The sequence below is a fragment of the Spinacia oleracea genome, chromosome 5 (assembly GCF_020520425.1).
Source record: "Spinacia oleracea cultivar Varoflay chromosome 5, BTI_SOV_V1, whole genome shotgun sequence".
Classification (NCBI taxonomy): Eukaryota; Viridiplantae; Streptophyta; class Magnoliopsida; order Caryophyllales; family Amaranthaceae; genus Spinacia; species Spinacia oleracea.
The window spans coordinates 69,946,991-70,019,079 of record NC_079491.1 but is presented as its reverse complement, the minus strand read 5'-3'; the positions used below and the strand labels follow the sequence as shown (position 1 = coordinate 70,019,079).

At 41.8% G+C, this 72,089-nt stretch overlaps 1 protein-coding gene and 2 long non-coding RNA genes across 3 annotated transcripts; 2 read left to right on the top strand and 1 right to left on the bottom strand.

The window, feature by feature from the left end:
• Positions 1-16,073: 16,073 nt before the first annotated feature.
• Positions 16,074-16,765, top strand: LOC130460632 (uncharacterized). Its single transcript, XM_056827963.1, has 2 exons — positions 16,074-16,552; positions 16,642-16,765. Exons 1-2 carry the CDS (start codon positions 16,114-16,116, stop codon positions 16,656-16,658), a joined length of 456 nt encoding a protein of 151 aa, XP_056683941.1. The 5' UTR covers positions 16,074-16,113; the 3' UTR covers positions 16,659-16,765.
• Positions 16,766-31,935: 15,170 nt separating this feature from the next.
• LOC130461626 (uncharacterized) lies at positions 31,936-34,077 on the top strand. Its single transcript, XR_008921777.1, has 4 exons — positions 31,936-32,052; positions 32,553-32,709; positions 33,377-33,440; positions 33,862-34,077. It is a non-coding gene; the product is annotated as an uncharacterized lncRNA (long non-coding RNA).
• Positions 34,078-44,603: 10,526 nt separating this feature from the next.
• LOC130462114 (uncharacterized) lies at positions 44,604-46,671 on the bottom strand. The gene is made up of 4 exons (XR_008922253.1): positions 46,555-46,671; positions 45,898-46,054; positions 45,167-45,230; positions 44,604-44,745 (listed from the first exon to the last, which is right to left on the bottom strand). It is a non-coding gene; the product is annotated as an uncharacterized lncRNA (long non-coding RNA).
• Between the last annotated feature and the right edge of the window lie 25,418 nt (positions 46,672-72,089).

Below are 72,089 nucleotides of genomic sequence, written 5' to 3'. Positions count from 1 at the left end.
AATCCGAATCCAAGAAGAATTTGGAGACGACACGGCCCCAGGTATTTTCAGCGCCCGGGGGCTGGGCGCCGAAGATTTCGGCGCCCAGAGCCAGGCGTTGAAAATAGGATCTGGGCCGAGCTTTTTGTCAGATTTGGACTCTTAAACACGAAGATTTTGAGACTTATCCGAGTTTCTTAGTGCGTATCAAATTATGACGGAATGCGTCTGGGCCCGTTACGAACTCTAGGTTCGTTAGGATTTTAATTAATACGTAACTCTTATTTTCGAATTATAGCAGGAATAGAATTCCTTTTGCCAATTCTATCTCTTTTAGGACTTATGTTGGAGTGCTACACCTAGTTCTGACAGATTTCTATCTTTTATGTCTTGCCACTTTTAACAACTACCCGTTATAGCAGTCACTGTTTTTAGCAGGTTTCCATAAATAGCAGGTTTGGCTGAAATGAAAAGGGTGATCGAGATTCGTTATTTTATAGAAGATGCGTTGCCAAGTGGAGATTTATGTTCTCATCATCGAACCTTCCCTTTCGGGAATGGGGACAAAAGTAGGTGTCTGCAGTTATCCCCCACTTTGACTGAGTCTTGGAGTAAGACGATGGTCAAACTATCAGACTGAGTGCGTCATACAAGCCATGGTGTATGTGACCTGTTTTGCGAGGGTCTCACGAGCCCCCGAGTGATAACATTTGACTTAAGGGTCATCACTTGAAGTGTTAACACATTCCTCACCTGACATTGGAATTTGTTAAGTATAGAAACTCCCTCACTTTGTCATTGGAAGTATCTACAGACGTTTTCGAAATCAAAGCTATAAAGTGTAACCAGGCCTGGCCAAGCCCGATCACGAGGTAAAAATGTTTTTAAAGATTCTCATTTTCAGGGTTAGCTAAATGAGAAAAGCCCCTTGTTTTTATAGGACGTAAAACGAAGGAAAATCCAGCACATCGCTCTTTTTTGGAAAAACAGAAAACCGATCTTTTGATTTTTGGAAAAAGGGAAACTATCCTTTGATTTTTGGAAAAGGGAAACCATCTTTTGATTTTTGGAAAAAGATAAACCATCTTTTGATTTTTGGAAAAAGATAAAACATCCTTTGATTTTTGGAAAAGGGAAACCATCTTTTGATTTTTGGAAAAAGATAAACCAGGAAAAGTTATCGCTGCAGCGACTAAAGACCTTCGCGGTTAGTGGCGCAGACCCCGCCCGCTGAAGGTGGGCGAGCGTGTCCGCTGAGGGTGGACGCCCCGTCCGATAGAAGTGGACGAATCTGTTTTGATTTTTTGAAAATAAGGACCTACGCGGTTTGTGACGTAGACCCCGCCGGCTGAAGATGGCGAGCCTGTTTTGTGTTTTTGAAGATTTCATTTTCGAAAACTGAGGACCTGCGCGGTTTAGTGACGCAGACCCCGCCGGCTGAAGATGGCGAGCCTGTTTTTGTTTTATTTTGAAGAATTTTATTTTCTTTTGAGGGATGCTCGGATTTAGTTGCAACCTGAATGTGGGTTGACAACGTGCTTAGACGGACCATTGTCTCGTGGTCATCATCTTTCATGGTTTTGAGCTAGTCTTTACGGCTCAATTTTGCCACTACCTGGGTCCTTGATTAGGGGACTATATATAAGTATCAACGGTGGCCTTTGTCTTGAGGTCGTAATCCGGTTTTATCTTTTGAGATTATCCAAACATGGGACTTCGTACAGCGTAGTCTGGGAATATTGTTTTACTTTGCATACTCTCTTTTGAAATATATATTTTCTTTCGAGCCCCCAAGCACTCGTGCTTGACGGTCATTTCTTGTCAAAGAGGTTCCTTGGGGATACGCATTTTGTAATGTCCTTGATCGTGTTTGGGATCGTGCTCGTAAGTGCGAGCGATCTTTGTAGTGGTGTGCTACTCTTAACAAAGCCGTGAGGTGCGACTTTCAGTAAAGAAATCGGCAATTTTCGAGTCGAATGGATACGGCAGGGCCCTATAGAAATCCGGGCTTCTTTTGGGCCAGGGCTCATTTCCGGCGCCCAGGACTGGGCGTTGAAATAATTCACGCCCAAGTGGGGCGTTGATAATATTGTTTGGGCTGGTCTTTTGATGACACAATTGGCCTCTTGTTCGTTCGTTTATTTCACTTGGAAATTCTACGTATTTTCTTCTCTTTTGTTTTTTTTTCTTTATTTTTGGAACGTAGAATGTTATTGGAGATCACAATGAGTTGAGCTGATTTTCAGGGCCCAAAGCTGGGCGTCGTAATATTTGGCGCCTGGTCCTGGGCGTTGAAAGTGCGTCCCAGGCAGAACTTTCTCGTGATGATTTCGTAGCCGATTGGTGGACTACGGTGTTTGTCGCTTTTGGGCGATTATTTAAAGGAACTGTTACTCTTAAGGCGTACAGTTATTGCAATAGTCGGGCGAGTCTATATGACCCGAGGGACATACCTTGAGGCGTAAGACTTTGATCGCTCTTGTTTATTTTGAACGTATATTTTTTTCTTTTGAACGTGTTCGTGAATGTTCGATACTTAGAATGTATGTGCGAACGAGCGTTCATAGAATGACCGTTACGTGCGGTCCATTAATCAGCTTGCTTGACTTTTTTTTTTTAGCAATGACTGATGTTGAATAGTTTGCTTAGAAGCTTGATAGGGTTCAGGCCTATTCATGAAGTGGGCTCAGGCATCGTGCCCTTTTGATCGTTCAAACATTTTCTTTGAGACTTTTTTATTTATTTTGCTATGGTCGTTTCGTAGCTTGGAGCCCCCAAGTATGCATGTTGGGATGCTTCCTTTTGGCATACGATTTTTGTAGGTTCTTTCGAGAAAGATGCCTTGGGGTTCCGCTCGTGTAGGTGAGAGATATCCCTTCCGTGGTAGGTAATATTTTGCTACCTTTAATCCTTAATGTAGAAGTCTTGCATTTTGAATTTGGGGCGATAAGTAGTCTTTGCCTCTTTTACACATGCTCTTGGTCGTGCCTGCATTAGTGCAATGTGCCTTACTCTCTTTTTTTTAGACTTGTACCGTGGGATGGTTAAACTTATGGTGCGACGTAGGCTTGTGTGGCCTAACAGCGTGTCTTAGAACATTCCTCCAGGTGTTGAGGTATCATTATTATTTTTTTCATTGAAGTACTTCATCACGCCTCGTCCAGGTGCTTGAACAAGTGTAGCACCTTCTACGTGGGTGTGCACGGCTTATTACTTCGTTCGATGCGAGGATTCATAGATGTTTCTTTCTTCTTCTTTTTTTTTTTTTTTTTTTTTTATCCTTGATTTTTTTCTTTCGCTTTTGCTTCGGAACGACGTAGACTGTGTAACGGGCGCTTGTAGGGCGATCGTTATGTGCAGTAGTTTGATCGGAGTTTTGGTGACTCGCGATTTTCAGTTACCCTTGTTAGTGGGGTGACTTATATATTCTAAGTAGCGCTTAGAATTTGGGAGGGGTTGTAGCCATTCTAAGGTTCGTTTTACACGATCAAACCTTAGGATTGTGCCCCTATGACGTGTGTATAGCATTAGCGTCGAGAATTTGCGATAAAATCGTCATTTCGAGCATTTTTAGAGTGTTTTTCTCAAGCCCCCAATTGTAGCTACGGAATTGGCTTGGTGCTATAATGCTTGGCATACGTTTTTATACATTCATGGTGACATGGATCATGAATAGTTTGAACCAGACTCGTTTAGTGCGAGGTACGTTCGAGTAGTGATTTTCTACTTCTCTTGTAAATGTCGTATTGTGCGATATTGCCATAGTCAAGGTAGTCACATGTTGAAGTGTGCCTTGACCAAAAGCTAGGTGCCTTTCTTTACCCATAATCATATTTAGAAATCTTTTTGACTCACTTGCAACATTGAGATAAACGCATACTTAGCTTAAACCAACGACACTTTATTATGTTCGAAGAAGTCTTTGAAAATTATTTGAAATCCGAGTCCTACTGTGTACAATCCGAGGTGTCCTAAGTAAGTTGACTTATAGAAGGGTTCGTACAGGATAACATGAGTGAATCAAAATACTGTTACGATTTTTGGAATGCTGTCTAAGGATTTGCTGGAAGCCAGGGTGCGGGCGTGAAGATATCACTTGTGCCCGTGTGGCACATGCTTTAGGATTTTAGGGCCATCTTTTCCAGAATTACGGGAATATAAACCGCTTTCAAATTGACTTAGGTTTACTTGGTGTATGTCTGTACAAAAGGTCAAGGTATACTTAGTTCTTTCCCTAGCTCTAATGATGCTTTCAGATTTCGATTTTAGATGCCCGTGTCATATGTCTAAGTAGGGTGAGCCTTGGTTAAGTGCCAAGTCCTATTGACAATGTCTGATTATTTCAAAGGGGATTAGCAAGCATTCGAATTACCATGAATGGGTGCCCTGTGTTCGAAGGAACGATGGGGCGATGTCGTAGAATAATCCTTTTCTTTTTGCAAGCTTACTACCTTTACTACTTGTTGGCGATTACGAGTGTGTCTAGTGGTGAAAGAAGGTCTTTAAGTGAGTTACTTTGCTTTAGGGAGGGTCAAACCGAGTACTTTAGAGGTCATGGATGCTCGCGCTAGCCCCCATTCAATTGAGGCAAAGCGATCTTTTGAGTATTGGCTAAGTGCCTAGGAGTGTGAGTGCTCCTTCTGGCAAGGGTACGTGCCCTTATTATTTTTCGATGTGTGCTCATTTTGGCATCTTGATGACTTGGATTCTTCCTTTGACTTAAACTTTTCTTTCGACTTGGATTGCAAGTAATTAAATTTCAATAAGGAACTCTATTTTTTTATTCTTGTTATTCTATAGGCTTTAATATTTTTGCAAATTGGTTGGACCGAATCATGGATTGCCTACCTATCCGCCATAAATAGATTTAATTTGGAATCAGGTCTTGCGTAGTTCTTAGCCAGAAAATGGTTTCTTAGAATGCCGATTTCAAACAAGTACGTTCGAGTGGAATCGTAATGTTTGAAATAGGATGAGATAAGTGAAGTTCATTATTATTTTAATTTGCTGCTTTGTCGTAGGCCAAAAATTTGTATCATTTTTTTAAGTACATGTATTAGCACAAATCTCTTCATGTATTTTCTTTGGTATGTATATCTGAATACGTGTTGTACCCCTCCAAGTGTTCGTTATTTTTCCGTGTATGTGCGGATAAAATGACGAGCACTTCTGGACAAAATTTGGCAAGCAGAGAGATTCAGCGCCCAGGCTGGGGCGTTAAAGATTCCGGCGCCCAGCTCTGGGCGTTGAAAGTGATTCTTGGGGAGATTTCTTGGCTCGTTGCTTCTTTTCGTTTTGTGCCAAATAATCGCGAATCTTTTTTGTGCGCTAAATGCTCTTTTTCTTTTTTAGACGAATTTTAAAGGCGCTTTGCAAAGTTTCCTTTCTTATTTTTTTATTTATTTTTTACGTTAAGGGCATAATGTACTTTTCATTTGTCCTTTTTTATTTGTGACTCAAGACGGCTTGAAAGATGGGTTGAATGAGATAGGATAATTTGTATGGATATTAGTCAAGCATGAGGATTGGAAAGGGTAGAAGATCGTAGAACTTTATGTAGTTTTTGTGGTATGATTTGGATTGGTTGACTCAATTCTTTTCCTTCGTTTTACTTGTGTAAATTTCGCGCTTTGGGAGGTACGGGCTAAGTATTTCATTACTTAGTCTAGACTTGTGACTCTTTCTATTGGTTTTCTATTCTCACTTTTGTTGGTACACTTTTGGCTCTTCTTTTGGTAAATTTCGCACTTTGGGAGGTACGGGCTAAGTATTTCATGGCTCGCTCTTTTCGCTCTCCCCTTTCTCTTTCTCTTTCCCTTTTTTCTTTTTTTGCTTGGGATTTCTCCCCCTTTTTATTTGGGCTAAAAGGTAGATGGTTGTGGTCTTTGAGTCACGAGGAGAGACTGAGTGAGCCTCGTTTGGTGGGCCTATAGTGGACCTTTAACTTTAGTAGGCCTAGGGTGGACCTTTAAATTGTCTTACTTTGCAAGCGTATTTAGTCGTTTCTTAAAATGTGCAAATAGCGTAGACTCAAAATGTTGAAATTTAACGAAAGACTTACATCGAAAATAATTTTTTTTGCTTCTTTTCAGGTTCCAGTTTCCGGGATTTAATTGGAAGTTGTGATTTAGACTCGAACTTTCATTAATTTTTCTGGTTATAACCCGTGCATGAATGCAAGGAGGTGGCCTAGACTCAAAATAATGACGTGGCGTAAGCCTATAATACTTGACCAAGCGACTCTCAGACTTAGGCTAGTTGGACCATGACTTTCGTTGGTTGACACTTTAGATTTTAACCCTTGGGTGTTCATTTGTCATGCGCCATTTTGCTTAATGTTGGCAAGGTAGTTAGTTGGGGAGATCGAATTTTTATTTTTGCAAGACTATAATCATTAGTGCGGCTTCCCTCTTAGTGTGTATTGCTTTACCCCGATGGTAGCCTTATGGCATGCCGATTTGGGCATTTTCATGGTTCGTCATGTTGCATTCATGGAAAATCTTTTATTCCGTATTTAGGAGTATTTCAAGGAGCGAGTGGCTCGAGAGGACTATGATAGTCGTGACCCAATGTGATCATGAGCCTTGAGGCCATTAATTTTTTTGCCAATGGTATTGACACCTTAGGTTCACTTTGGGGGTTGTGCGACAATGGAGGAATGATTTTCAGAATGTGACTGTTTCCATTTTGCAAATACTTGAATTACATAATATATTTTTTGTTGGTGAGAGAGAGTATTGAGGCCGTAGATTCTTAGCAAGGGATGACAATTACATATGGGTGCTTATTGATTAAAATGTTAGGAAGGGACACTCGATATGGTTTAACCTTTTAACTTGCAAAACGACACCAAGCATTAGGACCGATTCTATGTATAAGACAACTAAGACTTAGGATGTAGATTGTACTTTGGCATAGCCTAGTCTAGACTCGGACTTATTTATTTTTTATTCGAACATTATTTTTCCCTGAGAACTTTATTTGAACATCATTTTTTGAATACTTTGCCCATGTGACATTCAAGATCATTTAATTAGCGTGCTCGGTTTTGATGCCGAACATTGTCGTCATAGGAGGCCTAATGACGATGCAAAGAGTTGTTTATTTTATAAGTTGTTCTTAGAATTGAGTGCCTTTTTCATACGTCCTCGTAGCAAATTTGTTACGAATTTTTTATTGCTACGTATATTTTGTGCGCGGGCACCGAGGCTGCGGTGCCTGGCCAAAGGCCAAGCAGCAACTTCAGCGCCCAGCAGGGGCGTTGAAATAATTGGCGCCCAGCCAGGGGCGCTGAAAATGCGTCCCTGACTGGTACTCGTATTCTGTTCGTCTATTTTTTCGTACACACGACTTAATTTTGCGTGCTTGCCCAATAACGTCCTTTGCGCGTTATGCAGCGTCGTGGATCCGTTACAGGTCGTCCTGGGCGTCGCTTATTTTTGTGGCGATCGCCCCGGACTGCGGGACAACACAATCACGTAATTCGCTACACATAACTAACATTACAACATGAAGCACAAATAATATGTCACGTAGTTTATGATAGGCTTCTATGGGTAATATTTGCGCCTGGCTTGGTACCGCTTCTATCGTGGATCCAACACATGCCCCGGTCGAGGTAGTGCATTCAACAGACGAATTTCGTCCCAAGAGGCCAATCACGATGTAAGCCAAGGGGGCATGCACCAATGAGAGGGACCTTAGTGGGCGAGCGATTGGGTTTGGGACGGGTGTACTACTAGCGAAAAGTGTCGAGTGGACAACATTCGAAGCGTATGCACCCCCCGGTTGGCGTGGGTATCCTTAGTCCCAACTCCCGAGATGAAACATGCTAAGGGAGCCGAGATTCGTTTTGCGGTTCTGTCCGTTCACATTAATATGCTGATTTTCAGGTCGTCCCAACTTGATAAGGAAATAAACGCGGAGTAGGATCGTTTCACCCTTCGGCTATTTTGATTACCTACGAGCACGAGTAGTTCATTAACGTTCCCCAGTGGAGTCGCCACTGTGAGGGGGTCGAAAAAGCACGAGGCTAGTGCATGACCTCGTCCCTCGTGGGCGTGACGTCGTCAGATCAAGTGTAGTTAGATTTCCTGTGAGTTTACACCCAATCGACTAGTAATATAGGATTCGCCACTCAGTTTTTAAAGACAATGAGAAAAAATGACAAAACCCGGTTATCGTGACATAAAGGGAGTGCAATTATGTTCGACCACGACGACCATTGGTTCCCTTGTGATCCCTGGTGTGGGGATCGCTCAACGTACACCCGCAGGGCAGAGATTGAGAGTTCGGGGGACTGTAACTACCGAGAGGAGTGCTCATCGTTAACTCCAGAGGCAGGTTATCCTTACTAGCTTAGCATAAATAATTGAAGGGACATGCGTTTAAACTATTAAACTACTCTGAATTGATTTTAGCAATATGCAACACATAATACTAAATCGATCGTGATTATCTTATTTAGATTGATTTAAGGTACCTAGCATGATAGTTCAATTGTCCAAGGTGTTATCTTTATTAGGCGTGATAGATCAATCAAGTTAATAGTTTAACAATTTTATAAAAGGGTGATGAAAGCGATTAAATCATGCGAAGGGACACATTACGACGCACCCTTGAGAGGCGCGTCACGGTTCTCAGAAAACTAACCACTTGGCTTTGCTATTTCTCCTTTTATTTAACGAATCTCGGGTTTCTAGGCAGTGTTCCAGTATTTAGGCTTAATTCATCAGCTACAAGGGACAGCATACGTTCTGTTTGACTTTTGGGTCGATTGCGACAGAACGCGGGATCAATTTCGCAGCGTGAGGCTTAGGCTAGGGTTGGAGTCAATACTCAGATTATGAATTGTGTGTTGTGTTCAAGTCGGTTTTGAGGCTGTATTTATAGGGAAAGAGTTTGTGGAAATATAGACTTTAGAATCCAAATCCAAGAAGAATTTGGAGACGACACGGCCCCAGGTATTTTCAGCGCCTAGGGCTGGGCGCCTAAGATTTCGGCGCCCAGACCCAGGCGTTGAAAATAGGATCTGGGCCGAGCTTTTTGTCAGATTTGGACTCTTAAACACGGAGCTTTTGAGACTTATCCGAGTTTCTTAGTGCGTATCAACTTATGACGGAATGCGTTTGGGCCCGTTACGAACTCTAGGTTCGTTAGGATTTTAATTAATATGTAACTCTTATTTTCGAATTATAGCAGGTATAGAATTCCTTTTGCCAATTCTATCTCTTTTAGGACTTATGTTGGAGTGCAACACCTAATTCTGACATATTTCTATCTTTTATGTCTTGCAACTTTTAACAACTACCCGTTATGTCAGTCACTATTTTTAGCAGGTTTCCATAAATAGCAGGTTTGGCTGAAATGAAAAGGGTGATCGAGATTCGTTATTTTATAGGAGATGCGTTGCCAAGTGGAGATTTATGTTCTCATCATCGAACCTTCCCTTTCGGGAATGGGGACAAAACTAGGCGTGTACACCTACCTGCGAAAAGTGTGCGAATTTGAAGCACATTCCTTCATCATTGCTATACTCTCAATCTTCACCGTGGCCATTCTCAGCCTGGGGTATCGACGTCATTGGCAAAGTCACTCCAACAGGCACCGGGGGGTCATGAGTTCATACTGGTTGCTATCGACTACTTCACCAAATGGGTCGAGGCTAGATCATTCAAAGTGTTGGGTTCCAAGCAAGTGGCCCAGTTCATACAAGAAAACATCATATGCAGATACGGCGTTCCTCACAAGTTCATCAGTGACCAGGGAACCCATTTTCAAGGAGAGTGTGAAGATCTATTCACCGAGTACAAGATTCAACATCATCGCTCTTCGCCTTATCGCCCACAAACCAATGGGGCTGTCGAAGCAGCCAACAAGAATGTCATGACCATCATCATGAAAATGACTACCAATTACAAGGACTGGCCCCAGAAGCTGCATTTCGCATTGTGGGGGTATCAAACTTTAATTCGCACTTCTACTGGTGCAACTCCATTTTCATTGGTCTATGGAATGGAGGCAGTACAACCTATCGAGCTGGAGATACCTTCTCTAAGGATAGTCCTCAAAAGCAAAATCCCAGGAGCTGCATGGGTACAAGCAAGATATGACGAGCTAGTCATGCTCGATGAGCGTCGGCTTCAAGCCGCTCACCATGTGCAAGTCTATCAGCGCCGAGTGCCCAGACATTTCAACAAAAGGGTCAGAACCCGAAACATCAAAGAAGGCGAGCTTGTCCTGAAAGCCCTTCGAAAAAGCACCATGGACCCAAGGGGAAAATTCAAACCCAACTGGGCAGGCCCATACATTGCCAAGAAGATCCTCTCTGGGGGAGCAGTCGAACTAACAGACGTCGATGGAACAGAATTCAGATCTCTAACAAACCTCGATCAACTCAAGAAGTTCTATGTCTAAGTTCCATGTTCAAATTCAAGAATCCAATTCAAAGTCCTGTAAGGTAGTCAGAACTACGTCCGGCCTGATTCCCTAACGGGACACGTAGGCAACCTCATTTCGAGCCCCGGCCACTTTAATACAAAAAATTCAAAAATTTCTCAATTAAGGGCATCCTAAAAATCAAATCAAATTTCAAAACTCAATTGTTGTTGTCTTTATTCCAAATGTGTCAATTCAAAGCAAAGCATGTTCAAACGGAATTTAACACAATAACTCTTTATTTGGCTCTAAGGCCTTCAAAGCTAATTCAAATACAAATTCAGGATCAAGTGAAGCAAAGTTCAAAGCCTTTTCACTTCCTAAACACATTTTCTAAACACATCTTCCAGACACATTCTAAACACAATTCCTTCCAATACAATTTCAAACACATTTGGCGTACAAAGATCTAGGGTCGGGCGACTATGCTCTCGAGTTTTGGCACCTTGAGTACTATCCCCTGGCTCCTCCCGCAATCAATCATCAATCTTCCCCTTGCCCAAGCGGCGGGAGAAGGAACTTGCTAGCCTTCCAAGACGGGAGGACGACGAACCTCCTTTGGACTCCGAACGGTCAAGCACCGGATGGGCCACACTCCCGTCACCTTCCTCATAGTCAGTTGATGCAGGACGTCTAGCTCTAAAACCTCGGACTCTAGCTGGTCCGGAGAGAGAAATGTCCCTCTGGCTTAGGCCTCTCATCCATACATTGTACCCCGCAGACAGAGTAACTGAGTCGGGTGGGAACTGAATACTCAGAAATGGTTTGGCGACCCAATACCGCCTCTAAACTTCAAGTCGATTGGCATTCAGCGCAACAGGTTTCGGGTTCTCTCAAGCACAGTCCAGGATCTCCTGTTTCAAGCCATACTGTCTCATTAATCGAGCCGGCGAGTAGAAGACCAGCATTGTGAGGCTTGGCACCCTCAAAGCAGTAGAATCAGGGGCATGTCTCATGGAAGCGATTCCCCACCAAGGAACTACCCACATTATACAAGATTCAATCCCAGAGAGTGCGCTTCGCCACTCGTCCAATGAAAGCTGGCCATGAAGGAAATAATGCCCTTGGTCCAAGTATGCATTCTATGTTAAGTCTAATAAATGCGGTTCAGTATTAATTAACAAGTTAATAATTCAGTGAGATCAAGTGAGCTGAATGCCTAGCTAGAGGCCGCTTCAGTTCAAGTGGAATTAATGATATTAATCCACAGCTTACTCTTGACTGAACCCGTAGGGTCACACAAATAGTACGTAAACGGATCAAGTATTTAATGGCATTAAATACTCCATCTATGAATATTCGGAACCGACGGATCTTGGTTTCAGTGGGAGCTAAGATCGTCACAGGCAAGAAATGAATACTCCGGAAACGATGATATTGCCGGAAACGGAAATATGGATCGTATCGGAAATATGAATATTATCCAAGTCGTAGATGTTACCGGAAACGGAAACATGGTACGTATCGGAAAATATTATTGGAAATGGAAATATTACCAGAATCGGAAATATTGCCGGAAACGGAAATATTGTCAGAATCGGAAATATTACCGGAATCGGAAAATAATTCCGGAAACGGAAATATTAAATATTTGTTCGAAACGGAAATTAATTCCGGAATCGGAAATATTAAATATTGTTCGTATCGGAAATAGATTCCGGAAATGGAAATTTAATCGGAAGCGTATCGTACGAATTAGCATCGGACGAGGCCTGCCGGACGAAGGCCCAGCACGAAGCCAGGCCATCGCCCAGCAAGCACGCACGCCACAGCCCAGCGCGCACAAGGCCGCGCATACGTGGGCCGCGCTGCGTGGGCTGCTGCTCGCATGCATGGGCAGCCCTTGTGGCTGCCGTGTGTGTGTGAGTTTCAGCTCATGCGAGATTCCTGAATCTGCAAGAGTCAGTGTATGATTAAATGTCTATTCCTATTGGATAAATTGATTAAGTAGAATTCATGTAGAATTCTAATTCCAATTAATTCGCATCCTACTAGGATTACGATTCCTTTTCCATAACTCTATAAATAAAGGCCTAGGGGTCATAATTTATACACAAGTTTCAAAGTATTCAAAAGTGAGTTTTTGAGAGAAAATCAAACACACATCTTGCTCAAAAGTGCCGAATTTTCTGAGTACCTTAAGGGCGATTCTAGTTGGTCAATCTTAAGGCGGATCCGAACGTGCTGTGGACTTTCTACGGAGGGACGACACTTGGAGTCCTAAAAGACTTGTTCTTGTTCGGTTCGGGCGCAGCTAGGGAAGGCACGCAACAAAGAGTATGCATCTAATTATGCTATATGATTATGTGTAAATAATATGTTTCCTGGGTTAATGGTTGTTTCCGCATGATCTATGTAAATGTCACATGTATCATAACCTAACAGTGGTATCACGAGCCCCTTATTATTTTCATAATCTAAATTGCATGAACATGGTTAAATATTACAAATTTGCAAGAATTAAAAGGGGTGATTAATTTTCGTAATTGTTAATTAATTGCAAATTGCGTTTATTTAATTATATGTACGCAGTTTTTCGGCAGTTTCTTCATTACTCATCCGAATTGAGTGATTTTTGTGTCAATTCCGCATGTAAAAGGCATTCTAAAATTTTGACAAAAATAGTATTTTTCTGCCGAACCCAGAATTCTCAAATTCGAAGCCTAACTATGACTTTTCGAAGGTTTTAGTTTTTCGGATGCAAAATTTCGTAAATTTAAGATGTTAAATTAAATATTTGCGATTCCTGTTGATAAATCTTGAATTTTTGATTGACCTACTGCATATGTTTAACAAGTTTGAATGCCTAGTCTTGTTAATTATGCAATCTAATTTGTAATTATGATTAATTTGTTGAAAATTAGAATAATTTAGAATTAATTTGATTTTCATAATTAATTGTAATTTAATTAGAAACCTATGATTAAAAACCACCATAAAAATTGTAAATTTACGATAAATTTTAAATTTTTATGACCTAGACTTGAATCCATATCAATCGGAAATCAATTGGATAATAAATTTTCGATTTTTTCGCCCTAAAATTATGAAATTAATATTATTTATTAATTTGTCATTAATTTTAAATATAAATTTTAAATTTTTATGCGATTCGTTCAAATAACTTGCACGCACGAAGCAATGGACGCTTCGTGTTACCCTTAAGGGGTGTTGTATAATGCGGGCATGCGACGACGAGCAAGGGAGCTCGTCGCCCGTGCGGCACGAATGCAATGAGCAAGGGCGTAGTGCACGAGCACAAGGCAGCAGCCCTGCCTTGTGTCGTGTGCCACGAGCAATGAACGAATGGGCATGGGCGAAGGGCGAGCCAAGGCAGTCGCGTGTGGGCAGCAAGCGAGCTGCGCCACAACGCGCGCTGCCTCGCACAAGTGCGCGCAGCCTCGCGCGCAGCGAGCGCAAGCTCGCGTGCCACGAGCGCTGCGCCCAGCACTGCTCGCGCGCAGCGCGCGATGTCGCTCGCCCAGCGAGCGATGTCGCGCACCAGCGAGCGATGGCTCGCGCGCGCGCAGCGAGCGATCTCGCGCGCCAGCGAGCGATGGCTCGCGCGCACCAGCGAGCGATCTCGCGCGCCAGCGAGCGATGGCTCGCGCACACCAGCGAGCGATGCAGCGCCCCAGCGAGCGATGGCTCGCGCGCACCAGCGAGCGATCTCGCGCACCAGCGAGCGCGGTAACGCGCGCGCGCTGCGAGCGATAGCTCGCGTGCGGTGGGCGCTGTGCGGAGGCTTGCGTATGGGACAGCAGCAGCTATGCAACGAGCGCATGGGCTGCGCGCACATGGCCAGCAATGGCTGTGTGCGTGCGGCCCATGGGCGTGCAACGCATAGGGTGTTTGCGTTTCGATTAGATCGTTTTGAATGTTTAATTTGAAAATTTCAGTTCAAGTAATTTTAATTAATTTTTAAAATTAATAATTAAAATTAATTTCTTGGATTTTAATTTTGAATATTATAATTATAATAAATGGAATTTATTCTAATTATTTTACTAAAATTAAAATCATGAATTAATTTAAATGCGACTGAAATTAAATTAAATTTTGGATTCAATTATAAATTTATATGAGCTTTAAATTTTAATTAAATTTGTATGTTTCCGGTTAGACTAGAAATACAATTTTATGTTTAAAATTAGTAAAGCATATGAATTTATTGGTTTGAGTGGGAGCACTTTTTAGTCATAAACTCTTGATTAGGTCTACAAATCCTTAAGGTTAAAACAACTCGATTAGAATTAATAAGGACTGAATAATTGGTAGATTATTGGTGCCCTTGATTAATTGCTGCAAATGTTTACGTGATGCATAATGTGTTTTACTAACCAGCAATGTGGGCCATTCATGATAATGAATGGGTGAATGGTATATATTGTATATGTACTGTTTTGCAGGTTATGAAGTGACTAGTATGGCCCAAATAGGATAGAAAATATGGTCTGCGTACCATTAATTTGAATGTAATTGGTCTAAAGTACCAAAGTTGTTTTTCAATTCAAATATGGTCTGCGTACCATCAAATAGTTGTAATTAGTTATAACTTATCCTATTTGAAGAAAATGGTGCCTCCCACGGAGATTTTCAAGACGGACTTTGAAGTCAAAGCTTCAAGATGAAGTCGGGCCATACTAGATCACAAATATCTTATGCATGTTTTAAGTTATTTATTGCTTTAAATATGTCTTAAAATGCATGAGATCAAAAGCTTGATTATGTTGCATGATTAAGGATTTTAGTTCACTTAAAATCTAACCAACATAGTAAGAGCCTTAAGTTCCAAACTTAAAAATTGAGTTAAAAGGTGCCATGCCAAAATATACACTTGCTTGGATATCCTTTACATCAATCTAGTAATAGTTTTCGCTCAGCGAGGTGTTACTTATTGGTCCTAAAGGGGCAAGGTACACAAATAATTGTGAGTACATGTTAGTTTTGGTGAAACTCAACGATATAAGTAAGGAGTCCTTTTATGTCGTGGCAAATTCGATAGGTTTACCTAATAAGTTCTTAGACGTACCTATCAACCAAGAATAGTTTCTAGACTATTAGCAAAAGGCTTTTGCTTACCTAAGATGTTCTAGGATTAAGTCGACAAACTGTGCTTAGTTCTTCAATGATTTTAGGATCTTGGAATCATTTTATTCACACCTGCCGGAACACATAACTTGAATAAAATGCTTAATAAACATTGAATTATGCATGAATGCTAGAATTTAAGTTTATTAAGAGAAACTGTGAATGGTTATTTATTTGTTTATTCTTTTCAATTGTAGTTTTAATATGGCAAACAACAATTCATTCAACATTCGATCAATTCTCGAAAAGGAGAAGTTGAACGGGAAAAACTTCCTTGACTGGCAAAGGAACTTGCAAATAGTTCTTATGCAGGAAGAAAAGGAGTATGTCCTAGATGAGGCGATGCCCGAAGCTCCAGGCGACGGGATCACTCAGGCAGCCCTCAATCGTTGGATTGATGCCAACAAGGATGTGAAATGTCTAATGCTCGCCACCATGAGTGCGGATCTGCAGAAAACGTTCATCAACTCAGATGCTTTCACAATCATCAGTGAGTTGAAGAACATGTTCCAAGATCTGGCTCGAGTCGAAAGATTCGAGACTCATAGGCAAATTCTTGAGACCAAGCTTAAGAAAGGCGAGCCCGTAAGTCCACATGTTCTCAAAATGATTGGACTCATTGAGAATATGAGTCGGCTGGATCAGCAATTTTCTCAGGAAATGGCTATAGACACCATCCTCCATTCTCTTCATAGCGGGTATGATCAGTTCAAACTGAACTACAGTATGAATAGTCTGGACAAAACGCTCACTGAGCTTCACGGTATGCTGAAAACCGCTGAAAAGACGCTCAAAAGTGATAAGCAGGATGTGCTTATGGTGCGTGGGGGCAAGTTCAAGAAATCTGGAAAGAAGAGGAATGCTAAGAAAGGTGGCAACAAGGCCAGCCCAACTAAGCAAACTGGCGCCAAATCTGCAAAGAGGAAGGTCAGTCAACCCACTTCTGAATCCGAATGCTTCTGCTGCAAGAAGAAGGGGCATTGGAAGAGAGATTGCTTGAAGCTAAAGGAAGATCAGAAGAACGGAACAGTCGTTCCATCTTCAGGTATTTTCGTTATAGACTGTATACTTGCTAATTCAACTTCTTGGGTATTAGATACAGGTTGTGGCTCACACTTATGTTCCAATCCACAGGGACTAAGAAGAAGTAGAAAGTTAAGCAAGGGTGAAGTCGACCTACGAGTGGGAAATGGAGCACGGATTGCTGCATTAGCCGTAGGAACATACTATTTGTCGTTGCCCTCCGGGCTAGTTTTGGAACTGGAAGAATGTTTCCATGTTCCAAGTCTTACTAAAAACATCATTTCAGTTTCTTGCTTAGATGCTAAGGGATTTTCCTTTATAATAAAAGACAATAGTTGTTCGTTTTATTTTAAAGAGATGTTTTATGGATCTGCTAGATTAGTCAATGGACTTTATTTATTAGATCACGACAAACAAGTATATAACATAAATACCAAAAAGGCCAAAAAGGATGATTCAGATCTCACCTATCTGTGGCATTGTCGATTAGGCCATATAAACTTGAAACGCTTAGAAAGACTTCAAAGGGAAGGAATTCTAGAACCATTTGACTTAGAGGATTATGGTAAATGCGAATCATGTTTACTTGGCAAAATGACAAAGCAACCTTTCTCTAAAGTTGGAGAAAGAGCAAATGAACTATTGGGTTTAATCCATACAGATGTATGTGGACCAATGAGTACAAATGCTAGAGGTGGTTTCAGCTACTTTATCACTTTCACTGATGACTTCAGTAGGTATGGTTATGTCTACCTAATGAAGCATAAGTCTGAATCCTTTGACAAATTCAAGGAATTTCAGAGTGAAGTAGAGAATCAATTAGGCAAGAAGATTAAGGCACTGCGGTCTGATAGAGGCGGTGAATATCTGAGCTATGAATTTGATGACCATCTGAAAGAATGTGGAATTCTATCAGAATTGACTCCTCCTGGAACACCACAATGGAACGGTGTGTCAGAACGGAGGAACAGAACCTTGCTAGACATGGTCAGGTCAATGATGGGTCAGGCCGAACTTCCATTAGAATTTTGGGGACATGCACTAAATACAGCTGCACTCACTATAAATAGAGCTCCGTCTAAAGCTGTCGAAAAGACTCCATACGAATTATGGTTTGGAAAGCCTCCAAATGTGTCTTTTCTTAAGATTTGGGGATGTGAAGTATACGTCAAACGATTAATTTCAGACAAACTTCATCCAAAATCTGACAAATGTATCCTTGTGGGCTATCCAAAGGAAACAAAGGGGTATTACTTCTACAATACATCTGAGAACAAAGTGTTTGTTGCTCGAGATGGTGTCTTTTTGGAGAAAGATCACATTTCCAAAATGACAAGTGGGAGAAAAGTAGACCTCGAAGAAATTCGAGTCGAACAACAAACTCTAGAGAATGCTCAAGATGACATTCAGGATGAAACTCAGAGATCTTTAGAAGAATCTGGTGAGAATCATGGTCAATCTAGAAATGTTACCCCGCGTAGATCGCAAAGATATAGATCTCAACCGGAAAGGTACTTAGGTATTTTGACGAACGAGAGCTATGACGTTCTATTACTTGAAAGTGATGAACCTGCGACTTACAAGCAAGCTATGACGAGCCCTAGCTCCAAGCAATGGCAAGAAGCCATGCAATCTGAATTAGACTCCATGTCTGAAAACCAAGTATGGGATTTGGTCGATTTGCCAGATGGCTACCAAGCCATTGGAAGCAAATGGGTTTTCAAACTGAAAAAGGACAAGGATGGGAAACTTGAAGTTTTCAAAGCTAGATTGGTTGCGAAAGGTTACAGGCAAGTCCACGGTGTGGATTACGATGAAACCTTTTCACCAGTTGCAATGCTAAAGTCTATTCGAATAATGTTAGCAATCGCTGCATATTACGATTACGAAATATGGCAGATGGATGTCAAAACCGCTTTCTTAAACGGCGTTTTAACAGAAACTGTGTTTATGACACAGCCTGAAGGTTTTGAGGATCCAAAGAATGCTAAAAAGGTATGCAAGCTAAAGAAGTCAATCTACGGATTGAAGCAGGCATCCAGGAGCTGGAATATACGTTTTGATGAAGCAGTCAGTGACTTTGGTTTCATCAAGAACGCGGACGAATCTTGTGTATACAAGAAGGTCAGTGGGAGCAAAATTGCTTTCCTAGTATTATATGTCGACGACATATTGCTTATCGGAAATGACATTCCTATGTTGAACTCTGTCAAGATTTGGCTTGGGAAATGTTTTTCGATGAAGGATCTAGGGGAAGCACAGTACATATTGGGCATCAAGATTTACAGAGATAGATCTAAAAAGATGATTGGACTTAGTCAAAGCACTTATATCAATAAGGTGCTTGATAGGTTCAAGATGGCGGACTCCAAGCGAGGCTACCTACCCATGTCTCATGGAATGACTCTAAGCAAGACTCAGTGCCCAAAAACACTTGATGAGCGTAGACGAATGAATGGGATTCCATATGCATCATTGATTGGTTCAATAATGTATGCTATGATATGTACACGCCCGGATGTTGCGTACGCACTCAGTGCTACGAGCAGATACCAGTCAGACCCAGGAGAGGCGCATTGGACTGCTGCCAAGAATATTCTGAAGTACCTGAAAAGGCACAAAGATGACTTCCTGGTCTATGGTGGAGATGATGAATTAATTGTTAAAGGCTATACGGACGCAAGTTTCCAAACCGACAAAGATGATTTCAGATCACAGTCTGGGTTTGTCTTCTGCCTCAACGGAGGAGCAGTAAGCTGGAAAAGTGCTAAGCAAAGCACCATTGCGGATTCTACAACTGAAGCGGAGTACATTGCTGCACATGAAGCAGCAAAGGAAGCTATATGGCTAAGGAAGTTCATAGGAGAACTTGGTGTAGTCCCCTCCATTAAAGGACCAATAGCCCTGTATTGTGATAATAACGGAGCTATTGCACAGGCAAAAGAGCCTAGACACCACCAGAGAGTCAAGCATGTACTTCGTAGATTTCACCTTCTACGAGAGTTCGTTGAAAGAAAAGAAGTCGAGATAAGCAAAATTGGAACTGATGACAACATATCAGATCCATTAACTAAACCTCTGCCGCAAGCGAAGCACAACTCGCACACTGCAGCTATGGGAATCAAGCATATTGGAGAATGGCTTTGATGTCTCTGTTTAATGTTTTAAAGTTTTAGAGTTTAAATCTTTGTAAAACATTATTGGTTAATCATTCACAATAAATGAAAGGAATTCATTTTTCCATTTAATTTGTGGTTTATTAAATGATGAGTCCCTTCAACTTGACGATATATTCAAGATAGACTGTCAGGACCAGTCCTGTGACTAAGAAATGTCTATCAAGTGAACTTGAATGTCAAAGGTTGAAAATGGTCCCTAATCGGAGTTTTCTATAAAATTGGACGCATAGAAAACGTTAGACGATTAGAATGCAAGATGACTAGTAGTTCTGTTTCTTGAACTATGTGGACATGGCAATGTCATAATCATTTGCATAGATACTTACTTTGGGAAGACTAGTATCGGACAAGACCTATGAAACTTTACTGTAAGAGATGAAAGTCTGTCATAAGTAAATTTCATTAAATTATTAGACACTAAATCCTCAATACCTGAGTGATTTGAGATTACTTGTTTGAGAACTGGTTGCTTTGACGTTGACCAACCGTCGCACCGTAAAAGGAGGCTATAAAGGCAACGCTCAGGTAATCACCTATCAAACGAAGTCTAATCTCAAGATCGCAAGATTGGGATTGTCCTCCCATAAATCGGGATGAGATGCTTAAAAGTTGTACAAGGCCACTCGGAGAGCTAGAAACTGTGAAATGCATGGCCGTGCTCGGATGAATCATAGGCTATGATTATCTGTTTATTTGATCAGTTGAACTCTGAAACCGAGGAACACCTCTGGACATAATAAGGATGACAACTCTTACCTTATGTTCAAGAGCAAGCATCGAGCGACAAAGGAATTAGGAAATGCACACTTGTCCCTAAGGACAAGTGGGAGACTGAAGGAAATAATGCCCTTGGTCCAAGTATGCATTCTATGTTAAGTCTAATAAATGCGGTTCAGTATTAATTAACAAGTTAATAATTCAGTGAGATCAAGTGAGCTGAATGCCTAGCTAGAGGCCGCTTCAGTTCAAGTGGAATTAATGATATTAATCCACAGCTTACTCTTGACTGAACCCGTAGGGTCACACAAATAGTACGTAAACGGATCAAGTATTTAATGGCATTAAATACTCCATCTATGAATATTCGGAACCGACGGATCTTGGTTTCAGTGGGAGCTAAGATCGTCACAGGCAAGAAATGAATACTCCGGAAACGATGATATTGCCGGAAACGGAAATATGGATCGTATCGGAAATATGAATATTATCCAAGTCGTAGATGTTACCGGAAACGGAAACATGGTACGTATCGGAAAATATTATTGGAAATGGAAATATTACCAGAATCGGAAATATTGCCGGAAACGGAAATATTGTCAGAATCGGAAATATTACCGGAATCGGAAAATAATTCCGGAAACGGAAATATTAAATATTTGTTCGAAACGGAAATTAATTCCGGAATCGGAAATATTAAATATTGTTCGTATCGGAAATAGATTCCGGAAATGGAAATTTAATCGGAAGCGTATCGTACGAATTAGCATCGGACGAGGCCTGCCGGACGAAGGCCCAGCACGAAGCCAGGCCATCGCCCAGCAAGCACGCACGCCACAGCCCAGCGCGCACAAGGCCGCGCATACGTGGGCCGCGCTGCGTGGGCTGCTGCTCGCATGCATGGGCAGCCCTTGTGGCTGCCGTGTGTGTGTGAGTTTCAGCTCATGCGAGATTCCTGAATCTGCAAGAGTCAGTGTATGATTAAATGTCTATTCCTATTGGATAAATTGATTAAGTAGAATTCATGTAGAATTCTAATTCCAATTAATTCGCATCCTACTAGGATTACGATTCCTTTTCCATAACTCTATAAATAAAGGCCTAGGGGTCATAATTTATACACAAGTTTCAAAGTATTCAAAAGTGAGTTTTTGAGAGAAAATCAAACACACATCTTGCTCAAAAGTGCCGAATTTTCTGAGTACCTTAAGGGCGATTCTAGTTGGTCAATCTTAAGGCGGATCCGAACGTGCTGTGGACTTTCTACGGAGGGACGACACTTGGAGTCCTAAAAGACTTGTTCTTGTTCGGTTCGGGCGCAGCTAGGGAAGGCACGCAACAAAGAGTATGCATCTAATTATGCTATATGATTATGTGTAAATAATATGTTTCCTGGGTTAATGGTTGTTTCCGCATGATCTATGTAAATGTCACATGTATCATAACCTAACAGGCCATACATCATGGGCCGCACGGTGAACCCTTTTCTATTATAGCTCTCCATGTTCTCCGGTGGTGCCACTAGCATGAGCCTCTCCATAAGCCAAACCTTGGGGAGTATACAAGAAATGCATTTCAAAATTCAAATACAACTACAAATTCAACATAGAAGAAAGCTCCAGATCCTTACTTGGAGTAATACCGGACTTCCCAATGGCAAAGAAGAGGGGTCCGACTTCAGCAAGTCAAGGCCCATTAATGTTTCGCCGATCACGAGCGGCATTGGGTCCCGACCATTAGCAAACTGCTCTACAATCTCTATTAGGGAGGCATTGCCATTGCCAAACCCCTGCTTCGAAAAGAGAAAGCGAACAAAGATACAAAAACTCAAGGCCCTCAAGCGGAAAACTTTGGGAACATCAAGCCCAGCAAAGTAGGTGACAAGGAGGGACAAATCCACCCCTCTGCCATATACAACAGCACTCAAAAGTGGGGGCTTCAAGCCCAAATATCTCTCAAAGCCCAAGAAAACGTGTTCTTCAACACTGGGCATGCATGGCTCCGGCATAATGGGCCACCCCAATATGGCGCTAAACTCTTCAGGGAGGGGACATACCTCATCATTCCCAAAGCGGAAGACATGATGATTCGGATATTAAGCCTCCAAAGCAGCAAGAATGAAGTGCATATCCATCTTTACAAACCGGAAGGAGGCGAGCACCCCAAGATGCATGCCATCAAACTCCCTTTTCTCCAATTTGCCTAGCGAACCAAGCCACGAGTTCAAGGCATTTTCAAAGGACATAGTCATTTTCTCTCTTCTTTTTCGTGAGGAAGCAGTATACAAGGAATAGCAGGGAAGGATTGATGCAAGAAATGATCCGAAACACTCTCTATTTATACAAGAGTCGGCTTGCACGATAGCGCGCTAGCGCCAGGCGCCATGTCCTACGCTAGGCGCAGGGGCCTGCACCAAAGGACGAGGCCACCGTCCTCTTTTATGACTCCAAGTACACACTCTTAAGTGTTTCGGACAGCAAAGTACAAACCTCGATTATTCAAGATTCCAAAGCCGCAAGTCACGCAAATTCAAGCAGTCTGGATCAACGCTTCGGGCAGATTTCGGTGCAAATTATTCAAAATTCAAGCATTCTAGTTTTAGATCGGCGTCCTAAGTTGAGTCTGCATATGCATAAGCAAAAGCAAAAGTTGAATATACTTTGACTTGCGCTTTTCCTTAACAAAAAACCTCAGTCAAAGTGGGGGCTTATAGTGGGAATATACACCCGAAAAAATGGGCAACTTTTTTTTAATTTTTTCAAACTTTTTGCAAATTTTCCATGCATGCATATAGCTACAAATTTCAAGGCACACACAATGCATACAATTTCAAAAATTCAAACATACAAAAGCCAAAACTTCAAAAATTTCAAACCGATTCAAGTTCAAAACCATACAACCATGCAAGATTCAAGTTCCAAACCATACAAATCCATACAAATACAACCCAGCCTATACAAAATCAACCCAGGCAAGCTGGAACTCGCTACCATGCAGGATCAGTCTAAGTCTTCATCAGCTGTAACGTCCACCACAGGCTCCTTGTCCCTGTTTCGCCTCCTACGGCACTCCAGATCCCGGTCCAGCTCTGTTCCAGGGGTACCAGGATCCTGCTCCGAGATACGAAGACTGCCAGGAGAGGGATGAACTCCCTGCTGAGGAGAAGGATACTGATAAGGCGGCGGCATCGCCATGAACTGGTACGGCGCAAACATCTGAGCCTGACGCATCCTCTCCATCTCCTGCCAGTAAGCCCATGAATCCGCACCCCAAGGCTGAGGACCACTCCCTCCGAAGTAGTAACCAGGAGGAGGAACAAAAGGCCTTGAACTGCTTGCACCTCCAAACGCATGCCTGGTAGGATCAGCATGTACAAAAGGGGCAGCTGCCCGATAAGCATTCAAATGCCTCTGACGAGTACAACACCGGACCCCTGTCCTAGGTCCAAACTCGGTCCCTCCTGCCTCAAGGAAGTCTCTCCCTGGGGCTCCCTATCAACGGAACCTCTGCGCCCTCGACGACGCTCCTATACAAAATACAAATTTCAAGAATCATCATCCAAGTTCGAGTTTCCAGAATACAAATTTCAAAATCAAGAAGGGCACCTCTCTGTCCCGGCCAGAAAGCTTCAGGGTCAGCTTGGCACAATACCTCTTCCAGGAATCAATCAAGAGCATCCAGCGACGCTCTCTCACCCGAGGCTCCTGCATACAAAATTCAAGATCAATTCCCAAATACAAGATTACAATCAGTTTCAAGAAAATGCAACAGTACTTACAGCGGCATAATGCTCAGGTACAACATCATACGATCTCCAGTGCGGAAGAGAAGCTACAGGAATGGTCACCTCCACCTGTTCCCCGTCCGAGTTCTCATAGCGGAGGATCCTATCAGCATGGGGAATGTCCTCAGGATCAACCTCGTCCTCCTACATACAATCATACAATCATCCAATCATACAAGAATACAAGAATAGAAGAATACCAGAATACAAGATACAAAGTTCAAAAGCTCACCGGCAGTACGAAGCGTACTGGTGGAGCCAGCCTCCTTAGGAAGTCGTCATAGCCACCCTTCCTTTGTACAAAGTCCCTCCAAGCCCCTAGTATTCACATAGAGCCGGGCAAGATCTTCATCCAGCGTCAGCATGTACTCCGGTGGGTCCTTGGGGACAAACCTAGTCCCCGAACTGTGCTGAAGGGACACTCGCTCCCCTAGATACCACATGTGGTGATACACCCCTGGGAGAAAAACTTGTCGTCCAGACAAGAAATGGGCGCGAGCAGCCGAGGCAGGTACAGGCGCGTTGGAAAAAGGACGCCACACCACCTGCAAAGAAGACAACTCAGGCAACTGTACAAATACATATACAAAAGAGCAAAACAGTATAAAAATTTTACCTCATCAGCAGGTAGAACTCTCCAAGCTCTGCGGGAGGCCGGCAGAGGCATCCTCCTGCGCACCGCTCCTATCCAAGAGGCAGCATACGGGTAAGTCGCATCTCCAGTACGATCCGGCGCCAAAGTCGAAAAGTGCTCATATATCCAAATATTTCAAAAGCAAGCAAAACATCATTCAAGTTCAAATAGAAACATACAAGTACAAGGCACAAAGTAAAAGGAGTCTTCAATACCTCCTGCACACTCCACAGAGCACCCATGCTCGGCTCGCTCTCCAGCGCAGTCCGGGAGGCCCACTTCATCTCGTACAAGAGGTGGCTATAGGCCAAACCACCCCAGTTCTAGCTCAAAACAACCCTCAAATCCTGCAAAACTAAAAGGAATCTAATGTGCACCCGACTGTTCCTGCTCGAGGCCACTACCCTACTTACCAAAGCTAAGAGGAATAGCCTAACCCTCTGCTCTGCAGACACAACCGCACCACGGATTGCATCCACAATCACCGTCACGGTAGCATGGGTGTCGTCCTCTAACAAGTCAACAACAGGGCCGAGCAAGGCCCTGGCAGCGGCCGAGCGCCACGTCAGCTCCGAATCAAAGGTTACATACCTCTCAGAAAAAGGAAGACCCGTAATCATGGAAAACTCAAAAGGGGTAATGGTGATCTCCCCCCATGCCATATGAAAAGTGTTGGTGGTATCCCACCACCGCTCTAACAAAGCCCATAGTCGGGGTTTGATCCCCGTTCTCCTCGAAGTACCTCCCATGGCACGCCAGAAGTCAACCAGGCCCGTCTGCAACCAGATCTCCATAGCCTCCTCGTCAGCACGGATGACGGAAAAAGCCATCTGAAGCTCCGCCAAGGACCAGAAGGTGCGAAACGACTCTCCGTCAGCCTACAGATGAACGAATCAGCTCAAAACCTATACAAGTACAAAATACAAATTCAAAGCACACTACGAGACTCAACAAGCCAGCGCGAGGCCGCTGAGACAAGTAAAACTCCGGTCGAAATACTAGATCGGAAGGACTCCAACCAGTACCAAAAAAAGTGGGTGCTCTCCGGGGAATCATACCCCCATCCGGCGCATTTACCGCAGCGCTTCATCGTCCGAAGCGTCCTCCTCAGCAACTTGAACCACCGAAGACTCGGCAAGCTTCCTCCGAGTATGACGAGGCATACTAAATCAAGCAGAGTACAAAGTGTCAAAATTCTAAACTGGGGGCTATCCTATACTAGCCCGTGCGAAAATCAAAATTCAGAGGCTATCCTATACTAGCCGGTACAAAGTCAAAATTTCAAAACAAAATCCCTAGTGGAAGTACTAATTCAGCCAGGGACCTCTAGTTCAAAATTCAAATTCTACACCCCTAGGCTATCCACGCCAAAGCAGGTATACAAATTCTACACCAACACCTAGGCTATCCACGCCGAAGCAAGTATACAAGTTCTACACCAACACCTAAGCTATCCACGCCGAAGCAGGTATACAAGTTCTACACCAACGCCTAGGCTATTTACGCCGAAGAAGGTACGCAAGTTCAACACCAACGCCTAGGCTACCCATGCCGAAGACGACATTCCAAAACTCTACAAACAACATCTAGGAAGCCTAGCCTATGCTCTCATGAGACTTCGCAAGGTCACCAGTGAGACTACTATCTAAAAATACCAGGTACAATATTCAAGAAAATTTTCACAAATTCAAATCTACAAGTTCCAACATTTCCATTTCAAGTGGCTATCAAACAATTCTCAACAAAATTCAAGAAGCTTAAGCATACAAGCATCATTCCAAAGTACGAGAAAATTCAAATCTAAATGCAATCCTAGAGTTTATTTCATAAGCAAAAAACATGAAATACTTACATTGACAAGGCAAGAACAAGATCAAGGGGAGAGGCTAATCAACCTTTGAGAGAGAAAAGTAAGGAATTCAAGAGAGTGTGCCTCAAAATGGCATAGCAAGGGGAGATTTTATAGCTCAACCCCGCGCCAAACGCCGAGGCTCATGCTAGGCGCGGCCCGCGGCATGGGCAGAATCTGCCGCGCGCGGTCTCCCGTGCTAATTACACGTCCTTTACTGCTACGGTCTTCCGCACCAAGCATCAAATGTCGCATCAGGCCATCTTTCGAAAATACGGGTATACACCCGTATCTCCAAGTACAAACAGATTAATATTTCAAGAATACAAAGTCCAAAAAATACGATGACTCAGGCGTTTGACTCCCAACGGACCCAAGCTCCAGGAAAGTCAGCCGAAATTTCAAAATCTTAAGGGCCAGTGAAAAGTTCTTATCCCCAACAAAGCACATCCCCAACGGATCAACTTCGGATATTCAAAATTCAAAAATTCAATATTCAAAAATTCAAAAATTCAAGATTCAAAATTTTCGATGCCAAGCTCCGTCCCAATTCAAAGACGGAAGTGCAGTACAAATACGGACCGGTGTCGTCACAGCCGAACGGAGGTAGACTCTATCTTTTTTTTCTAACGCCTATTTTGTGCAGGTACCGGCGTACAAAGAGTGGTCTTGATTCCAGAACATCTTGATCATTCTCCGTCCCTTTCAAAATACTTTGACTTTCGCTTTCCTAACCGAACGCTTAGTCAAAGTGGGGGCTTTTGTAGACACCTAATTTGTGTCTCCCCTCTAGGATGATGACGATACCATTATCCTTACTAGGCGGTTAGAGAAACTCCGTGCGGAAATCCCAATTGCTAAGAACATCTCCAAAATACAAGATCCAAAATCCAATCCCCGAGGTCGTTCCCCTCCCGGAACTCGGTATAAAATACAATTTTCAAAAACCAAATTCAAATTCCAAGTACAATCTTATCTAGTAGACAATTTGATTGGTTTTACTAAGCCTTTTCCACTCAAAATCATAAAAGGCAAGTCAAATTCGGGCGCCGACCCACAAAACCGAGCAAGCCGGGCCCCGTCCCGTACAACCGGAATTCAAAACCCAAACGGCCTATTTTTAGACGCAAAGTCAAGTCTTAACCTCCAAGCAAACACTACGTGCCAAGAATCGTACTATTCGTACGAAGGTACATCAATACAAGATAAATCAAGGACGGAGCCCGCTTCCTTGTTTTGGCAGCACTCATGCCACGTCACCAGCGCTGGGCGCTGGTTTGGCGTGCTGCGCTGGCAATGGATGGCGTTTTGCAGCCATTTTTCCTATAAAACCCCCCTAATTTCCAGCATTTAGGGAGGCAGGTTCAATATACAACGTCGTAATACAAAAATTACGCCTCAAATTCAAATCAAAAAAATCCTTCAAAAACACATACAAACTTCAAGTTCTAAGCAATTGGGAGCTCTAAAATGAATTCTTGCCTAAACCTAAATAGATAAATCCGAATCCCACCATATTCAATCATGTTTCTTTGATTTTCCTATTTCAAAAATGATTAGAAAGTTGGCATTTTTAGTACTAAAAATGTCACTTGCAACAATCATACATCTTTTCAAAATCCAAACTTTTCAAAATACAAAAATGCAAACTTTCAAGATTCAAGGATGTTCAGAGTTGTTTGCAATCACTTATTTGAACTAGAATCACTTTCAAGTATGGAGTAATCAAAGATGACACCTTTCTAGCTTTAAAGGTTTAGTCTTTTGAGATTCAAGACTCCAATTTTCAATATACAAGTTCAAGTTTTCAAAATTCAAGATACCACAATGTTTAGGATTGCTCATGACTACTTCCCTAAACTAGGATCCTTTCAAAATAAGAGCACATCAAAGATCTAACCTTTTCAACATTAAAAGGCCCGATCTTTGAGATTCAAGTCTCTTAAGTTTGAATATTTCAAGTACAAGTTCAATATTTCAAGTTCAAGTTCAAATACTTCAAGTTCAATATTTCAAGATTCAAACTTTCAAGTTCAAGTTCTATATGCAAAATCTAGGATACTTTGGGATGAGAAACTTCTCCCAAGTTGAGATTTTTGGCTTTGAATTCGTGTCGAGCGCACTTATTTTTAAGGAGCCGCTTGGCGTTCGAATCTCATGTTGCCAAGTACAAATTTCAATATCGCAATTTCAATTATGCACCTTTCAATATCGCAATTTCAATTATGCACCTTTCAGTTCTGCAATTTCAATATCGCACCTTCAATTCCGCAATTTCAATATCGCACTTTCAATTCCACATCTTTACTTGCCTAGTCCTTCTAGGCAATGTGGACCTACTCCCTAGTCCATCTCTAGGGGGTCTTGTATTTACTAATTCCGCACTTATTTACTATTGTGATGTTGCTTTATTTGCTTTATTGCTTTCATCACCATACATGCTAAATACAACAAAATACAAGGTTACATCACGCTTAACAAAGATAATTTCTTGGACAAACCGATCTTAGGTTCCCTTAAATTAACTTTAAAGCAAAGTGACCACCATACAAAGTAGAGATTCTATTTGCTCTAAATTCAAACCCACATAGTGTAAACTAGGGTATTTTCGAAAATGCTATGTCACGTACTCGAATAATTTCTAAAGCTCGCGGAATAAGCATCTCGTTCCCTTGCCCGGATCTCACCCATCCGTTTCGAAGATTCAAGTCTTATCCTAATAGAGTCATTTGCGGTCTTTCCAAACAAGACCCTCAACAATGTTTGGTGGCGACTCCTTCGAAGTACAAAAATACGATGGTTTCTAAAAACCGCCCCCCTCGCAGGGAATTGCAATACATACGCAAAAAACAAACCCCCTACAGTATTTTCAGTCAGACTTTCGTAATGCTAATGTTTGATCTTGAATATCTATCACCTTTGTAATATATGCATTCCCACAGATTTGGTCTGAAACATCTAAACCTAGTTGGCATAAATATTTTGAAAAGGATTTCCAGTCTACACCCCAACTTCTCCTCCTGTTAAGACACCACTTACGAATTTGATTTCGAATGGTTCCTAACCTTCTAAAACCACGTACATTGGACAACCTACATGGATAACTGCCAAACTTACTCCACTATTGAAACAATACCAGAGAAAGATATGTTAGGTTATGATACATATGACAATTCATAAATCATGCGGAAAAACCATAAAGCCAGGAAAGCATATTATTTACACATAATCATTTAGCATAGAATGGATGCATACATGTTGTAACGTGTCTTCCCTGGCTGCGCCCGAACCGAACAAGAACAAGTCTTTAGGACTCCAAATGTCGTCCCTCCGTAGATAGTCCACAGTACGTCCGGATCCGCCTCAAGTTAGACCAACTAGAATCGCCCTTAAGGTGCTTAGGAATTTCGGCTAGTGTTTGCAAGTGTATGGCTGATTTTTATTTCAAAACTTACCCTTTGAATACTTCAATCTTCCCCATAAATTGTGACCCTAGGCACCTATTTATAGGAGTATGGAAAAGGAATTGTAATCCTACTAGGATGTGGATTTGCTAGTTAGAACTTTATTAGGACTCTAAATAACAAAACAAATCTAATAGGATTAGGATTTTAATCTTTGCACAAATCCTAATAGGATTAGGATTTCCCGCACAAGCATTGCACAAGCCGTGCACCTGCGCAAGCCTTGCGGCCCACGACAGGCGCACCGCCCACGCTGCTGTGCTCTCGCGCGGGCGCGCCCTTGGCTGGGCCTGGCCTTGCGCTGGGCCTGGTCGAGGCGTGCGTTGGTGCGTGCGGCTCGCTGGGCGATGGCCTGGCTTCGTGCTGGGCCTTCGTCTAGCGGGCCTCGTCCGATGCTAATTCGTACGATACGCTTCCGATTAAATTCCCGATTCCGGAATTCATTTCCGATACGAACAATATTTAATATTTCCAATTCCGGAATTAATTTCCGTTTCGAACAAATATTTAATATTTCCGTTTCCGGAATTATTTTCAGATTCCGATAATATTTCCGATTCTGACAATATTTCCGTTTCCGGCAATATTTCCGATTTCGGCAATATTTCCATTTCCGATAATATTTTCCGATACGTACCATGTTTCCGTTTCCGGCAACATCTACGACTTGGATAATATTTATATTTCCGATACGATCCATATTTCCGTTTCCGGCAATATCATCGTTTCCGGAGTATTCATTTCTTGCTCGTGACGATCTCATCTCCCACTGAAACCAAGATCCGTCGATTCCGAATATCCATAGATAGAGTATTTAATGGCATTAAATACTTGATCCGTTTACGTACTATTTGTGTGACCCTACGGGTTCAGTCAAGAGTAAGCTATGGATTAATATCATTAATTCCACTTGAACTGAAGCGGCCTCTAGCTAGGCATTCAGCTCACTTGATCTCACTGAATTATTAACTTGTTAATTAATACTGCACCGCATTTATTAGAATTAACATAGAAAGCATGTATACTTGGACCAAGGGCATTATTTCCTTCAAGATAAACACAAATTCTTATTTGATAAGGTATGTTCCTTTTGAGCTCCAACATATATGTCTCAAACAGAATTGCAGCATGGTCAGATAATAGAGTAGGTTGATTTGTAATTCTACTATCCGAGAACCTAATAAACCAATCAGTCGTCATGTAAGCACAATCTAGTCTTCCTAAAATTAGATCATCATTGCCTCTTTTGTTCGTCCATGTAAAAGGTGGCCCCAAAAAAGGAACCTCGCTAAGATTAGTGCTTAATCTCCATTGTATAAAATCTCCCAATCCCCTAATAATAGAAGATCCATCTAACTTGTCAGAATAATTTCCGACATGGTTAAATTCACCGATGATTAGACAAGTTGGAAAGTCATTGAGTAGGGTTGCTAATTGATCCCAAACTTGTATTATCTCTATTATATAAGCCAGCTCCTGAAGGCGTTTTAGTAACTTAACTTTTCATGTCCACTTGCTAAAAGACGAAAATACCCTTGGTTTTGATGTTTACGGGTGCTTCACTGTTTGCTGAGCCCCTCACTTTCGTTTCTAGGGTTAGAGTTCCTAGCTTCTTCACTCTCGCCTCCCTTCACTCTCGCCTCCCTTCACTCAATCCCTCATCTTCCATCTCTCATACAATCAATTCCTTTTCTTTTTTTAATCAAATGTGTTTCGTTACTTCTCAGCAAATGCGATTCTACTTAGAGATTATTTTGTACAAAAATTACGACAAATGTAGGAGTTGATGAATTTGGGGTTGCATTTGAATTCCAGGTTTTCAAAACGCATTTGAATCGACAAATTGATTTCGCTGGTAATCGGTTCACAATGACGCGATCCTCATTGAAAATCAGGTTGTTTTCCTCTTTCCTCTTGATTTTCCTTTGCTTAATTTCTCATAATATCTGATGAAATGTATGTTATATATTCATAGAAATTCTGGAATTTTTCGAAATGATTTTATTTCTCATCAATGGTAAGCAAATTTTCGAAATGATTTTACTTCTAGGGTTTGTCGGCTATCATCTATTGTTAACTGATTTGCTTTAGAAAGATTCGATTGGTATGAATTCGATTAAACCAAAGTCGAAGTCGATTGGTATGAATCAGCAACTGTACCAGGGCAATCCACATTTGGGGATTTATCAGCGTTTTAGAGATAACTTTTATTCAATCAAAAACCCAAATTCAATTTTTTGGTAATCCGCGGCTCGGTTGTACACTTACTTGCTTTACTCTATTCCCTATGTATTTATCTTTCATTTATGATTACTGCGTCTCCCATTCTATCTCCTTCATTTTTGAATTGAATTTTAACTGAAATTTTGTTTCTTTTCTTTTGAAAATTTGACAGTCCGAAGCCATTAGAAGTCACATAATCGGTTTGTCGTTGATGAAGTCGTCGTGGCCCGTCAGTCATGACAAATTGACAATGTAATTGCAATTGTTGTTATGTATTTGATACAATGGAAAAACTTAAGCTCTTTCGCAGCAATAATTTTATAATCAAGGTATAATTTTTAGCATTGATCTGTGTTTATTTGGTTATATTGTTATAATTTCTGTTGTTTCTATTGTTGGGTTCCAAGTTTGTTATGATTCTGAGAATTTTATGTCTATTAAAGGTATGCTGGTAATATGGTTTGTTTATAACTTTATTATATGGTTATTGAGATTTTGTTAGGACTGTTTGTGATTTTGGTTGTTGGGACTCAGAAGTTTCCCCTTTATTGAAGGATTTGGAGGAATTTTACTAAAAACGTTATTTAATTTACATTTCAATTACTGAGAAGAACACAATTGTTTTGGGTCTCCAATGGTGCATCATTATGTGTCACTGTTTGGTGTTAAGCTGTGAAACAAATGGAAAATGAAAAGGAGTCTATAGGCAGGACCCCTGGCTTCTCTTGCGGTTATCGAAAAATATATTGCGGTTCATTAATTTAATCTTAGGCTCCTAACTGGTAAGATCTAAAGTGAAAAAGATGGGTAAGGTAAAGACATGAAAATTGCAGAGGAGGGTTTATTGAGATTCTTTTTTCATTTTGATCCACTATCTGCTGTTTTCTGATGGTTTCGTTGTTGAGGCATGTTTGTTTTTATTTTCCCCTTAATTTTTAGTTTTAGTTTTAAATTTGAGGAATTAATTTGATTTTAATTGATCATTTTATTATGCAGTAATACTTCAGAGATTAAAGATTTGAAAGCTGGGGCGGAGCTGCTTGATATTATTCTTTCAAAGGTTAATTCTTTTATGATAATCTTTATTTATTTCATTTATTTTCCGTGTGATTATTTTTAAAATATTGATAATTATTAAAATATCAGGCTTTACTATGATTATTATTGAAATTGTATGATCTGATTCAATGCAATCTTGCGTAAGTTGTTTTTCCTTCACTATTTACTTCATTTTGATGACTGATTACGGTTTTTGATGCCATAGTATCACGTTAATTATGTTTGTGGAAAGTCCTCGATTTTGGGTTTGTGATATGGAGTTTAATTGAATTGGTTTGTGAACGAAATTTCTAGAAACATATTGATTTGGGTTTCTCTTGAAATGGCTGCTTTTAATTGACCTGAAAATTCAAAAGGGTTTTAGTCTTCTGATGTTGAATTTGGTAACAAATCACTAATGCAAGTGTTTTCCTGTATGATAGTCCCAGAGAATGGGCATGGAGCCTCAAAGAGCTGCAGTGGGGAAGTAGAACCACTGTCAGGTTCAATATACCCAGCAGGCTCACCTCGAGCAGCAGACACAGTGAGGAGAATAATCGGCACAATGAAGAAACCAGCAGGCTTACCTGCTTAGATTTTTCGATTTCAAATTTTTAAATCTTTCGACGAAATCGAGTTCAGATTTGATGATGCATTCAAGCGAGATCCAAATGCTGCTGAGGTAGAAACAATATTTGATACTCCCTTGGAAATGTTCATCAAGGTTTGCTCTTTGGTTTAAGATCTTCCTTCAAGATACATGTTTTTGCGTGCTTTCTTTCTTTTGACATATTCTGTTGGAATCTTATCTCAAGATGAAAATCACAGAGCAGAGGAAAGAGAATGGATGTGATTCAAGTACTTGATTCATTAGTTTGATTATGAAACAGTTAACAAAGAGTATGGGATATGGGGTCTAACTGCTGGGATCTTGATTCAAGTTGCATCAGTCGTTTATCAAAGACCACCACCAATTGTGGAGCAGAATCCCAAATTTAAGGTTCCTGCAAACCAGTTTGATGATTAGGTATTTATTACGCCATGAATTTTGATCTGGGTGTCGTTCTTTGAGTTTGGTGTTTTGCATCTGGAATTCTAAGTTAATCGAATTTTGGAGAAATTTGATGCTTGATTTCGCCAATTTTTTTTTAAAATTAGCAGCTTCCACCGTTTAATCGGATTTCATTTTCTATTGATTTTTTAAATTTGTGGTCTTTGGATGCTGGTGATTATGTCTCAAATTTATGTACTAATATCATCAAACTTTGCCGAGTTTAACATTACTGATTTGATTCTGATGTTATTAGGTTCAAGTGGTAATTTGGATTGTAATTTTGATTTGAATTTGGATTTTAGAAGTTTTCATCTGGGTTTGTTTGATTGGTTCTGATTTTGATGAACAGATTTTCTTTTTGGAAGAAAAGCAGACTAATATATGTATGATGAACAAATTTGCTTTTGAAGATTATTCCACAACATGCTATTATTCCACAATCTAATAAAGTTGGACCAAGATTAAAACGAACCCGGGTAATTTCCCCACTCATTAAGTCAATGGAGGTGTTATTTTTATGTTGAGATGTTCCTTGGTCCTGACATTTTAGTCTTCTTCCAGACAACGTTCCCGGTTATACTATGGGCTCTGCAAGGATTTTTGGCGTACATCAAGAATGTTTACAACAATCCTCCTCAAGAATGAAAATGGTTCTGAACTTGACTAATGTCATCAATCTTAAATGAAGAACAACTATTACTACCACTTCTGATTTTGTTGCTGATTGTCAACTATTGCTTCCCTATTTTGCTTCATTTTGTCTATGGTGGTTCTCTTAAGGATATGTGACCAAGTTTTCGGTAACTTATTTGCTTTAATTCTTGCATTGTCAAAATTGTGCATATATTGTTAACAGGTGTACCTTGACTGCACAAATACTCTGAACTAGCATATCATGGCTTTAACAATCGGTCTAATATCTCTATAATATAGCTTGGATATGGTGGATAGTGACTATGGCTTGATGGAATGGGTTGAAGCCTTTGCAAAGAGCGGTCCTGGGAAACATTTATGATGTTCACTTGGCAAAACTGGAATAAACGTAACACATGGGTGTTTGAGAAGAAGAGGACTGATTTTCACATTCTCTGCACGAGAACAATGGTCTACCTGGGCGAATTCGATGCTGCAATAAAACGTGATGCTGACCCGCAATAGCCTCCCCCCCAAGTAACTCATACCCGGTTGCCGCCTCAAACAGTGATTGATAAACTCAATACGGACGCAGCTGTGAGGAATGACGGTAGAGTTGGTTTGGGCATGATCCTAAGAAATAGTGTGGGGGATATGTCTCATGGCAGCAGGCAGGAACCTTGAGAGTGAAATGGATGCACAACAGGCTGAAGCTGGCATACGAAGCAGCCTCACTTTGGTCAACCTCTTCCAAGCAAAATGAAGTGAAAGCTCCACTACTCAAGTAATAGTGAATGATATTAACAATTTTGTTACTTGCTTTGATTTATGTAGCTTTAATTTCGCAAACAGGAATTGTAGCAAGGAAAAATTACTTAATGTTGTATATCATGCATTCTAAAAATTCACTTGCTTTGATACTATGTTACGATAATAAATGTTAATTTCTTAATGTTGTATTTCATGCATTCTAAAAATTCACGCACGCATCGCGTGCATAAAATACTAGTATGTTCTATTCCAGCGCATAATACAAAAACATGGCTTCATATTCTATTCCACCTAAAGCCACTATTTTGCAAAGCAAAATGTTTTGTGAAGTAAAAACACAAGAGATATTAAAGGGAGTCCAACATAAGACTACTAATCCCCCTCTTGATCCTACCGCATATATTCCACATACAAAATTAGGTTGGCAACTTCTAAGAGCATGAAACCAACTTGACAGTATATTCGTTTCCGAGAGAAAAAAAATCATCTATTACTATTACTATATACTAAAAGACACACCAGGAATGACACGTGTCAATTCCTGGTGCGCTTTTTTTCCACCAAAAACCACTTTCCCAAAAAGTGTATCTATTTTATTTTATTTTTATTCTCTACCTTTTTTATAAACTATTTATGTATGGAAACAAATTTTAGTTTATAAATTATGGAAATAATAGATACGACGTAATAATAATTATTCTAAATTGGTAATATTTTAGTCAAATCGCTATATTAATAATGGAAAATATATCACTCAATATTTTGGTCAAATTACCATATTAACATTTTAAATATGCATATTAGATGAATAAATTTAAATAAGTATGTTAAAAATGTTATAACTATACAGTAGTTTGAGGATATTCAGTTTAATTTTTGTGAAAATATGATCAAAATCCGTGCGTGCACGGGATCTAATCTAATATGATAATAATTATTTGCCATCCAGACCACATACGGTGTAACCAAAGACCTTTGGTGATGTAATCCTTGGAAATTCTAGGCTATAATTTTCATGTAAGGGTCGGGGACTGTACATGGCCAGCTGGCAAACCAAGAGAAGTGACCTGCTATAAGGTTCCTACCATATACGTTATGGAATTATCACAAACGGAGTTCATTATAAAAGAAAATTTCCTTCTCTTGCTTGTAGAACTGCTTTCCTATTCAATTTTCCTCTTCCCACGATAATCACCTTGTTTGCTATAATTCTATTTTAATTATGAAATGGATGAATTGCAATTAATCCTTAGCTTACCACTCTCACGAGGAAAAAAAATTTACCCTTTTTCCTTCAATCCTTGTAGCCTTATGGTCTACTTTATTTGAACATAAAGTAGAACCATTAAATTGTTTTTATGCCCCCGTATTATAATCATTGGTTGTAGGAGCTTCATTCTTTTATGAGATTATTGACCCTTTGAAGCTTGCAGTATGAAATGCTTTTCCACTCAAACTTCCTATCTTAAAAAAACTAGGTGACGTTGGGTCTTGAACTGTAGGTGTAGTTGAGTCAAACAAATCAAATTGAACAACAAGAATAGACGTGTGAACACCCTCATGTAACAGTTGTGGTCTACCTTCAGAAAAAATACTAGTCCTCTTAATGTTACGGAAACCCTAGAATTATTTCCAACCTCGAAACAAGAATACCCAACATTAGGCCCTCTGTATCATGAAACAAATAATCATATGGACGAAAGACATATTTATACTGTTGAGCTGGATTGTAGTTGTTATTATTTAATTTTTTTAATAGACAGTTTTGTAGGTCGATGTGTATTTTCACAATATTAACTCTCAGAATAATTATTATGATACGAATTTGTAGACTTTCTTATAAAAAGATACAAATTTTTAGATGTTTATATTTAATGTTGTATTTAAAAAATGTACAAAAAGTAAAGCATGATGATCAGTTAGAAAGGGAAGGAATATAAAATTATTCGTATCCCTATCTTTACCGATTTTCACTTAACCTAGATTGGTTCTTTTGATATTCAAATTAAGAAAGAATACTAGACTGAAAACAACAACAAGCTCTGCAAATAAGACGAAAACAACGCATCTGTAGATACCTACTTTTGTCCCCATTCCCGCAAGGGAAAGGTTCGATGATGAAAGCATAAAAACTCCACTTGACAACGCATCTCCTATAAAAGAAACGAATCTCGATTCCCCATTTCATTTCACCCGAAACCTGCTATTTATGGAAACCTGCTAAAAATAGTAATTGCCATAAAAGGTAGCTTCTAAAAGTGGCAAAATCATAAAAGATAGAAACCTGTCAGAATTAGGTGTTGCATTCCAACATAAATCCTAAATGAGATAGAAAACCGCGAGAATCCTATTCCTAATAGGGTTCGAAAATAAAAGTTACGAATTAATTTAAATCCTAACGAGCCTAGAGTTCGTAACGGGCCCAGACGCATTCCGTCACAAATTGATACGCGCTAAGAGACTCAAATTAATCTCAAACTCTACGGATTTTAGAATCCGAATCTGACTAAACAAAAACTGCCCAGACCCTATTTTCAACGCCTGGCTCTGGGCGCCGAAATCTTCGGCGCCCAGGCCTGGGCGCTGAAAATACCTGGGTACGTTTCTTTTCCTAATTCCTTGTGGATTAGAACTCTGCAATTCTATCCTTCCACGAACTCTTCCCTATAAATAGGCCCCTAGTTTCGACGTGAAACAACACACATGCAACAACACATAATATATTCTGAGTATTGACTCTAAACCCCTTAGCCTAAGCCTCTCGCTGCGAAACTGTTCACGCGTTCTGTCGCAATCGATCCATAAATCGAACAGAACGTATCCTGTCCCATAATCGAGATTCGTTAAATAAAAAGGAGAAATAGCAAAGTCAAAGTGGTTAGTTTTCTGAGAACCCTGACGCACCTCTCAAGGGTGCGTCGTAATGTGTCCCTTTTCGATGATTTAACCGCTTTCCTCGCCCTTTTTATGAACTGTTAAACTAACCTAATATGATTGTTCTATCACGCCTAACAAATATAATATTTTTGGGAAATCGGATTATCATGCTAGGTCCCTGAATGTTATTTAAATAAGATAATCACGATCGAATTAGTATTATATGTTGCATATTGCTAAAATCAACTCAGATTAGTTTAATAGTTAACGCATGTCCCTTCAATTATTTATGCTGGTAGTAAGGATATCCTGCCTCTGGAGTTATCGACGAGCGAATTACTCCCCTCGGTAGTTACAGTCCCCCGAACCCTCAATCTCTACCTTGCGGGTGTATATTGAGAGATCCCCACACCAGGGATCACAAGGGAACCTACGGCCGTCGTGGTCAAACATAATTGCACTCCCTTTATGTCACGATAACCGGGTTTTGTCAGTTTTTCTCATTGTCGTTAAAAACTGAATGGCGACTCCTATATTACTAGTCGATTGGGTGTATACTCACAGGAATTCCAATTACACTTGATTGAATAAAAAGAATCGTCACACCCACGAGGGACAGGTCACCCATCAGCCTCGCGCTTTTTCGACCCCCTCACAGTGGCGACTCCACTGGGGATAGTGAAGGAAATACTCGTGCTTGTGGGTAATCAAAATAGCCGAAGGGTGAAACGATCCTACCCCGCGTTTATTTCCTCATCAAGTTGGGACGACCTGAAAATCAGCATATTAATGTGAACGGGCAGAACATCATAACGAATCTCGGCTCCCTCGGGAGTTGGGACTAAGGATACCTTTTTTCGCCAATAGGGGGGTGCATACGCCGCGCATGTTTCCACCTCGGTACTTGTGCAGGTAGTACACCTATCCCGAACCCAATCGCTCGCCCATTAGGTCCCTCTCGCCTGCATGCCCCCTTGGCTTGCACTTGCGGGTTGGCCTCTTGAGCGAAATTCGGCTGTTGAAGACACTACCTCGACCGGGGCATGTGTTGGATCTACGATAGGAGCGGTACCAAGCCAGGCGCAAATAAACTACCCATAGAAGACTATCATAAACTACGTGGCATATTTAATTTTCAAATCCATGTTTGTAATGTAGTTATATGTAGCGAAATATGTGATTGTGTGACAAACTATCCTAGAAAACCAATGACCTTAAAAATTGCCCAAACATTCATAGACTAATTTTCCAAAGAGCTATACCGAAACACGTGTTCCGCAAACCCGAATGATCGCCACAAAACAAGCGACGCTCGGGATGGCCTGTAACGAATCCCATAAACGCTGTCACGCGTAAAGGACGTTATTAGGCAAGCACGAAAATCGAAGTCGCATAAACAGAAAACGGAAAACGAGAACCAGCCAGGGACGCATTTTCAACGCTCCTGGCTGGGCGCCAAAATTTCTCACGCCCACTGCTGGGCGCTGAAGTTGCTGCTTGACTTTCTGGTCAGGCGCAGCAGCCTCGGTGCCCAAGAAAAAAGAAAGTACGTAGCACAAAAAATATTCATCAAAAGAATTGCTACTAGGGCGTAAGAAAAGCACTCGATTTCAAAAGGCGACTCGCGAAAAATTATTAACTCTTTGTGTCGTCGTTAGGCCTCCTACGACGGCAATGCTCGGCACCAAAACCGAACATGCTAACAACTATGAATGTCACACAGGCAAGTGTTTCGAAAATCCAAAGAATGACCAAAAAAAAAACCCCAAAAAAGTGTACCGACAGAAGAAAGAGCGAAAAAGTGAAAAACCAATGTAGAGAGTCGAAGTCTAGACTAAGTAATGCCTGAAACTTTGGGAACCTAAACTTTAGCTTATCTTATGCCTAGGACTGGTCCTGCCACTTGGTGTCGATCAGGGAATCAACGGCTAGTGCGTCTCGAAGATACATCACCAACACCAAGTCCAGTAACTCCAAGCTCCGTCCGTCGTCCCTCATTTCAAGGATCTCCGCTTCCCCAACCTCGATTCGCACCTCCAAACATGTCCATCGAAGATTTGCGAGACCAGATGGTCCAAATGACCCAACTCATGGGCCAACTGAAAATGGAAAATGAAGCCTTAGCGGCTGCGCAAGCCAAAAATGACCTCGAAAACGAGAAGAGGATTGAAAAAATGGTCCTACAGCAAACCTTGGGGAGCAAATACTTCTCTCTCGAGCCTGAACCTTTTTCTGGCAAATTACCAGAAAAGTTCAGTTCATCTGACTTACCAAAGTTCAAGGCCACGGATAACCCCCGTGATCATCTACTGAGCTTTGTGAATACCATGAACTTGAAAGGTGTGGACAAGTCCATGTACCTACCTGCCTTTCCTTTGTCCTTGGAACCTGTGCCGCTCAAATGGTACTATCACCAGGACCCTAAGCTCTTCCCCACTTGGGAAGACTTTGTCAATGTTTTCATCAAGCAATACTCGTCGAACATGGATTTCCAAGTCACCATGCGCGAGCTGGAAGTTCTCTTCCAAAAGAAAAATGAGGGTTTCACAACCTACTTTGCTAGATGGAGGGACCAGGCGGCCCAGCTAATCAATAGGCCTCCCGAAACAGAATTGGTCCAAAAATTCATTGACAACTTGGACCCGGCTTACAGACAACACCTTAGGTACCTGGGACTCGACACTTTCAAAAGGGTTTATGATGTGGGAATAAAAATCGAGGACGACCTCGCCAAAACCATACAGAGCAAACCTGCATATAAGAACAACACCTATAATCGGGGTAACACACCCCAAGCCCAAGAAATCCATGCTGTAGAAGAGGCTCCCGCCCGAAGATACCCTGTAAGATGGGTCCGAGACCGAAAGTTTGCCCCACTCGGGTCAACTTTGGTACAAGCCTTTGAAAGACTAACCAATCAAGGAAAGTTGAGACCTATAGGCCCCACCCGCGACCCTCCTGTCAAAAACAAATATTGGGTCGAAGGTACTTACTGCAAATTCCATCAAGGAAATGGGCATGACACTGAAAACTGCTGGTATCTAAAACATACGATCCAGGACATGATAGAGGACGAAGTAATACCTCTCCCGAACGTTGGCAAGCCCAACAACAACAAGAGCCCACTCGTCTCTTGTCACATCTCTCTCGACCAACCAGAGAATTTCGACCCCACGGTTTATATTACACCTCAAGGTGCACCACTCGCTGTGGTACCTATGGATCGAATCGAGGGGGAAGTGTACGGTGTGTGGAACGATGATGCTGAAGATATTTACCTATCTCAAGTCTCGGGCCAGGACCTCTTCACTGAAACTTGGCCCGGGTATGCTCTCATTGACACCACCCCTCAGGAGCCCGAGGTCGACAACCTCACCCGATCCGGAAGGATATACCAACCGGATATTCACCCACCTCCTATGGACGACATCCCGGTTAGGCAAACTCCTGAGAAAGGGCGGCACGCCACCGTCGCGGAAGTCATTGAAAATCCTCTCCTGAAACAACTAAAAAGAACCAAGGCTGAGATTACCATCTGGGATCTTATGTGTACTTCAAAGGAACATCGCGAAAAGCTTATTCGCTCACTTGACCTCATCTCAGTACCCACAAATATCACACCTGACTCATTGGTTAGCCATGTCACGAGAGATGCCGGAGAAAAAGCCATAGTTTTGACTGATAAAGACTTACCCAAAGAGGGGGGTGCTCACAATAAAGCCCTTTACTTAGTGGTTGGACTAGTATTTTATGCACGCGATGCGTGCGTGAATTTTTAGAATGCATGAAATACAACATTAAGAAATTAACATTTATTATCGTAACATAGTATCAAAGCAAGTGAATTTTTAGAATGCATGATATACAACATTAAGTAATTTTTCCTTGCTACAATTCCTGTTTGCGAAATTAAAGCTACATAAATCAAAGCAAGTAACAAAATTGTTAATATCATTCACTATTACTTGAGTAGTGGAGCTTTCACTTCATTTTGCTTGGAAGAGGTTGACCAAAGTGAGGCTGCTTCGTATGCCAGCTTCAGCCTGTTGTGCATCCATTTCACTCTCAAGGTTCCTGCCTGCTGCCATGAGACATATCCCCCACACTATTTCTTAGGATCATGCCCAAACCAACTCTACCGTCATTCCTCACAGCTGCGTCCGTATTGAGTTTATCAATCACTGTTTGAGGCGGCAACCGGGTATGAGTTACTTGGGGGGGAGGCTATTGCGGGTCAGCATCACGTTTTATTGCAGCATCGAATTCGCCCAGGTAGACCATTGTTCTCGTGCAGAGAATGTGAAAATCAGTCCTCTTCTTCTCAAACACCCATGTGTTACGTTTATTCCAGTTTTGCCAAGTGAACATCATAAATGTTTCCCAGGACCGCTCTTTGCAAAGGCTTCAACCCATTCCATCAAGCCATAGTCACTATCCACCATATCCAAGCTATATTATAGAGATATTAGACCGATTGTTAAAGCCATGATATGCTAGTTCAGAGTATTTGTGCAGTCAAGTACACCTGTTAACAATATATGCACAATTTTGACAATGCAAGAATTAAAGCAAATAAGTTACCGAAAACTTGGTCACATATCCTTAAGAGAACCACCATAGACAAAATGAAGCAAAATAGGGAAGCAATAGTTGACAATCAGCAACAAAATCAGAAGTGGTAGTAATAGTTGTTCTTCATTTAAGATTGATGACATTAGTCAAGTTCAGAACCATTTTCATTCTTGAGGAGGATTGTTGTAAACATTCTTGATGTACGCCAAAAATCCTTGCAGAGCCCATAGTATAACCGGGAACGTTGTCTGGAAGAAGACTAAAATGTCAGGACCAAGGAACATCTCAACATAAAAATAACACCTCCATTGACTTAATGAGTGGGGAAATTACCCGGGTTCGTTTTAATCTTGGTCCAACTTTATTAGATTGTGGAATAATAGCATGTTGTGGAATAATCTTCAAAAGCAAATTTGTTCATCATACATATATTAGTCTGCTTTTCTTCCAAAAAGAAAATCTGTTCATCAAAATCAGAACCAATCAAACAAACCCAGATGAAAACTTCTAAAATCCAAATTCAAATCAAAATTACAATCCAAATTACCACTTGAACCTAATAACATCAGAATCAAATCAGTAATGTTAAACTCGGCAAAGTTTGATGATATTAGTACATAAATTTGAGACATAATCACCAGCATCCAAAGACCACAAATTTAAAAAATCAATAGAAAATGAAATCCGATTAAACGGTGGAAGCTGCTAATTTTAAAAAAAAATTGGCGAAATCAAGCATCAAATTTCTCCAAAATTCGATTAACTTAGAATTCCAGATGCAAAACACCAAACTCAAAGAACGACACCCAGATCAAAATTCATGGCGTAATAAATACCTAATCATCAAACTGGTTTGCAGGAACCTTAAATTTGGGATTCTGCTCCACAATTGGTGGTGGTCTTTGATAAACGACTGATGCAACTTGAATCAAGATCCCAGCAGTTAGACCCCATATCCCATACTCTTTGTTAACTGTTTCATAATCAAACTAATGAATCAAGTACTTGAATCACATCCATTCTCTTTCCTCTGCTCTGTGATTTTCATCTTGAGATAAGATTCCAACAGAATATGTCAAAAGAAAGAAAGCACGCAAAAACATGTATCTTGAAGGAAGATCTTAAACCAAAGAGCAAACCTTGATGAACATTTCCAAGGGAGTATCAAATATTGTTTCTACCTCAGCAGCATTTGGGTCTCGCTTGAATGCATCATCAAATCTGAACTCGATTTCGTCGAAAGATTTAAAAATTTGAAATCGAAAAATCTAAGCAGGTAAGCCTGCTGGTTTCTTCATTGTGCCGATTATTCTCCTCACTGTGTCTGCTGCTCGAGGTGAGCCTGCTGGGTATATTGAACCTGACAGTGGTTCTACTTCCCCACTGCAGCTCTTTGAGGCTCCATGCCCATTCTCTGGGACTATCATACAGGAAAACACTTGCATTAGTGATTTGTTACCAAATTCAACATCAGAAGACTAAAACCCTTTTGAATTTTCAGGTCAATTAAAAGCAGCCATTTCAAGAGAAACCCAAATCAATATGTTTCTAGAAATTTCGTTCACAAACCAATTCAATTAAACTCCATATCACAAACCCAAAATCGAGGACTTTCCACAAACATAATTAACGTGATACTATGGCATCAAAAACCGTAATCAGTCATCAAAATGAAGTAAATAGTGAAGGAAAAACAACTTACGCAAGATTGCATTGAATCAGATCATACAATTTCAATAATAATCATAGTAAAGCCTGATATTTTAATAATTATCAATATTTTAAAAATAATCACACGGAAAATAAATGAAATAAATAAAGATTATCATAAAAGAATTAACCTTTGAAAGAATAATATCAAGCAGCTCCGCCCCAGCTTTCAAATCTTTAATCTCTGAAGTATTACTGCATAATAAAATGATCAATTAAAATCAAATTAATTCCTCAAATTTAAAACTAAAACTAAAAATTAAGGGGAAAATAAAAACAAACATGCCTCAACAACGAAACCATCAGAAAACAGCAGATAGTGGATCAAAATGAAAAAAGAATCTCAATAAACCCTCCTCTGCAATTTTCATGTCTTTACCTTACCCATCTTTTTCACTTTAGATCTTACCAGTTAGGAGCCTAAGATTAAATTAATGAACCGCAATATATTTTTCGATAACCGCAAGAGAAGCCAGGGGTCCTGCCTATAGACTCCTTTTCATTTTCCATTTGTTTCACAGCTTAACACCAAACAGTGACACATAATGATGCACCATTGGAGACCCAAAACAATTGTGTTCTTCTCAGTAATTGAAATGTAAATTAAATAACGTTTTTAGTAAAATTCCTCCAAATCCTTCAATAAAGGGGAAACTTCTGAGTCCCAACAACCAAAATCACAAACAGTCCTAACAAAATCTCAATAACCATATAATAAAGTTATAAACAAACCATATTACCAGCATACCTTTAATAGACATAAAATTCTCAGAATCATAACAAACTTGGAACCCAACAATAGAAACAACAGAAATTATAACAATATAACCAAATAAACACAGATCAATGCTAAAAATTATACCTTGATTATAAAATTATTGCTGCGAAAGAGCTTAAGTTTTTCCATTGTATCAAATACATAACAACAATTGCAATTACATTGTCAATTTGTCATGACTGACGGGCCACGACGACTTCATCAACGACAAACCGATTATGTGACTTCTAATGGCTTCGGACTGTCAAATTTTCAAAAGAAAAGAAACAAAATTTCAGTTAAAATTCAATTCAAAAATGAAGGAGATAGAATGGGAGACGCAGTAATCATAAATGAAAGATAAATACATAGGGAATAGAGTAAAGCAAGTAAGTGTACAACCGAGCCGCGGATTACCAAAAAATTGAATTTGGGTTTTTGATTGAATAAAAGTTATCTCTAAAACGCTGATAAATCCCCAAATGTGGATTGCCCTGGTACAGTTGCTGATTCATACCAATCGACTTCGACTTTGGTTTAATCGAATTCATACCAATCGAATCTTTCTAAAGCAAATCAGTTAACAATAGATGATAGCCGACAAACCCTAGAAGTAAAATCATTTCGAAAATTTGCTTACCATTGATGAGAAATAAAATCATTTCGAAAAATTCCAGAATTTCTATGAATATATAACATACATTTCATCAGATATTATGAGAAATTAAGCAAAGGAAAATCAAGAGGAAAGAGGAAAACAACCTGATTTTCAATGAGGATCGCGTCATTGTGAACCGATTACCAGCGAAATCAATTTGTCGATTCAAATGCGTTTTGAAAACCTGGAATTCAAATGCAACCCCAAATTCATCAACTCCTACATTTGTCGTAATTTTTGTACAAAATAATCTCTAAGTAGAATCGCATTTGCTGAGAAGTAACGAAACACATTTGATTAAAAAAAGAAAAGGAATTGATTGTATGAGAGATGGAAGATGAGGGATTGAGTGAAGGGAGGCGAGAGTGAAGGGAGGCGAGAGTGAAGAAGCTAGGAACTCTAACCCTAGAAACGAAAGTGAGGGGCTCAGCAAACAGTGAAGCACCCGTAAACATCAAAACCAAGGGTATTTTCGTCTTTTAGCAAGTGGACACGAAAAGTTAAGTTACTAAAACGCCCTCAGGAGCTGGCTTATATAATAGAGATGCAAAGGACAAAACATCCCCCTAACGCTCGTAGATAATGGTTCGGCGGTTAATGTCTGCCCATTGCGAACCGCCCATTGCTTGGGGCTAGGAAGCGATGACTTCCAAACCTCCTCACAAGGGGTACGAGCTTATGATAACTCCCGAAGGCCTGTGTTGGGAAAAATCAACCTTACCATACAAACTGGGCCTGTGGCACGCACCACGGAGTTTCAAATAATCGACATCAAGCCCACTTTCAACCTCCTCTTGGGGCGACCTTGGCTCCATGACTTAGGAGGTGTGGCTTCTACCTTGCACCAAATGGTTAAACTTAACCATAACGGGGTAATACTAGAAATCCGCGCCCCTCCTTTCGACGTCAGTTGGAACAGCCGAAACTGCAGATGACCTTTATGGGTTTCAAGTGGAAGAAGCAATCCAGTTCATCGAAGATTATGATCCAGCATTCCTAGACCCGCATGCATCCCGAGTCATCCCTAGAATGCTGTTGGCTCAAGGTTATTTCCCAGGAACCCCATTGGGCATAAGGAAGAAGGAATGCACATTCCATCCTTTTCCCGACAAATCTACTCCCTTTGGCTTAGGCTATGAACCAACGGAGGAAGATATTGTTGACCGCCTATCTAGGCTACGCCTTAACAAAGCCAAACAAACCACCCTCCTTCCCCCATATCAAAGGACCCTTAACGGGATGTTTATTCGGGAAGGAGAAGAACACCCATGCTGTGATTTCCCTGAACCCTTCGTTCAGGATGGCCTGCTAAAACCCGTATTTGAAATTTTCCATGACTGCCACACCTTGGATGAGGCACCCCACCTCACCAAGACTAAAACAGCTGAAATATTGGACAACTAGGCTCTATGGACATTGTTTAACGAATCGAGGCCTATGGAGAACGAGACTGTGATAACTACCCTAGCTTTACAAGATGAAGGTTTCGATCCAACCCGGTTAATCTCTCCTGCATCAACACTAGAAGAGGTCGGGAACGGATGGGTGAAGATATATCAGTGGGTCAACGCAAAAGGAATGGAATTCAAGATGAGTACCGGTGAAGGACCAAAGTTTTATGAGACTAAACCCCAGGTTTGAGCCACATAGGGCACCATTAGTAAAAAGCGCCTAGTAGTTCTTTAGATTGATAGAAAAAATAATAGAGACTTTAGATGGTCCTAAGGCCCTTTAGAATATGGGTCAGTTTTATTTCAGTGTGTTTTCCTTACTTTCCAAATCAATAAAGGCGTAATATTTCTCCTAAAAATTTTATTCTAACACTAAATAAACACCAAATGTACTTGCAAAATAAAAAATAAAGAAGCGGCCCACTATAGGCCCAACAAACAAAGCCCACTCGGTTTTGAAATAATGCCATGTGAACCAGTTCCCGAAACCCACAAAATAAACCACACTATCCCATCCTCAAAACCTAAAAAGCCAACCAATGTCATCATGAGAGCCAACCTATGCAACCCAAAATCAAAAAGAAATAAAAAATTTAAAACAAATGCAAATGTTACCAAAAAATAAATTCATAAAACGTAGAATCCACCAACAGCTTTCACATAAGATTCCATCATACCCTCCACAAAGATCTTCATAAGTTCCGCACCCTAACTCCATTTTCAAAACTGTTTTGAGTCACAAATAGAAAAAATTAATCTGGACAAAAATGCGTTTCACGCTAACAGTAAAAAAACCTCCAAAACAGCCTCAAAATTAACTTTAACTATGAAGCAAAATATCAAGGCACAAAAAACAAAATAGAAATAAACGCAAGAACATGTGAAGCAAAACGTCAAAATTGACCGCCCAAGTTATTTTCAGCGCCCAGGGTTGGGCGCCGAAATTTCTGACTCCCCAGCCTGGGCGTTGAAACTCTCTGCCTGCCAAAGTTTTCCTTTTTTCGAAAAGTGCTCGTCATTTTATCCGCACACAACGGAAAAATAACGAACACTTGGGGGGTACAGTGCGTATCCAAATAGGTTTACCAACAAATTGGTCGAATTTTAAACGGCAGATGAAAATAATGGCAAATACTTCACTCATTTGACCGATTAAGTAATATGTTTCCACTTCAGGACATATCTACCGAGATCCGGCATACTAGAACTTATTCTAAAGCTAAGAACTACGCGCGACCTGATTCTGACAAGATACGTAGGCAATCCTTACTAAGGATTCGGTCCAAATAATAATAACAAAATTATATTCTTTGTGTAAAAAAGTGTTAGACATATAAACAAAATTGAATGGAAACTAAAAATATGCCTTTATTAAAATATAATAAGAAGGAAAACAAAGTGCGAGGAATAAAAAACAAACACAACTGAAATAAATAAAGGGCACCTACACCCTAGCAAAGAACTACACTACTCTAGTTCTTCCAAATCATCAAATAAAGTCTTGAAGAGAGCAATGTTCGCAGGATCCATCCCCATAGTCTTCTGCGCTGCCCCAATATCAATCTCCATAAGAACTGGCTCCTGGACACTAACTTCCAAAGATGCCAAAGCTTTAGAAACATTCTCAGTTATAGCCTGCTCAGCCTCAAGGGCACAAACAGTGGTGGGAGAAGGATTACTATCATCGACTAGACCAGCCACTGTTTCTACAGGCGGCTGAGCCTTCCTAACCCTTACATTGTTCCGGCGACGATCTCCGCGAGAGCTTGCATTTCTTTTAACAACGGCAGGCCCCTTCATGTTAGGCACCTTTTTAGGCCTGACACTGGAACGGGGAAGAACTTCCTTTCGCTTTCGATCAGGACGAGCTTTCACAGTCTTAAAACTATAGGTACGAGGTCTGGCAGAATCAGGACCCTCATACTTAACACGAATACGAGGTACCAAAAGCTCAGCCGGCTCTCCATTACGAGCCTCGGTCCTCACATCCTTGTCATCGGAACTCATCCACAACTTATAGTTTTCAGAAAGACCCACAAACCCATTTGTAGCTACAGCCCAACGCGGGAGACCATCATAATACCTAGCCCACCCTAAGACCCGTGTTTGTGCAAAGGTCGCTACCTTAGGTGGTACCGTATCAGAAAAGGGGATAGTCTGCCTTAAACCATATTGAAGCATGACTCGATAAGGGAAAATATAAATGGGACAAGATAGCCCCAACAAAGAAATATAAACCGATACATCAGACCCCCCTGTCATAGTAGTCAAACCCCACCATGGTACCACCCACTTAATAGAACAAATGCCGTAAGTAAAAAAGGAGGTCCATTCGGCCTCGTCCTGGCCTTGGTGCAAGTATTTTCGGTTACCCGAAGCTATAGGGCGATAATGTTTAGGATCGGCAGGAGCTTCCAAAAGTCTAAGCCGTTCCGCAAGCCAAATCTGCAAAAACAGGTACGATCGAATCAAAAGAATGAAAAGAAAGAAAAAAGGTTCCTGGGGCGCAGTTTCAACGCCCAGGACCAGGCGCCGAATATTCCAGCGCCCAGCCCTGGGCGCTAAAACTCAGCCCCAGGCAAAAGAAATACATAAAAATAGGCGTATGTGTGCGCAATGAAAAATAGATTACCTGCAGTAATAGGGGGCTTCCCTTAAAAATTTCGGATTTGGCATCCTTCTTCAGCTCATCCGCACTCAGCAAAGTCTCCGCAACAACTAACGGCATAATAGAATAGCAACTTTCCATCTGGCTAATCAAGGGGATCAACCTTATGTCACCGAACTCACCATTATTATTCGACAGCAAGTAATGGTTTAACAAGCAAAATACAAGGGCTCGAATGTTCAATTTTTGTTCGGTCATATTTTTACTAGGCCTAAAGTGATGTTTTACAAGTTTTGCCAAATTAACCTTATCATCTACAACAATCTCAGCAAACATGTTATCATCTAGCCCTAGGAAAGCCCTTATGGTTGTTTTACCCTCTTCAATAGTGCCAGGGGTAACAGGAGTAGCATTAGTAGGATAACCAAGGATCGCAGCAAATTCATCAGGCAAAGGACATATTTCATTGCCCCGAAAGGAAAAAACATGATGATCGGAGTCCCAAAAGTTTAGGGCAGCATGCAGAAAATTATAATCAATATTAATTTGTTGTAAGCCTAAAAGTGCCTCTAAGTGGTATTCTTTTAACAAAGCTTTTTCCGTGGGAGTAAGGGCTCGTAGCCAACGCCTAACAGTCCGTTGGAGTGAGAAAGTAGGGGTCGACATGGCAAAAGCAGTAAATAAATTAGAGCACGACAAAAAAAAGAGAAAGAATTTGAGAGTGGTGGAAAATAAGGACGTACCTAGCCCCTATATATAGCTGAACGCACCCAATAAACATCCTGATCCCATTCGGAAACGTGTTTAGAAATCCGAAAATCAAATATTACCAAGAAAGAACTTTCAGCGCCCACCTCTGGGCGCCGAAATTTTTAACGCCTGAGCTTGGGCGCTGAAAATGCAGCCCAAGGCCCAGATTTCACAAAAACACGGAATAGGAAAGGACTTAAGACCGTGTTGCTAAAACACGAGGCCCTATTGCAAGTAAGATCAAGCCCAAAGCACCTTTAGCTCCCAAATAAGCAAAAAAATAACAATAACAGTGAAACTTGGTCGAAACTTAGACTCATCTCAGAAAACGCTCATGTACACTTTTCAAAAAATAAAAAGCAAGTTAAATATCATGGTCATTCTTCGAAACACCAAAAATATGTAGTCATTGGTTTTCCAAATAGAAAATGTCTGTCTGTCAAGGGGATAATCCGGGCCAAGCCAAAACCGGATGTCACCTGAAAGCTAAAGTCGCACTCCACGGCTTCACTAAAATACCACACTACTATAGGAGGTCGCTCGCACATACGAGCTTGACCCCGAACATGATTACAAGACGCGAAAAACAACCGACGAGCCCCAACACTTGGGGGCTCACGAAAAGTGGACTCCAACAAAAAGCGTGCAACCAAAATCACATTCCCAGACCGCGCCACGCACCATAACATGTTTGGATATTTCAAAAAATATTGTTAAACAAAAACATACACAATGTGGACCCATTTATAGGACACATCTAATCAGGAAATATTATGACCCACCAACAGGTTGTAATCACAAAATCCCTTCTACATGGGCAAAATAAGAAATTCAAAATGGGCTCGCCCACCCTCAGCGGGCGGGGTCTGCGTCACTAGCCACGCAGGTCCTCAGTTTTCGAAAGAAACAAAATCTTCAAATTTAAAATAGGCTCGCCACCTTCAGTGGGCGGGGTCTACGTCACAAACCGCGTAGGTCCTTATTTTCAAAAAAAAATTAAACAGGTTCGTCCACTTCTATCGGACGGGGTGTCCACCCTCAGCGGACAAGGTTCGCCACCTTCAGCGGGCGGGGTCTACGTCACAAACCGCGTAGGTCCTTATTTTCAAAAACATCAAACAGATTCGTCCACTTCTATCGGATGGGGGGTCCCCCTCAGAGGACAGGCTCGCCCACCTTCAGCGGGCGGGGTCTGCGTCACTAACAGCGCAGGTCCTTAGTCGCTGCAGCGATAACTTTTACTGGATTTTCCTTCGTTTTACTTCCTATAAAAACAAGGGTACTGGATTTTCTTTCGTTTTACATCCTATAAAAACAAGGGGGTTTTCTCGTTTAGCCAGCCCTGAAAATGAGAATCTTTAAAAACGTTGTACCTCGTGATTGGGCTTGGCCAGGCCCAATTACACTTTACAGCTTTAATTTCGAAAACATCTATAGTTACTCCCAATGACAAAGTGAGGGGGTTTCTACGCACCTTTGGATCCTTCCAATGACAAAGTGAGGAAGTTTCTATACTATTAGTTGACAAATCCCAATGACACGTGAGGGATATGTCGACACTTCAAGTGATGACCCTTAAGTCAAATGTTATCACTCGGGGGCTCGTGAGACCCTCGCAAAATAGGTCACATACACCATGGCTTGTGCGACGCACTCCGTCTAATACTTTGACCATCGTCTTACTCCAAGACTCAGTCAAAGAGGGGGCTAACTGTAGACACCTATTTTTGTCCCCATTCCCGCAAGGGAAAGGTTCGATGATGAAAGCATAAAAACTCCACTTGACAACGCATCTTCTATAAAATAAACGAATCTCGATTCCCCATTTCATTTCACCCGAAACCTGCTATTTATGGAAACCTGCTAAAAATAGTAATTGCCGTAAAAGGTAGCTTCTAAAAGTGGCAAAATCATAAAAGATAGAAATCTGTCAGAATTAGGTGTTGCATTCCAACATAAATCCTAAATGAGATAGAAAACCGCGAGAATCCTATTCCTAATAGGGTTCGGAAATAAGAGTTACGTATTAATTTAAATCCTAACGAGCCTAGAGTTCGTAACGGGCCCAGGCGCATTCCGTCACAAATTGATACGCGCTAAGAGACTCAAATTAATCTCAAACTCTACGGATTTTAGAATCCGAATCTGACTAAACAAAAACTGCCCAGACCCTATTTTCAACGCCTGGCTCTGGGCGCCGAAATCTTCGGCGCCCAGGCCTGGGCGCTGAAAATACCTGGGTACGTTTCTTTTCCTAATTCCTTGTGGATTAGAACTCTGCAATTCTATCCTTCCACGAACTCTTCCCTATAAATAGGCCCCTAGTTTCGACGTGAAACAACACACATGCAACAACACATAATATATTCTGAGTATTGACTCTAAACCCCTTAGCCTAAGCCTCTCGCTGCGAAACTGTTCACGCGTTCTGTCGCAATCGATCCATAAATCGAACAGAACGTATCCTGTCCCATAATCGAGATTCGTTAAATAAAAAGGAGAAATAGCAAAGTCAAAGTGGTTAGTTTTCTGAGAACCCTGACGCACCTCTCAAGGGTGCGTCGTAATGTGTCCCTTTTCGATGATTTAACCGCTTTCCTCGCCCTTTTTATGAACTGTTAAACTAACCTAATATGATTGTTCTATCACGCCTAACAAATATAATATTTTTGGGAAATTGGATTATCATGCTAGGTCCCTTAATGTTATTTAAATCAGATAATCACGATCGAATTAGTATTATATGTTGCATATTGCTAAAATCAACTCAGATTAGTTTAATAGTTATCGCATGTCCCTTCAATTATTTATGCTGAGCTAGTAAGGATATCCTGCCTCTGGAGTTATCGACGAGCGAACTACTCCTCTCGGTAGTTACAGTCCCCCGAACCCTCAGTCTCTACCTTGCGGGTGTATATTGAGAGATCCCCACACCAGGGATCATAAGGGAACCTACGGCCGTCGTGGTCAAACATAATTGCACTCCCTTTATGTCACGATAACCGGGTTTTGTCAGTTTTTCTCATTGTCGTTAAAAACTGAATAGAGACTCCTATATTACTAGTCGATTGGGTGTATACTCACAAGAAATCCAATTACACTTGATTGAATAAAAAGAATCGTCACACCCACGAGGGACAGGTCACCCATCAGCCTCGCGCTTTTTCGACCCCCTCACAGCATCATCATGCTCTCAACTTGTCCTTTCATTCATTCATTTTGTATTAGGTTTACAAGCTGAGAAATTCTCCAATAAATAGTACATACAATCCTCTAGGAAGATGTCATCTCGCTCTTAGGAAACTGCCTAGGAAAGAGCTCATTTTAATGGTCAAAACTAAAGTACATCAAAGCAAATAAGCACATGACTATGTGTTATCTATTACAAAAGTGTACTATTCTATTAGGCCTTTAGGGCTATACTAGTGCTACTGGTCTTGAGGAAGAAAATCTCTTTTAACACTCCTCCTCAAGCTGAGAGTGAGTTTTAAATCCCATCTTGCACAATATGACATTATGCTGATATATAGGCCGACAAGATCTTTGTGAAGACATCAACCACCTGATCTGAGTAAGAAACATAGGAAGGCCTGATTTTTCCTGACAAAGTCTTATCTTTGATGAAATGACAGTAAATTCAAACTGCTTTTCCTTTTCATGATAGACAAGATTAGCATTTATAGAAATGGTTTCTTGGTTGTCACAAAGAATATGAGTAACACCAACATATTTCATTCCCAAATCTTCGAGTAATTTCTTTAACCACATGACTTCACATACTGTAATGACCATTGATCTATATTCAGCTTCAGTAGTGGACCTAGAAACACCACATTGCCTCTTTGCTTTCCAAGAAGTAGGGGATTCTGCTAGTAAAATGTAGAAACCTGAGGTAGATAGCCTAGTGTTTGGACAACCTGCCCATTCACTGTCACAATATGTAGTCCATTTTTCTTCTGAATGTGAAGCCAACAATATCCCGTTATCAATGCTCCCTAATACATAGATAATTTAGGACTCTCCTAGCTACTTGAAGATGAACATAAGTAGGGTTGTGGACGAATTGTCTTAAGACATGCACAATATAGGAAATATCAGGTTTGATAATGGTCAAGTAGATCAACCTGCCAACCAAAATCTTCAAGATCATTGAGAAGAGTCCTTATTTCCATTATGAGTTTCACATGAGTATCCATGGGTAGTGCATTGCAATGAGTTAACCCTTACTGACTTCGTAAGTAAGTGGTGTATTTTCTTTGAGATAGGAAGATCCCATTTAAGGTTCTCTCAGCTGCAATTCCTAGAAAGTACCTTAATTTTCCCATGTCCTTCATATGGAACTGTGAGGCTAACTTTTCTTTAGCTGTTGTAATGACACTCAAGTTGTTTCCAGTTATGACTAGGTCATCCACCTACACTAGTATTTTTATAAAATCATCTTGATTTACTTTTGTGAACAAGTAGTAATCCGTTGAAGATTGAATGAACTTGTATTGCAGCAAGGCAAAGCTAATTTTTGAAAACTATTGCCTTGTGCATGTTTCAAACCATATCGTTATTTCAACAATCTACACACAAGGCCGGGTTTGTCTTTTGTTGTTGGTAACTTCCCCTCAAAGTTATCACCAAACCTGAATCATTTTATTGTGTTTCCAAGTGGAAGTATCATAAAGACAACCTCTTCTTGGTCACCATGAAAAAATGCATTCTTTACATTCATTTGATGTACATCCCATTGATAAAGGAAAAACTAGGTTGCAACTAGCTGAGCCTAAATCAAAACAAAATGACCAAACTAACCACTAAAACAAGTAAAGTGGGAAATGAGGGTCGATATCCACGAAAACTTGCGGGTTTTGTAACAAATAATGCTTAACATAGGCTAGTTTGAAAGACTAGATGATTAAAAGCGGGATGAAAAGGTTAAAGGCACTAGGGGATTGCGTTCACCAAGGAGCGCATGCAAAAGGGGATCAAGGACTTTCGAACAAAATAGGCTTACAAAGACAAGTTGAAAAGGACATTGGTCTTTTAAACTACTCACAAGACAATGAATCATGCTCCTTCATTAACTTAAAACTAGAGAGATGACCAAGAAAAACTCAACCAAAACCATACAACGCAAGGACTCGCAATTCCTTATCAAGTCAATGCATCGCATTCCATTGACCAAGCAGGGTTACGTCCAACCAAGCAAGCAACGAATAAACCCCCCCCCCCCCTCCCCCGACATATACATTTAATTGCAAGAACTAACAAACCTCTACCTTAAACCCCCAAACATGGAAACCCCTAGGCTACATCCAAAACCCTAGATGGGAAACTACTCACTCATGGGGTTAACCACTAATTTTAGCATGATGTATTCAATGGGAGCATGCATTTCAAAATACTCAAAGCAAAATTTCCCTTACCATATAGTATAGAATAACTTCATCATAACAATCAAATCTTTGGACAAAACCATCACCAATAATAGAATTAATAGCACTAAATCTTTCGAAATTAGCCAAATAACTAGTAAATCTAATCATAAAAGATTAGGCAAATCTGAATAGACAAGAAAATTAGAAAATGAAATATAAAAGTGCCTATTCTTAGGGTTTTTTTATTAATGAGAAAAATAAAGAAAACAAACCAAAGAAAATCAGAAATTAATGACATAAATGAAAGTAAGAGTTAAGAATTTTACAATGAAGCTTCAAAACCAAGATCAGGGAGCATCCCAAACATAAACGAGAGATTAATGAAGTTCCTTACTTTCACCTTCTAAAAGAAAGTAAGACTATTGTTCTTCAAAACTAAGGTAAAGTAAAAATTTCCATAAAAATCTTTAAATTACCCCACAAAAAGAAGTCAGCGCAGACAGCAGGTTCACCCGAACAATGAAGGAGTTCGACCGAACAAAAGGGTAGGTTCGGGCGAATCAGTGAAAGGTTTGGCCGAACACAGCATGGATCAGGATCTCTTCAGCACTTCAGTTCGCCTAAACTTGAGGGTGTGTTTGCCGAAACAACAGGGTAGGTTCGACCGAACATAGCAGGGATCAGGAACTCTTCATCACTTCAGTTCGCCCAAACTTGGGGGTATGTTTGCCTAGGTTTGTCCGAACTTAATGGAGTTCAACGGATCCATCAACTAATATCAGGAAGTCCTCCAAAATTGAAGTTCTGCCTAACTATTTGGTGGGTTCGGCCGAACATGATGAAGTTCTTGGTTTCATGACTTCTTCTTTGCTTCGACTCTTCCATGGGATGATGTTAACTTCCTTTGATTTTCCAATCCGCTTTACCTATTTTCCTACACATTAACACACTTGCGAACAACAAAAGCCTGCCAAAAACAAGGAAAAGGACGGTAAATGGGAGTAACCGAGTCAACCAAACAAGGAAGAAATGAGGGAGGCTAAAACGAGCATAACGAAAACAAGAAGAAAACGAATCAAAATACTACCCTAGGAGTCACATAAATGTGACTCATCAAACTCCCCCAAGCTAGGATTTTTCTTGTGCTCAAGAAAAATAAAGAGAAAGACCGGAGAGAGAATGAGGTTTTATTCAAACAAAACAAAAATAAATAAGATTAAGGATGAGAATATACACTAACTCACTTTCGTAGGAATCACGATTGCATTTAAGCACATGTAATATGGTCTTTAAAGCCCTAAGTCTTTCTAGAGGGCGAGTGAGATCTCGCAAGGGTTTTCTTCTAGTCTCACCCAAAACTCAATTGAAAAGAGCAACAAACATACAATCCTTTTTTTAGTTGTTTTTTAAATTTTAAAAATTACACGATCATGCACAAGTCAACCCATCACGGAAATGGTCAACAAGTTAATACAATTGAGTGACTTTTCAGAAAAGTTTCTTCCAAATGTATGTCAAGGTTAAGGGTAGAGGTGAGGACCAATGTAGATTGTTAGGGAACACTTTTATCGGCACTTTTAATTGATACAATACAGCACATCTAGCCATTCACAAGATTTCATAAGCTCTTTTTAGGCTAAAGAAATTCAATATAATGGGCCACCTCCCCAAAATGCACTAATAGGCTCGTTTTTGCTTCCTTCTACTAAAGAAACGAACGATTACAAGCTAAGCGTGGGGGCATCCACAATTTGACAAATTTTTGAAATTATTTTTTTCTTTTTTCTTTTTGCTTTTCATATTTCTCTATATTTTTTTTCTTTTTCACGCCTTTTTAACTATTTTCGATTTTGGGAATTTTTCTCTTTACAAGACAAAACTTTATTTGAACAAAAATAGGAACATGGAACTTGTGGCTTATGGTGCCATTTAATGAATGAAACATGGATAGAACTTAAGTCTCTTGTAGAGTTTCACTTTGGGGGAATGGTGAGTACACTTAGGGGGACAACGGACGACGAATCGAATTACTCTTATCCAATTATGAGCGAATTAGACAATTTTATGCTAGATAGCAATTGGACCTTTGAAGGCAAACTTTAGTGGAACAAGAGGCAATCGAGATTAAGCCACTACTAAAGCACCCTAACTCTAGCAAACATTTTTTCGAGAACGACTCCTACTATTTCCGCAAAAGACTACAAAGGGAACCACATTAGATATCATCATTGGGCGTCATCCTTTGGTAATTTTACCGTTTATTCAATAATAAAAGACCTTTTTTTTTTAATAATGTTAAATAATAACTAAGCTTGCGCGCGCGAGGGTTCGAAGAGGGTTTCTCTCTCCTTCGACGCCATGGCTAACACTCGCCGGCAAGCTCGACGCGCCTCCAATGGCGGGAATTCTAAGCAATCAACTAGTAAGAAAACATCCAACAACAAGAACCTTGACAAAAACCTTGACACTGAACCAGTAATGGTGGATTTTGACGCAATCTTTGCTCATTCAGAACCATACCCAGAAACTCCGATTACTGAGAATGAGATTTTGACCCCGAAATCTGGGCTTGCTCGATTGCAATAACAAGCACAGGTCAGACATGAGTTCAATGAATGGCTGAGCCATCTCCATAGGGGTAAGAGTTCTCAACCTCACTTTCGATCAAATTCAAAAATTGGCGGGAGTGGGTCGAATTTGATTTCTTCTCTTAATCAAGATGATCCTGTAATTCCTGTGGCTCATAATGATTGTTCCCCTATTAGTTTGATCCATAATGATGATAATTGTTAAGGGGGAAAATACCCTCTTGGTGACGTGGGCAAACGTGGCAAACATTGCATACGTGGCTGCCAGCAAGGCACATGGTGGCACCGTTCGAACTTACTCTCAACTGTTGAAGGCAAAACAACCGTTGCAAACCCTTGATGGAGTCGGCCTTCATTACGCATTTATTGTCTAATTATGTTCAATTAAGCACGAACGTTACACTTTTATTGTAAATGCCTATAAAATGGCTTAGTCTTGTCTATTTCATATACACGATTTCTAAGCAATAAACATACTGTCATTCCATGCTATTACAACTTGCTCTCACAATTTTCAATTATCTAGCTCGATCGATTGTTAGCACCATCATCAAGGAAATCTCGTCTCTAAGTCGAATTTGCCCAAAACAATTTGGCGCCCACCGTGGGGCTGACAATCAAAAACAACTTGATAATACCATTCCAATCACCATGGCCGAAAATGCTAGCTCATCCAACGATATTACTCGTCGCTTTGAAGCCATGGAGCAGCGCATCAACATCCTCCAGAAGGAAAATGAAGCATTGCACTCTCAAGTCAGGTCCACCGCCTCCATCGCCACCGGATCCAGGTTCTAGTACCGACGAGACACCTCCGGGCTAAACCGCCGCTTGGATCTTGACGCCGCTCCAGACCATCCCCTCCATATACCCTTTGGCGAGCCTGGGAGTCCTGTTCTCGAACAGATCCACGAGTTCGATCCGCTACCAAATCAGCCCCGCTCTAACCCGAGTTGGCTTCCCCCGCCTCCAACTCGACCATCTTCTGCAGGTACATCGGCGACAGTCGTCGCCACGACGGATGCCCGGATCACCCCACCTCAGGTCGGCATAACGACATCCACCATGGTGTCGGCTCCCGCCTCCGTTCCGGCGTCTCGTCCGTTACCGCCCCCGATGGTACCCATGTCAATGCCTCTGCCCGTTACACTTCCGGCACAAGGATCAGCGCCAGTGACTCAAATGCCATGGGACCAACTTTTCTCTCAGCAAGTCGTCTAACCTGTCGTCAACCTAGTCACTTCGGCGCCAGGAGCACCCCCCAGTTGATGGCGGTTCCTTTAGCCAGTCAGGCGCCATAAGCAGCGTTTCCAAATGCGCCCTGACTCTTCTCGAAACTATTCTCCATACACTCCTCTTAACAGGTCAGTCGTTCCAGTTAGTCACGGTTTCGTAACTCCTTTTCCTTATGTTGCAGGTACCCACGCTACCCAAGGAACGCCCCCTTACATGCAACAAGTGGTACCTCAATTCACTCCTCACCAACCTCATGGTGCATATCCACAAAATACCTATTATCAACATCTCCAAGCTAGCCTTCCCGAAACATTCAGCCCCCTCGTCCCGGCGCTCAACATCATCTATGAGAACACCAATCACCAACTCCAACAAATCATGACTATGATAAACAAAATCCCAGGTGTGCCGACACCAATCAAAGAAGCCAGCCTAGACATTTATGCCGACTCCCTATATGCCGACCCCATTGATGCAATCGACATTCCGAAGCGATTCAGCCCACCCAACATGCCCATGTATGACGGGACGATCGATCCAAGAGAACATATCTTGACCTACAAACAACGGATGATGACCATTCCGGTCCCCAAACACATGAGAGAAGCCAGTCTTTGCAAGGGGTTCGGTTCGATACTGGTTGGGCCCGCCTTGAAGTGGTTAACCAGCCTGCCAAATGGATGCATCACCTCTTTTGCTCATCTCGAGTACATGTTTAATCAGCAATTCGCTAGCAGCAGGTGCCTGGAGAAGCAAACAAGCGACCTATACCGAGTGATCCAACGCCCTGACGAACCCTTGAGGGATTATATAGCCCGGTTCATCAGGGAGAAGGTGATTGTTCCTGAATGTGATGTCCCGACAGCTATTGAAGCGTTCAGGCAGGGATTATATGGCGAAACCGACCTTTGGAGAGATCTAATTAAATATCCCTGCAAAACGTTCGAAGATGCTCAAGCCAAAGCAATGGCACAAGTAAGGTTGGAAGAAACTCTCTATTCCCGGAAAGGGGGTAATGACTACTCAAAAACGGAAAGACGATTTCCCTATTCCAAGAGGAGCAATGATCGTCCTGCTCCTTATTCCCGACCTCAACATGTAGCAGTGGTAGAAGATGACGACGACTACGACTGGAAGAACAACCCGGATCTGCCTCCAAAAATTAACGAATATTCTTTCTGTGTTGACACTGTAGGTCTGATGAACCACCTCTCGAAGATGGGGAAAGCAGTGCAGTGGCCACCGAAGTCAAGCAAACCCGAGTAGAAGAAGGATCCCTCAAAATGGTGTGATTTCCATGCCGACATCGGTCACACCACCAACGACTGCGTTGCGTTGAAAAGAGAAGTAGCCTATCTGTTGAAAAATGGTTACCTCAAGGACGTCATGTCAGACAAAGCTCGTGGTGTTGTCAACAAAGACAACTCTAACTCTCCATCTCTACCTCCTCCACCTCCCCCTCATACTAAAACTGTGAATTTTATTGCTGGAGGTTCTGACATTTGTGGTTTAACTTATTCTGCAGCGAAGAGACACGCCCGAGAAAATGAGATAGATAGACCGGTCCGAGTCGTAGCCGCAAAATACCTAACCCCTATATCTTTTGATGAATCTGATGCAGGGGACATCTCGGATAAACATCATGATGGCTTGGTAATATCCATTCCTGTTGGGAACTGCATGATCAAGCGAGTCCTTGTCGACAACGGTAGCTCAACCAACGTGATGATGCTCGACGCCCTCAAAGAGATGGGGCTCAACCCGGATACAGATGTCGTCAAAAAGTCCACCGTGCTAATAGGATTCATTGGTGAAGCAAAGACCACCTTCGGAGAAGTCACCCTATCTGTTTACGCTCAAGGAATCAACAACATTATCTTGGGCAGGCCATGGATCCACGACATGAAGGCCATCCCTTCGACATATCACCAAACCATCAAGTTCCCAACTCGATGGGGGGTTCAGGAAATCAAGGGAGATCAGCAAGAATCCAAAGAGTGTTACAAGGCGGCCCTAAAGCCCTCAGCCACCAATAAATCCTCATTATAGCAATTACAGTCAAGTTCCGAACCAGCAAGCTACAATGAGCCCAAGTCCGAGCAACTCGACGAGGTCGCCTTAGATCCCACAAAGCCGGAGCAAGTTGTTTTTATTGGATGTGACGCACCCGACGACATCAGGTCGGAACTTGTCACGTTTCTCAAAGCCAATGCAGATTGCTTCGCGTGGTCCCATGAAGATATGCCAGGCATCAGCCCAGACGTCATCACTCACAAACTCAGTGTTGACCCTGTGAGGGGGTCGAAAAAGCGCGAGGCTAATGCGTGACCTGTCCCTCGTGGGTGTGACGATTCTTTTTATTCAATCAAGCGTAATTGGATTTTCTGTGAGTATACACCCAATCGACTAGTAATATAGGAGTCGCCATTCAGTTTTTAACGACAATGAGAAAAACTGACAAAACCCGGTTATCGTGACATAAAGGGAGTGCAATTATGTTTGACCACGACGGCCGTAGGTTCCCTTGTGATCCCTGGTGTGGGGATCTCTCAATATACACCCGCAAGGTAGAGATTGAGGGTTCGGGGGACTGTAACTACCGAGAGGAGTAATTCGCTCGTCGATAACTCCAGAGTCAGGATATCCTTACTAGCTCAGCATAAATAATTGAAGGGACATGCGTTAACTATTAAACTAATCTGAGTTGATTTTAGCAATATGCAACATATAATACTAATTCGATCGTGATTATCTGATTTAAATAACATTAAGGGACCTAGCATGATAATCCGATTATCAAAAATATTATATTTGTTAAGCGTGATAGAACAATCATATTAGGTTAGTTTAACAGTTCATAAAAAGGGCGAGGAAAGCGGTTAAATCATCGAAAAGGGACACATTACGACGCACCCTTGAGAGGTGCGTCAGGGTTCTCAGAAAACTAACCACTTTGACTTTGCTATTTCTCCTTTTTATTTAACGAATCTCGATTATGGGACAGGATACGTTCTGTTCGATTTATGGATCGATTGCGACAGAACGCGTGAACAGTTTCGCAGCGAGAGGCTTAGGCTAAGGGGTTTAGAGTCAATACTCAGAATATATTATGTGTTGTTGTGTGTTGTTTCACGTCGAAACTAGGGGTCTATTTATAGGGAAGAGTTCGTGGAAAGATAGAATTGCAGAGTTCTAATCCATAAAGAATTAGGAAAAGAAACGTACCCAGGTATTTTCAGCGCCCAGGCCTGGGCGCCGAATCAGGCGTTGAAAATAGGGTCTGGGCAGTTTTTTGTTTAGTCAGATTCGGATTCTAAAATCCGTAGAGTTTGAGATTAATTTGAGTCTTTTAGCGCGTATCAATTTGTGACGGAATGCGTCTGGGCCCGTTACGAACTCTAGGCTCGTTAGGATTTTAATTAATACGTAACTCTTATTTCCGAACCCTATTAGGAATAGGATTCTCGCGGTTTTCTATCTCATTTAGGATTTATGTTGGAATGCAACACCTAATTCTGACAGATTTCTATCTTTTATGATTTTGCCACTTTTAGAAGCTACCTTTTACGGCAGTTACTATTTTTAGCAGGTTTCCATAAATAGCAGGTTTCGGGTGAAATGAAATAGGGAATCGAGATTCGTTTATTTTATAGGAGATGCGTTGTCAAGTGGAGTTTTTATGCTTTCATCATCGAACCTTTCCCTTGCGGGAATGGGGACAAAAGTAGGTGTCTACAGTTAGCCCTCACTTTGACTGAGTCTTGGTGTAAGACGATGGTCAAAGTATTAGACGGAGTGCGTCACCCAAGCCATGGTGTATGTGACCTGTTTTGCGAGGGTCTCACGAGCCCCCGAGTGATAACATTTGACTTAAGGGTCATCACTTGAAGTGTCGACATATCCCTCACGTGTCATTGGGATTTGTCAACTGATAGTATAGAAACTTCCTCACTTTGTCATTGGAAGGATCTAAAGGTGCGTAGAAACTCCCTCACTTTGTCATTGGGAGTAACTACAGATGTTTTCGAAATTAAAGCTGTAAAGTGTAATTGGGCCTAGCCAAGCCCAATCACGAGGTAAGACGTTTTTAAAGTAAAACGAAGCAAATCCAGTAAAAGTTATCGCTGCAGCGACTAAGGACCTGCGCTGTTAGTGACGCAGACCCCGCCCGCTGAAGGAGGGCCAGCCTGTCCTCTGAGGGGGAACCCCCGTCCGATAGAAGTGGACGAATCTGTTTGATGTTTTTGAAAATAAGGACCTACGCGGTTTGTGACGTAGACCCCGCCCGCTGAAGGTGGCGAACCTTGTCCGCTGAGGGTGGACACCCCGTCCGCTGAAGTGGACGAATCTGTTTGAAATTTTTTTTGAAAATAAGGACCTACGCGGTTTGTGACGTAGACCCCGCCCGCTGAAGGTGGCGAACCTTGTCCGCTGAGGGTGGACACCCCGTCCGCTGAAGTGGACGAATCTGTTTTGAAATTTTATTTTGTTTAGTTTTTTTTTTTTGAAAATAAGGACCTACGTTGTTTGCGCCGTAGACCCCGCCGGCTGAAGATGGCGAGCCTATTTTAAATTTGAAGACTTTTATTCTTCGAAAAACTGAGGACCTGCGCGGCTAGTGACGCAGACCCGCCCGCTGAGGGTGGGCGAGCCCATTTTGAATTTCTAATTTTGCCTATGTAGAAGGGCTTTTGTGATTACAACCTGTTGGTGGGTCGTAATTTTTCCTGATTAGATGTGTCCTATAAGTGGGTCCACATTGTGTATATTTTTGTTTAACGATATTTTATTTTATTATTTCTTATTTATTATTATTTTTTCAAAATACCGTTTTTTTGTTCTTTTTTGGGATAGAAATAAGATAACGGATATCTTTACACAAAGTAGGGGAGCACGCGTGCCCGACAGCGAATATTCGCTGTCTGGGAAGCATTTTCAGCGCCCAGGCCTGGGCGCGAGAATTTCTAACGCCCAGAGCTGGGCGTTGAGAATGCGAAAGGGGGACTGGTCTTTAAATTCGCGGACCGTCTCCTTCCTTTCCCATTTCCGCCATTTTCGCTCAAGCTCTCCACTTCTCTCTACTAATCTTTGCTTGTTTCTTTCACTTTTCTTCACGATTTCTACTCCAAATCACTTCCTAACCTTCCCAATGTAAGTGATTTGGGGGTTTTTGGTTTTGTGCCCCTTTTCTTCAATTAGATAGTTGGAAATGTTCCACATAACATGTTAATTAGTTTGTGCATGTTAATTTTTGCAAGTATGTTGATTTTTGTTGAATTTGGGCATTTTCGTGCTAGCCCCCAAGTATACCTACGAATCTAGTATTTTCTTATAATGTAGGTGTTCTTGGTATATTGCTTGCGTTCCTCATAATTCATGAATGACAAATTATGGGAGAATTTTGATTTTGCTGGAGTTAATTTTTACTTAGGGAATTTTGCTAAGTATGAACTTAGTATCATGTTTTTAGGGAATAAAAATTATATGACTCCATTTCATGAGTGAAATGCACTCTTTTTTAGGGATCGGTATGAGTGCCGATTTTGTCAAAGGTATAATGCCTTGTTGTATTGTTGATCAGCATGTCTGACGAGTCGTTACCCCCTCCTTGCGGCCACGAGGTGCGTGGCATGACCCGTCAGTCGACTGGCCCGGGTCCCCTATGGGTGGGCCCTGAGCTTTACGATGGTCGTGATCTACATTACGACCTAGAGCACCATGTGACCTCCCGCCTTCACGCGAGGAGACAGACTACGGTTCGCGGCTATGGCGCCGCGACGAGTGAGACCATTTTCAGCTATCTGAGCTCGGACGCCCAGGCCTTGGTGAGGGCGAGCTCACTGTTTCCGGTGGTTGAGACCTTCTGGGAGATACTGCGGCTCAACATCTCCCTGTCCTTTCTGCGGTCGTTCATGAGGTGGTGGTGGGATACCACCAACACCTTCCATTTTCCTTGGGGCGAGATGACGATCACTCTTGAGGACTACACAGCTTTGACGGGTTTGACCTTTACAGGGAACCCCGTTCGTCTGAGGTCGGACGGCCCATCGCCGACTGTTGCTGAGGGTACCAGGCTCCTGGGCTCGTGGATGGGTAGTAGGTTACCTTCGTACCAGCCCCGTGGGATACCTTTCGCTGACCTGATGTGGGCTTTGGAGCACGGGGTAGAGGAGTCGCCTTCGAGACAGGCTCGGCTGTTCTACCTCCATTTTATCACTTCCACTTTTCTATCGTGTCCGACTGACACCTTTGACCCGAGGTGGATAGGCATGGTGGAGGACGTGTCTACACTGGGTGACTATCGCTGGGGCGATTTGGGCTATGCGACGCTTATCGGCCAGATGAGTTTGTCGGTGCGCGTCTCGGACCCGAGTATACGTCACTTTGTGATTACATTAGCGGGAGTGCCGCGTTTGATCGAGGTATGTGCCTAGACTTTCTTTTGTTTTTCTTGCTTTTATCCGGCCTCTTTTTTTTTTAACGCTTTATTATCCTTTTCTTTTGCAGCTGTGGGCCTTTGAGCACTTACCCTGGCTTGCTCCCCGAAAGGGGCAGAGGCTTTTGGAGTTCCCTGCCGGTCGCCGTTGGGGTTGGAAGAAGAAGCTGACAGTGCGTCCGCCGCCCGATACCGTGTGGGATCTTATCCGGGACGGGAACCCTGAGCATGTACAGAATCTTATCCTCTATCTCGTATTTCGTCATTCTTTTCATGTGCGAGATCTGACTGCGTTTTGAAAACAGGTGGTTTGGACCCCATGGCTCTCTTTTAGGGGTACCCATGCTTGAGTCAGGGAGAGTTATGCCCTGAGCTAGATGCGGGTCTTGTTCGTTGGCCGCCGGGACCCTGTCTGTTACTTGGGAGAGCGGGTACGTATGCAGACGGTCGGGGTTTTTTCGGTGCCCAGGCCTCTGCCTGCGACCATGCTGTCTACTCGCTCGATAGGCGAGTCGTGGAGGGTCCACTCTAGGACTGGTGTGCCGGCGACAGAGTTGGTGGTAGAGGGAGCTAGCTATTACCAGTTTATCCAGGATTCTCTTCGTCTCCCGGAGCCTGGCGCTGTAAGTTGCCTCCTCTCTTTTTTAGTGTTTTCATGTTCGTGCCCATGTGTTTACGCCTACTGTGTTTTGTGCAGGAGGGTCCTGATCCTTTGTTGGGGGGATGGGTGCTTCCCGATGCTCGGATCTCGTATACCGAAGAGAGTGGATCCGAGATTGTGGAGACTTTCCCGGAAGACCAGGTTTTCCATGCTCCGCTCCCTGGGGGAGTAGAGGCGGTATGCACCTTTCATTTGTGTACTCTTCTTTATATTTTTTCTTTCTTTTTTTACTGACATTCTTGTTTTAGGTTCCGGCCCGTACGGCCAATGCGATGGTGGGAGTGATCAACCGGTTGAAGTCCGCGTTGGTTCGAGCTCGGTCTGCACTTTCTTGCAGGAGCCCCCACTCTACTCGGGTAATGTGCCCTCTCTTTTTTTTCTTTTGATCTCTACCTTTGGTTTGGCTTTCGGTTATTCACTCTCTTTTTTGTCCCTTTTTGCAGACGACTACTGGGCGTGCTGAGGCCGACGACGCGGGTCCCTCGGGCGGGGGACACGGTCGTCGTGAGAGAGAGAGAGCACAACACTCGCCCCTACGGCATCGCCGTTCTGACGCGGGGGCGAGTTCTTCCGGGCAGAGGTCCGAGCCGGAGCGTAGGCGGCGTTCCGTGTCGGTGGCCCGAGAGCCTAGCCCCGAGTTGCAGTCGCAGCCTCATTTTTGGGGTGACTCTGGCTGGGGTCCCTCATACCACGGGGAGTGGAGTTGGTGGACCGGCGAGGCTTGGAGACATGGAGCCGATGACGAGTCTTAGGCTTACCTCCTTGATTTATACATATTCATTCTTGTGTTCCGCATGTATATATATATATTTTTTGCGATTTTTGGTGCAAGAATGTTTTGAGCCTTCCGTGGGCTTTGTTTTAACATATTATAGCAATATTAGCTTCCTAAACCAACGACGAATTTTTGAAAGGAAAAGACTTTCGTAAAAATAATGAGTTCATATAAGAGTGCACATATATTTTTAGACTAACCGACTACTTGGTGTATTACATATGCATGTTCACTATTTTTGTTTTTTTGCCGACTCGTGTCATACTCCTTTGTTGGGCTTTTTCCTGGAAACTCTTGTGGCTTTTTTTATTTTATTTGGTCTTGCCCGTGCATGGGTTAGGGTAGAGTGCCCTTTGCGATATCTTTTCCTCTTTAAGTGTGTTGCATGACTTTATTATTTTATAATTTTTTATTGGACCCAATCCTTGAGAAGGATTGCCTACGTATCTTGTTAGAATCAGGTCGCGCGTAGTTCTAGCTTTTTGAAAAAAAACTTTTTTTGAAAGGGTGTTCATTACTCGTCTGCTTCCCCCCCAAGTGTTCGTGGTTCTTTTGAGGGTTAGAAAAAGGACTACGAACACTTTGTAGAAGCGGGAGGGTAGGTGGCAAGAGAGAACAACGCCCGATTTAGGGCGAAGGAAATATCGGCGCCCAGGCCTGGGCGTTAGAAATAACAGCGCCCAGTCCTGGGCGTTGAAGTTTTGTCCTTCTTTTTCTACTTTATGCCGTTTGTTTAGAGTAATGCGCAGAATGTTTGCTTATGAGTTTTAATGTGTTTTATTAGATGCCTTAACTCCAGACTGAATTTTATTAAATATAGTACTTTTTCAATTGGTCTAAGTTCGTGAGGTTAGCGAATTCCGCTCCATCTATGTCGGCTAGTTGGACTGCTCCGCCAGGTAGGATGGTCTTTACAAAATATGGTCCTGTCCAGTTAGGCCGGAATTTTCCTCGAGGGTCCGTAGTAGGTGCGCGGACTTCTTTTAATACAAAATCGCCTTCTTTGATGTTTCGAGGTTTGACTCTTTTGTTGAATTGCCTTGCGATGCGCTTTTGATACACTTGCACGTGATGTAGAGCTCTCAACCTCTGTTCGTCTAAAAGGACGAGTTCGTCGTACCTAGCTTGAACCCAATCGGCTTCGGGTAGCTTGCTTTCTAGGACGATCCGGAGGGAGGGAATCTCCAACTCGACCGGTTGGACTGCTTCCATTCTGTATACCAAGGAGTAGGGTGTTACTCCAATGGAGGTGCGGATTGAGGTTCGATAGCCCCATAATGCGAAGTGTAATTTGTTGGGCCAATCCTTATAATTTTCGGCCATTTTTTCGATTATGACTTTAATATTTTTGTTGGCCGCCTCTACCGGCGCCGTTCATTTGCGGCCTGTAGGGAGAGGATTTATGGTGTTTGACATGATATTTTTTGAGCAGGTCTTGGACTTCGGCCCTGAAGTGGGAACCTTGGTCACTTATGATTTCATGTGGAACCCCGTATCGACAGAATATGTTCTTTTCTAGGAATCGGGCGACATGTTTGGCTGTTAACTTTGCATAGGAGACTGCCTCTACCCATTTAGTGAAGTAATCAATTGCAACTAAAACGTACTCGTGTCCCCCTACGCCTGTTGGTGTTACCTTGCCGATTATATCTATACCCCAGGTGGAAAAGGGCCATGGAGAAGTGAAGGTGTATAGTTCTGAGGGAGGTAAATGGTTAAGGTTACTGAAGATTTGGCATTTTGGGCAAGTTTTTACAAAGTGATGGCAATCGGTTTCCATAGTGGTCCAATAGTACCCTGAGCGGGATATTTTTCGGGATAGCATTTTTCCGTTCATATGGGGTCCGCACACGCCGTTATGGTATTCTTCCATTAGTCTTTGGGCTTGGTTTTGATGGACACAAAGTAACTTCATTTTATTCGGCGTGTATTTGTACAGTTCTCCCAGAATTCTGCTATATTGTGAAGCGAGGAGGCGCAGGGCCTTTTGTGCTCGCGGGGAAGTGTTTGGGGGAAATTCCCCACTTGTTTTGTAACGAAGGATGTCCGTGTACCATGGTTCTTCCTCGGTGTTTTCAGGTTCGGAGTCTATGGCACAACAATAAGCCGGCTCTTTCCTTAGCTCGACCCGAAGGGTCATTCCGTCCCATTCATTCGGGATGTTGAGCATTGAAGCTAGCTTCGCTAGTGCATCCGAGAATTGGTTGTCGTCTCTTGGCAAGTACGTATACTCGATTTTTTCAAATTGCTCGATTATTTGGTCCAAGTGAGCTTGATATTTTGAGAGACTAGTGCTTCGGACCTTCCATCTTTTGGATATATGGTTGATTATTAGGGAAGAATCCCCGAAGACTTGTAGGCATTTGACTCCGAGGCTAACTGCAGCCTCTAGCCCAACTATGCAGGCATCGTATTCGGTGGCATTGTTTGTGGCCTCGAAGTCAAGTTTGACGGAAATTGGTATATGGGCTCCTTCGGGACTGACTAGGAGAACTCCGACGCTGTATCCTTTTTGGTTGGACGCGCCATCGAAGTATAGTGTCCAATAGTCGTCTTGTATCATCAGAAGTTCCTCGTCGGGGAGGAGGTAAGCTTCCGGGGTTTCCTCATTCGTGGCATGTTCGGCCAGGAATTCGGCTACCGCTCTTCCTTTGATTGTTTTTTCCGGCATGAATTTTAGGTCGAATTCTGAGAGCATGACTAGCCACCTGGACAGGCGACCACTCAGGGCGGGTTTTTCGAACACGTATTTTAAGGGATCTAGTTGTGACACTATATGAACAGTGTGGGCCAATAGGTAATGTCTGAGTTTTTTGGATGCCCAGACGAGGGCGAGACAGGTTTTCTCAAGTTCTGTGTATCTCGTCTCGTACTGTATGAACTTCTTGCTCAAGTAGTAAATGGGTCGCTCGGATCCATGTACACACTGTGAGAGCATAGCTCCTGCTGCAGTATCCGTGACGGTTAGGTATAGCCGCAAAGGCTCTTGCTTAGGTATTCTTTGATTTTATCGAAGGCAGTTTGGCATTGTTCATCCCATTCGGCCTTTTCCTCTTTTCTTAATTTTTTGAATATTGGCTCACAAGTCATAGTAAGCTTGGAAATGAACCTACTAATGTATTGCAGCTTTCCTAGGAAGCCCCTTATCTGTTTTTTAGTTTTTGGTGGGGGCATTTCGGTAATGGCTTTGATCTTAGATGGGTCAATCTCGATTCCTCGCGTACTAACAACATATCCTAGCAATTTTCCCGAGGTTACCCCGAACACACATTTTTGTGGATTTAGTCTCATGTTATATTTCAAGATTCGAGTGAAGAATTTTTTAAGTGCCGGGAGGTGACCGCGCCGGTCTTTAGATTTGACGATCATGTCGTCCACGTAGACCTCGATTTCTTTATGTATCATGTCATGGAGTAACGTGGTGGCTGTTCTTTGATAGGTGGCCCCCGCGTTTTTCAAACCAAAAGGCATTACAGTGTAACAATATGTTCCCCAAGGGGTAATGAAAGTTGTTTTTTCCATGTCTTCTTCTGCCATTAGTATTTGGTTATATCCGGCGTACCCGTCCATAAAGGAGAGGAGCGCGTGTTCTGCGGTGTTGTCTACTAGTATGTCAATGTGAGGTAGAGGGGAGTCGTCTTTAGGACTGGCTTTATTGAGGTCTCGAAAGTCTACGCACATTCGCACTCGTCCATCTTTCTTAGCTACGGGGACAATATTGGCCACCCATTCTGGGTAGTTGGAGACTTTTATAAACCGGCGTCTAAT

Excerpts from the sequence above, each read along its gene's own strand:
- LOC130460632 (XM_056827963.1), top strand. The coding sequence starts at position 16,114 with ATGATTGGACTCATTGAGAATATGAGTCGGCTGGATCAGCAATTTTCT.